The sequence below is a fragment of the Micromys minutus genome (assembly GCF_963924665.1).
Source record: "Micromys minutus genome assembly, chromosome: 18".
In the NCBI taxonomy this organism is placed as follows: domain Eukaryota; kingdom Metazoa; phylum Chordata; class Mammalia; order Rodentia; family Muridae; genus Micromys; species Micromys minutus.
In genome coordinates this window covers 43,608,288-43,680,376 of record NC_137953.1, presented here as the reverse complement: position 1 = coordinate 43,680,376, position 72,089 = coordinate 43,608,288, and the positions used below count along the sequence as shown (strand labels likewise).

The window sequence follows — 72,089 nt, the reverse complement described above, 5'->3', positions numbered from 1 at the left end:
TTGCACAGGTCCAAGCCAGATGGGGTCCTGGTGCTGAGAGGGGACATGGACACAAGCCAAATCCCTAACCCAGAAGCTATATACAATTAGCAACTCATTAAAAAGGAAAAAATAATTTTCTCCAATGGAGTTTCACTGGACATAAAAACCACACTTAAGGACAGGCCCCACGCCCAACAGTAGAAGGCCAACAGAAGACAAACCCAGTGGTATGTTTTGAAGTTTTTTGTTTCATAATACTTTGAGTATTTAAAAACAATCTTACAGGGCATTTGATTATATATTATGTGTTCCGATTTTGTGTTTTTATGGAAGTTCTATGTGTGAAAGTCCAAATATCTGTATATGTTTCTTATGCCTTATTTTTTTGTTTTGTTTTATATTCTGTTCTGGATTTTCTTTTTTTATTTTTCCGTTTACTTGCCTGTTTGTTTTTTTTTAACAACTTTATTTTACAAAACAAAGATAAATGTACAGATTTTAAGCATTTTTTGCATAAAATTATACAATAAATTTTGTCAGTACTTTTTTTTCAGATATTAAAATAATTTTTACATAAAACTGTATGAATATATTTTTTAGTTAGTACTTGATCTTTTTAAAGGTTTGATAGTATGCATTGAAAACTTAATAGTTACAATGGGCATAAAGTACATGTAAAACAAAATGTAACATGGAAATAGTCAAAGTTTTCTTGTTGTATAAAGATTTTTTTGTTTTGTTTTGTTTTGTTTTCTTTATTTCTTGGACTTCATACAGTCTGTGAGTTGTTTCTGGAACAGTGCGAGCCTGGGGGTTAGCATCCCACTATCAGTGACTGCATATTATGTCTGTTCTTTTGTGACTGGGTTATCTCACTCAGAATGATATTCTCTAGATGCAGCCATTTTCTTAAGAATTTGGGCAAGTCATTGTTTCTGATAGCTGAGTAGTATTCCATTGTGTAAATGTACCACAATTTTTGTATCCATTCATCTTCTGAAGGACATCTGGGTTCTTTCCAGCTTCTGGCTATTATAAATAGAGCTGCAATGAACATTGTGGTGCATATATCTTTGTTGTGTACTAAGGTGTCTCTGGGGTATATGCCCAGAAGTGGAATAGCTGGGTCTTAAGGTAGTATTATGTCCAATTTTCTGAGGTATCGCAAGACTGATTTCCAGAATGGTTGTATTAGTTTGCAACCCCACCAACAGTGGAGAAGGGTTCCTTTTTCTCCGCAACCTCGCCAGCATCTGCTGTCATCTGAGTTTTGGATCTTGGCCAATCTGACTGGTGTGAGGTGGAATCTCAGGGTTGTTTTGATTTGCATTTCTCTGATGGCTAAGGATGTCGAGCACTTCCTCAGATATTTCTCAGCCATTCGATATTCCTCAACTGAGAACGTTTTGTTTAGCCCTGTACCCCATTTTTTAATAGGGTTATTTGATTCTCTGGTGTCTAGCTTTTTGAGTTCTTTGTATACCTTAGATATTAGGCCTCTATCTGATGTGGAGTTGGTAAAAATCTTCTCCCATTCTGTTGGCTGTCGTTTTCTTGACAATATCCTTAGCCTTACAGAAGCTTTGCAATCTCATTAAGTTCCATTTGTTAATCTTTGACCTTAGAGCTTGAGCCATTGGTGTTTTCTTCAGAAAATTTTCTCCTGTGCCTATATGTTCTAAAGTTTTCCCTACTTTCTCATCTAATAGTTTCAGTGTATCTGGTTTAATGTGGAGATCTTTGATCCACTTACACTTGAGATAAGAAAGGGTCTACTTTCATTCTTTTGCATGTTGAGTGCCAGTTGGACCAGCACTATTTGTTGAATAGGCTGTCCATTTTCCATTGAATGTTTACGGCTCCTTTGTCAAAAATCAGGTGACCATATATGTGAGGGCTCATTTCTGGATCTTCTATTCTATTCCATTGATCCACATGCCTATTTCTGTACCAGTACCATGCCGTTTGCAGCACAATTGCCTTGTAATATAGCTTGAGGTCAGGGATAGTGATTCCCGCAGATGTTTTCTTGTTGTTGAGGATGGATTTCAATATTCTAGGTCTTTCGTTGTTCCATATGAAATTGCACATTGATCTTTCCAATTCCATGAAGAACTGTGCTGGAATTTTGATGGGGATTGCGTTGAATCTGTAGATTGCTTTTGGTAGGATGGTCATTTTTAAAATGTTGATTTTTCCATTCCATGAGCATGGGAGATCTTTCCATTTTCTGAGATCCTCTTCAATTTCCTTCTTTAGAGGTTTGAAGTTCTTTTCGTACAGGTCCTTCAGTTGCTTAGTTAGAGTCACACCAAGGTATTTCATAGTTTTTGTGAAAATTGTGAAGGGTACCTTTTCCCTAATTTCTTTCTCCACATGTTTGTCCTTTGATTATAGGAAGGCTACTGATTTGTTTGAGTTGATTTTGTATCCAGCCACTTTGCTGAACTTTGTTTATCAGCTGTAGGAGTTCTCTGGTGGAATTTTTGGGGTCACTTAAGTACACTATCATGTCATCGGCAAAGAGTGATGTTTTTATCTTTTCCTTTCCGATTTGTATCCCCTTGATCTCCTTTTGCTGTCTAATTGCTCCAGCCAGGACTTCCAGTACTATGTTGAATAGGTAGGGGGAGAGTGGGCAGCCTTGTCGAGTCCCTGATTTTAGTGGGATTGTTTCAAGTTTCCCACCGTTAAGTTTGATGTTGGCTGTTGGTTTGCTGTGTATTGCTTTTATTATGTTTAAGTATGGACCTTGGATTCCTGTTTTTTCCAGGACTTTTAACATGAAGGGGTGTTGAATTTTGTCAAATGCTTTCTCAGCATCTAGTGAGATGACCATGTGATTTTGTTCTTTGAGTTTGTTTATATGGTGGATTACATTGATGGATTTCCTTATATTAAACCATCACTGCAGCCCAGGGATGAAGCCTACTTGGTCATGATGAATGATCGTTTTGATGTGTTCTTGGATTCGGTTTGCAAGGATTTTGTTGAATATTTTTGCGTCAATGTTCATAAGTGAGATTGGTCTGAAGTTCTCTTTCCTTGTAGGGTCTTTGTGTGGTTTAGGTATGAGGGTTATTGTAGCCTCAAAAAATGAGTTAGGTAGTATTTCATCTGATTCTATCTTTTGGAATAGTTTGGAGAGTATTGGTGTTATATCCGCAATAAATGTCTGATAAAATTCTGCACTGAACCCGTCTGGACCTGGGCTTTTTTTTGTTGGGAGGCTTTTGATGACTTCTTTTATTTCTTTAGGTGTTATAGGGTTATTTAGATGGTTTACTTGGTCCTGGTTTAACTTTGGGATCTTGTATCTGTCTAGGAATTCATCCATTTCCTCCAGATTTTCCAATTTTGTGGAGTATAAGTTTTTGTAGTAGGATCTGATGATTTCTTGAATTTCCTAGGTTTCAGTTGTTATATCTCCACTTTCCTTTCTGATTTTGTTAATTTGTATACTCTCTCTTTGCCCTCTAGTTAGTCTGGCTAGGGGTTTATCAATCTTGTTGATTTTCTCAAAGAACCAACTCTTGGTTTTGTTGATTTTTTCAATGGTTCTTTTTGTTTCTATTTGGTCTATTTCTGCCCTAATTTTGATTATTTCTTGCCGCCTACTTTTCTTGGGTATATCTGCTTCCTTTTCTTCTAGGGCTTTTAGCTGTGCTGTCAGGTTGCTGATGTAAACTCTCTCCAGTTTCTTTTTGGAAGCACTTAGGGCTATGAGTTTTCCTCTCAGTACTGCTTTCATTGCATCCCATAGGTTTGGGTATGTTGTGTTTTCGTTTTCCTTGAATTCTAGAAAGTCCTTAATTTCTTTATTTATTTCTTCTTTGACCCTGCTATCGTTTAACAGAGCGTAGGATTTTGTTGAAGATATTTACTGTGCCTCTTAGTTGATACTCTTCTCCCTCTTCTATTCCTATTATCCTTAGGTTTGGTCTTCTCATTGTGTCCTGGATTTCCTGGACATTTTGGGTTAGGAGCTTTTTGTTTTTTGCATCTTCTCTGGCTGTTTTGTCTATGTTTACAATGTTGTCTTCTGCCCCCGAGATTCTCTCTTCCATCTCTTGTAATCTATTGGAAATGCTTGCTTCTGTGATTCCTGATTTCGTTTTTTGGTGTTCTACCTCTAGGGTTATCTCTTTTAGTGTTTTCTTTATTGTGTCAATTTCTGTTTTAAATTCCCTCTTCCATTCCTTCATCTCTTTGATTCTGTTTTCCTCTAGTTCTTTGAGTGTTTTTCTTGTTTCCTCTTTAAAAGCTTCTGAATCTTTTTGCTTTTCCTCCTGTTCTTGTTTAAGTATCTCTATCAGCTTCTTGAGGTATGATTTCAGGTCTGTGTCTTCTTTTTCTGGAGTGTTTGGCATTCCGATGTTTGCTGTTATGGGAGAGCTGGGTTCTGGTGTTGCCAGGTTGTCTTGGTTTCCTTGGGATATACTCTTTCGCTTTCCTCTTGCCATTTTGTTGTCAGTGATATGTTCTTGCCTTTTCCTTGTATCTGGTCTGTGTCCCTAGATCTCCACTGGTCCAGGTGGCAGATGGGCTGAGCCCTGTTCTATGCCTCAGAGTCGCCGGGTGGGAACAGAGGTTCCAAAGTTCTGTTCCTGGTCCCTGGATCAGGTAGGTCGGAGGGTGCGCTTTGCGTGCGCACTCCGCAGAGATCTCTCTGCTCCCTGGCTGCCTAGATCTCCTACTCACCAGTTTTTCAACCTTAGGAGCTGGCAGTCCGCCTGTTTGTTTTTTAATATTTGAGAAAAAGGGTGTGGGGAGTTGGGTGGGTGGGGAGGTGGGAGGATCTGGGAGGAGTTGGGGAAGGGGAAACATGATCAGAATATATTATATGAAAAAGTCTACTTATAATTAAAATCTAACATCATGATTTTTGACAATTGCACATCATGTATAACTTAATGAATGTAAATGCTATAATTCTTCTTCCTCTATACATTTATAGAAAAGTTCAGAGAATATTTCTGCATCTTAAAAATTGCAATATGCATGAAAGACAAATAGTAAATGTGCAGTGAGTGAGACAACTGTGGGGGAGATTAAGCATTTTCCTTGTTGTTTTAGAGAAAAATGTTAGTTTAACAAAAACATGAAATTTGAACTATTCTGGTTTGAATGTTATAGGAACTGACCATCAGTCAATCTTCTATTAAAGAGTCTATGGGTTTAATTTCCTCAGCTCAACATAAGCTTAGTAATCTTTAGTCTAACCATAGTCTATAAAACCAGATCATCATTAAAGGCTTCCCGTGACTCAGTTTAATAAGTGACAATTGCTCCAAGTGTTCTGTGGCAATACTATGCCTTGACAGTACAGCGTGTATGTGGGTGTTTTAGAACAATGGACAAGTACATTGTTGCCATTCGGCATGTGGACTGTACTTTGGGCATGTGCTTTCCAGGTTATCATTGTCCCCTAGAAATGGGAAGACTCTGCTCTCTCATCTTTAGTCTCCAGTACTGTAGGGAGAAGTCAAGAGTCGTCCTGACCCCTTTCCTCTCTCTGGAAGCCAGCTGGGTCTTCTGACAGTCTAGGAAGGATTGCATATATGTGCTTCCTCCGTGATCAGTTGGCCCCGTCTCATGAGCATCAGTGCTGGGGCAGCCTCTTGCTGCTGCTGCTGTTATCACTGTCATTCTTTTTGTTGCTGCGTTTTCTCTCCCATCGGTGGCACTTCATGTCAGTTCTCTTCAGCTTCTCTGATTTCCTTTCCTACTTCTCATCTTGGCCTTCCTTTATATGGCCTTTATCAACGATTAGCATTCATATCTCTTGTACTGTTCCCTTTTATTTCTGTAAGATTGTTTTCTATTCGGCTATTTCTGTTTTGTTTCTAGGCATGTTTATTTTTGTTTGTCTTAGAGCAAATTCTTATTTCATAGATACAGTATTTTTTGGGGGGAGCATGCACACACACACACACACACACACACACACAGTCATACTTTTCTCCTTCTGGATAATTTTTGTTTCATCTCTTTTTTTTTTTTGTTTGTTTGCTTGTTTGTGTTTTGTCTTCCACTAAAAATGTATTTCTCAAGTGTCTGTTGAGCCCTGGTTTTTACTAGAGGATTGTAAGGAATTAAAAAGTGATTAGAATATCCAAAGAATTGAAGAGAGATGCAGATAGCTTCATGCTCTGATGGGTAATTTTCACTGTCAGCTTGAATAGAGTTGAGTCACTAGAGACTCGTCCGCAAGGGCATTTCCAGAGAGGATTAAGTAGGGAGAAGGTCCATACTGGATGTGGCCCCCAGGGCTACTGAATAGAAGAAAACAGAAAATAAGTACCAGTTTCCCTTGTTCTCTGCTTCCCGTGCCTCTGGGACACAAGGCATCTCAGCCTACCGTTCCCGCTGCCATGGAACCATTTGCCTTTTCTGTCAGAGTGGGTTTCTTCCCCTTGGATCAGGAGTCACAATATCCCCCTTTTCTGACATGCACTTTGTCACAGCAGTGAGAGAATTCACAAGGGCCAGAAGTGGAAATAAGTCTGCCAACTGATAATAAAAACATAGCTAGCTTTGACATAACGTTCTTTGAATGGAATTCTGATCCATGCTACAACCTGGGTGAGTCGGGAAAAATGCTAAGTAATATAAGCCAGACACAAAGGGACAAGCACTGCATGACCCTGCTTATATCGGGTAGGGAGAGTTATAGAGACAGGAAGAGAAATCGGGATCGCTGGCGCTGGGCCAGGGCTATCGCGTGATGGTTACAAGCTTGTTTAGGGCGACGGAAATTGTGAAAACGAGTAGTGGCAGTGATTGCGCAGCTTTGCAAATACATTTCACGCCAATGAAGCTTAAAAATGATCTGAGTCATATATTTTATGCTGTATATCCACAGTAGATAAAATAAATCCACACAATAGAAAGAGCAGGGAAGCCCTGACCTTGTGCGTGGGTTTATCAACTCTGTTTAGACCATTTGCCAAAGGAGCCTAAGCTGCAGAATTTTGTACTGAGAGCCCCCAGCACAGGCTCCTCTAACCTTACTGGAAGCCCACAAGGTTGGCTGTATTTCCAAGTTTGTCTGGAACCTATCATTTTCTGTATGGCTAACACCTCTTTGCCTGGTACTTCTAGTTCAAGAGACTTGTATCACTCTCTCCAGATTCACCTCCAGGTTGCCTCCAGGAGAGAAGGAGGCTCCTCAAGGCATTAGCTTTCTAACTCAACCTCTATCACCTCTTCTTAGTTTCAGAACGTTCTCCATTTTACTGATTCCGACAGTGTTCAGATCTCTTGGGAGACCTGAAGTGAAAAACTGGCTGAAGCTATGGAATCAGGTCTTACAGAGTTGTGTGTTTATGGTGTTTTGTTTGTTTAATGAGACATAATTTATTTAGCTCCTGACTTATTTATAAGCGCATGAGATTTGAAACAAATTCCAGTTGTCTTTTAAGTTTTCTTCACTTGTGTCACAGCTGTTGGGATTCTGTAAACCCTACCCTCAGTTACCTGGCAACAGCCAGTTGTGCTCCCTCAGTGACCTGACACTATAAAAGGGGCTGCTTGACCCTTCCTCTCTCTCTTGCTCTCCCCCCTTGTCCCTCCTCTTTCCCTTCCCTTCCCCCCTCTCTCTCCACATGCTAATGGCTGGCTTCTACTCCTCTCCTCCTCCTCACCTCCAGGCCTCACCATATCTCCATGGGCTATATCCCCCCTCCCACTCACTTCATCCTTTTCTGAACAATAGCCAAACATGTGTTCTTGTTATATAAGTCTCTTAAATTTCATATAACTTCATTTTTAATCATGTTGAACTGTGTTAATTGACTGTTGAAAAAGACACGGTGAAACTATTTATCAAGGGCCAAGAGAAATTTTAAAAATCATGTAAGGTACACACACACACACACACACACACACACACACACACACACGTTTTCTTGATTAGATTTGTTCTTTGACAATTTCCTATGTGTAAATAGTAAATTGTTTAGTCTAACTATCCTCCCTAGTTCCCTCCCACTATTATCCTCCCTCTCCACTCCAAGTCCCTTTTCCTGTCTTCTTGCTTTGTTGTGGGACTCGAAGATCTTAACCCAGACTGACCGTATGGCAATAGGTTTAGAACTATTAGAGTATGATGAGCTCATAATTTGATACATAACTGAAGACTATTCCTTCTCCAGAATCTATCACCAGGTGATTAGGGAAAGAATTCCATGAACACTTTTCTGTCTGATTGGTTAGTAGGTTCCATCTTATGCAGACCCTGTGTAAGCCACTACAGTTGCTGTGATGTTAACAATGGCCATATCATGCCCTAAAGATCTCATTTCACAGCCTTTCTCCTGTCTTCTAGCTCTCCTGTTCTTTCTGCTTCATCTTCTGCAGGGCTCTCTGAGCCTTAAAGGGAGTTGTACAGAGGTTCTCTTGAGGACCGCACATTTGTTCACCTGTCACCCTCAGCATCCGGAACAGCCATGAGTTTCTGTATTCACTTGCATGCACTGAAAAGAGAGGCTTCTGTGATTAAGGCTGAATGTTATCTATGGGTAGAAACATAACCAGAAAGCAGTTTGGTACCACATCAATTTAGCCAATCAACCATAATGAGTTCCCTTCTATGGCCTTCAAATTCCCCAGCTATGGATTCTGACCACAGCTACGGTACCAAGTGTGCCTTCCCTCCTGTAGAGTGGTCTTAACCCCAGAGTGGTTAACATCAAAACACTTGTGTCATGATTGCACCATTGTCATGGTAAAGGCTGTAGGTTCTCTACAAACAACATTCCAGCTACCTCGAAGATACACTATTAGGTCTGGGAAATTATGTAGCCCCTTGTTAAAAGCCTTCCTTCAATTATATGATGTAACATTACCCAACCATGAGTTATGTCAGGAGCCGTAATGGGACAAGATAATAAATAACCAGCAGGTTATCATCCCAAGATGGCCGCCTCGGATTATTATATAATCTGCGACTGGTTCATCCTTATTCAGCAAGGCTGTAGGGGATTAATTTTAGGAAAGATTCCTCTATTGATATGCTTTTCTGTTATTATTAAACATATAGAACGATCATTAAGTTACAGCACACCCATTTGGAGCAGAACTATGAAGATGTACTGTCTTGTAGTGATGCTGTATAGACAAATAGATGACTTAAGTCTTAATGATAAACCTATAAGAATTCCTAAAGTTATAACTGATCATTAGCTCTTTTCTAGTGACGCTGCCATTGGGTCATTTCTGATGGTCAGAACTGCAATGAGAACTCTGCCAGTCTCCCAAGTGTCACCAGTTAATTGTTCTTAGTAACCAGACATTTTCCTTCTCAGAGCACATTCCAAAAAGCTGTAAAACAATTAAGCAAAGGTCATAAAAAGGGAACTAATGATTTATTATAGGTTCTATGACAGAGGATAAAATATTGACTGGGTTTATTTATACAAAACTTTGCTAATAACTTAGTTTATTAAACTTATGGTTTTAAACCTTCAATGAACCTGTGGAGCTGAAGCAGGTGATGGATGTTTAGTCAGATAATTCCTCCTAATGAATATGCATGTAAACATTCTCTGTTGTAAACTTCTATTTTAATTTGTGATTTGATTTTTGGTGTGAACTTGTGATGAAGTTTTTAACATGTGATCATGTATCTGAAAGATGTGTAAGTACTGAGGACAGAGAGAGGCATTGTCTTCATTCCATTCCCTTCCATCCCCATTCCATTCCCTTCCACTCCACTCCACTCCACTCCCTTCCATTCCATTCCCTTTCATTCCATTCTATTCCACTCCACTCCACTCCACTCCACTCCCTTCCATTCCATTCCCTTTCATTCCATTCTATTCCACTCCACTCCACTCCACTCCACTCCACTCCACTCCACTCCACTCCACTCCCTTCCATTCCATTCCATCCCCATTCCATTCCCTTCCACTCCACTCCACTCCACTCCACTCCACTCCACTCCCTTCCCTTCCCTTCCCTTCCCTTCCGTTCCGTTCCGTTCCGTTCCGTTCCGTTCCATTCCATTCCATTCCATTCCATCCCCATTCCATTCCCTTCCACTCCACTCCACTCCCTTCCATTCCATTCCCTTCCACTCCACTCTATTCCCTTCCACTCCACTCCACTCCACTCCATCCCTTTTTCCCTTAGAAGAACTTTTCTCCTTAGGATCCTCTTTTCCCTTTCCCCACTTAGGATCTTTCTGCTTTTCCTTTAGATAGCTTTCATAGAACACTTTTTACTACTTAGTAATAAACATTATAATCACTTTTCTAAGTGTCCCTTTTTCTTCTTGACTGGCAGGCTAAAAGTTAGAGCCCAGCAGTTTCAGCTAAGATGGTACAAAGTCTATTTACTTCATCCCTTGCTGTTTTTGGAAGAGGTGCTAAGTGCCAGAGACTGCAGCTTCTGCCCTCAGATCACAGAAGGCAGGCCAGCTACAGTAGCACAGTGACTTAGACTCAGATAGTAAACACAGCAACCCTAAATAGCTCATAAGACCAAGTCTTACCCTCTGATGACGAAGCTCTTCCCCCTCAGCTGCCTCAAGAGGAACCAACAACAAAGAAGAACCCACCCCATGCTGGGGTTAGCGTTATCCTTGACAGAGTTTCAGAATGGCCACAGCTAGCAGCTATGACTCAGGGGCCAAAAAAGACTTTGGAGAGGAAGCAGGTCATCAACAGCTGTTTTTTTTTTTTTTTTTTTTTTTTTTTTGTTGTTGTTGTTTTGTTTGTTTACATTTCAAATGATATCCTCCTTCCAAGTTACCCCTCCACACACACCCACATCCCATCTGCCCTCTTCCCCCCTCCCCTTTACCTCATGAGGCTGCTTCTCCACCCTCTCACCCACTCCAGCCTCAGTGCTCTAGCATCCTCAGGAACCAGGGCCTCCTCTCCAATTGATAGGGCTAGATAAGGCTCTGCTACATACATATATCTGGAGCCGTGGATCCCTCTATGTGCACTCTTCTGTTGGTGGTTTAGTCTTTGGGAGTTCTGGGTGGTCCGGCTAGTTGATATTGTTCTTCTTATGGTATTGCAATCCCCTTCAGCTCCTTCAGTCCTTTCCCTAGCTCTCCCATTGGAGTCTCCAAACTCAGTCCAATGATTGGCTGTGAGTATCTGCATCTATATTGGTCAGGTGCTGGCAGAACCTCTCAGGGAACAGCCATACCAGGCTCTTGACAGCAAGAGCTTCTTGGCATCAGAAATAGTGTGGGTGTTTGGTGTCTGCAGATTGGATGAATCCTTAGGTGGAGTGGTCTCTGAATGGCCTTTCCTTCAGTCTCTGTTTCATTTTTGTCCCTGCCTCATCTTTAAACAGGAACATTTCTGGGATAAAAATTTTGAGATGGGAGGGTGGCCCCATCCCTCAAATGGGGGCCGTGTCTGTCTACTGAAAGTGCTCTCTACAGGTTCTATCTCCCCTTTCTTATTTTAGCTAAAGTCATCCTGTTGGGTCCTTGGAGCCTCTCCCTTTCCTGGAGTCTGGAACTTTCTGGTGGCTACCCCAGTTCCTCATCCCCCACTGCTACATATTTTTAGTCGATTTCCTGACCCCCTGTACTTCTCTCCATTCCCTTTCAATACCTGATCCTTCTCCCTCTCTCCCACTCAGGTCCCTCCTCCCTTTACCTCCTGTGATTATTTTGTCCCCCTTCTATATAGGATTGAAGTATCCACATTTTTGGTCTTCCTTCTTAAGCCTCACATGGTTTGTGGGTTCTATCACGGGTGTTCTGAGCTATTGGGATAATATTCACTTATCGGTGAGTACATACTCTTTTGTGTCTGGGTTACCTCACTCAGGATATTTTCTATTTCTATTTGCCTAGGAATTTCATAAAGTCATTGTTTTTTTAATAGCTGAATAGTACTCCATTGTGTAAATGTACCACATTTTTTGTATCCATTCCTCTGTTGAAGGACATCTTGGTTCTTTCCAGCTTCTGGCTATTATAAATAAGACTGCGTAGTGGAGCTTGTGTCCTTGTTATATGTTGGAGCATCTTTTGGGTATATGCCCAGAACTGGAATAGCTGGGTCTTCAGGTAGAACTATTTCCAGTTTTCTCAGGAACTGCCAGATTGATTTCCAAAGTGGTTTAAAGATTACACATATCCTTGAGGCTGAGCTAATCTTTCATCCTTTCTTTTCACATTCCCAAGTGTGAAATTTTTTTTTTTTGTGGGGGAAGATGAAGTGTGTTGTGTATTTTGGATCAGTCAGAATATTGGGGGAAAAATCTGGGGTACTCTTTGAGAGTTTAAGCCTCCATAGACCTCAAAATCCACTTAAAAATATTTTTCTGCAGAAATACAGAGACAATGTTTAAAGCAGGGACTGAAGCAAAAGCCATCCAGAGACTGCCTCACCTGGAGATCCAGCTCATATCAACAAGACAATATTGCTGATGCCAAGAAGTCCATGCTGACTGGAACCTGATATAGCTGTCTCCTGAGAAGAGGCTCTGCCAGAGCATGACAATTACAGAGGCAGATGCTCACAGCCAACCACTGAACTGAGAATGGGGTCCCCAATGGAGGAGTTAGAGAAAGGACTGAAGGAGCTGAAGGGGTTTGTAACCCCATAAGAACAAAACCAACCAACCAGAGCTCCCAGGGACTATTCAAAGAGTAGAATGGAGGGACCCATGGCTTCAGCTGCATATGTAGCAGAGGATGGCCTTGTTGGCCATCAATGGAAAGAGAAGTCCTTGGTCCTGCCAAGGTTTGATGCCCCAGTGTAATGTCAGGGAGGGGAAGTGGGAGGAGGTGCAACCTCACTGAAGCAGGGGGAGGCTGGATGGGATAGAGGGTTTATGGAGGGGAAACCAGGAAAGGGGATAACATTTGATATATAAATAAAATATATCCAATTAAAAATAAAAGGGAAAATGTTTCTCTGGAAAACTACCCCAGATTTGTCCCACCCTATGATCTGTACCATTGACTGATCTCTGCTGTACTCTTCTTCCTTGTTTAATCAGTTCCTTCCTCCCCGTTGTGCATCTGTGTACCCGTGCACACATCGCAGCATGCATGTGGTCAGAGGATTCAGAACTCTTCTGTCAATCACATGGGTCCAGGGGATTAAACTCAGGCTTGTTGCCATATGCCTTTAACTGCAACTCAAGTTAATGGCCCCTATTGACTATATTCTCTTCTGACAATACATATTACATTAAAAAATTAAACATTTTAGTGTGTGCGTGTCTGTGTTTCTATGTAAGTATGTGCATGTGTGAGAATGTGGTGAGATCTAAGGATAACCGTGAGAGTTGGTTCTCTCCTATTAGTTAGGTCTGTGGGATTAAACTCAGGCCTTTAGCCCCCCCCCCCCCCCATCCTGTCATCTTTGGCTTTTAGCTTCAAGGCTATACTTTCCTATACTACTCTTTCCTCCTATCTCTGTTTAGTAAGAGTTATCTCTTCATTGTTAAGGTTAAAGAAATACCCCAGTGGCAGAGGGGTGGGCAGAAAGGGTTTGAAAGCAGTTGAAGAGCCATCTTCTGGGTCTGTTGCCAGACTCTGATATGAGTCACTGTGGGCGCTAGAATCATGGAGGCTGGACTAACCTGACAAGCTAAAGTCCTGTCCTAATAAGGTTGAGACTTTGAAAAGCAACCTGCACAGCTGTCAAATCTGAAGACTTGTCCTATTGGAGTCCATTGGTTCTTTGAATCACCAAGCATCTCTGCGAATGGGACAGGGCTGTGGCAGTTGGCATTCCCAGTACCAAATCCTGTCTAGGAGGGCTGTGAGAATTCTCAGCACTGACAACCTCCTAGGGTAATGAGACCAGCTGACCATCTTTTATTTATGCCTTCAAAGGACTCTGGAAGCCCAGGTAACAATCGGTAGGAGAACAAGCCTGTCATGTATTAATAAACAGGAAGGCTGATCATGGGATGTGGGTTCTCTCCCAAGAGGGATCACCAAGGACTAATGGGCTCCCTGGAGTCTGAGGCCAGGCCTTTCTTCTAATGACTTATTAGTTGAGGTTACCAGGAAAAAAACATTGTATTTCCCCCTCTAGTCTGGAGATGCTAGAGTAATTTTATTGTAAATTCTTTAAGAGGATTTACCTGGGATGCACCCAGCACATAGAGTACTGGATTTTTAAGTGTTGAGCACCTATGAGATGCCAGACACCATGCTAGGCACGGGGACACAAATGAGGACAGTGGTGGCCCCTGAAGAGTGTAGTTCAGTCTTTCTAGGTCCAGGGAAAAGTTAGTTTAAAAAAAGGATACTAGATCAATTTGCTTACAAGGACTTTCAGCTTTGTGTGCTCCCAGGAGACTGAAAGTATCAAAGACAAGTCTTATGTGGCTTATGGGCAGGCAGAAATAAAGCAGTGCAGTGGGGACAGTGGCAGGAAGATGACGGGCCAGAGCTGGGTGGATTAATACCGTGGGAATTTTGGGATTCAGAAGTCAGAATATTTGTCAGGGCTGGGTTCCCTGAGACTCAAGCCTAGAATCCTTCCCTTTCTTCCCCACTTCTAGTGGTGGCTGTCAATGCTTCACTTTGACAGACGGCTGTGTCACTCCAGTGTCTGCCTCCCTTTTACTTGGTAATATCTCCAGGTGCCTTCATGTTGTCTTATAATAAGAACCCCAGATGTTTACAAAAAAAGAGTAACATTCTGAGGTCCCGGACACAGGGACTTTCTTTTTTTGGATCTTGTTAAGGGTTGCTAAATTCTGAACCCCAAGATCTGGTTGTGCCCCCATGCATCCTCACGAACACTGGTTTTTATTGTGTAAATTCTGCTCCCCAATTTAAGGCTGTTGGTTAATAAAAGGATATAGTCTGTGACTGGGTGAAAGAGAATTCAGTGAGGGATGTTGAAAGGGACAATGGAGGTGGGAGTGAGGGGAGATGAGATGAAGATGGAGAAAGGAAGAGAGGAGACCATCGTGAGGCTGGATGGATCATGAGCACATGGCCAGGAGAGGTGCACTCTGAGGACATGCTGATGGAGCAAAAACAGCGCAGGTGAGACTCAAACAGCAAGTAATAGAGGGGCATATGGTTTGGATAATAGCATATAACCTAGGCTTCCTGCTGTGTTGGGACAGTATCATGTCCTGTACCAGGGGCAGCAGTATGAATGAGACAGTGTTAGCTTTTTGAGGTTCCAAAAAGGAACCATCACAATAATCAAGATGAAATATAGGTTTTTAATTTGGTTGATTACAAGAATAGTGAACATAAATTAAGCTTAATAGGCAATTTGGAAGACAAATGTTTAGTGCGCTGGCTAGGTGCTGAATGCCCAGACATACAAGGCAGTTGGGAGTAAGGGCCCAGAACTTGGGTGAGAAGTCATCTGGAGAACTTTCCCTAAAAATGATGTACCTCAGCAGCCAGCCAGGTGGTCTAACATCCTTGTTTCTGGGACACTGTTCCCATTTCCACACTTTGAGAACCCTCACTTAAGGCTTGGAAGCAAAGTGCTTATAGATTTCTGAACGTCTAGTACAATTGCCTTCTCAAAACTCATTACTGTAAACAGCCTTAAAATCTCGTTTTGACTCATGATATCAAGGTTCTCAGATCTTTCTAGTGACTCAAGGACAGGCTCTTAGCATTGATCCCTTTAATACAGCTGAAATTGGAGTCACTGGTATCTCTCAAGATGCTGTATCATTCCATGGAAACCTGGGAGATCTAACTGTATTTTCTTAGGCCCACTTATTATCAGTGGAGGGGCAGTAAGGCTGAACAGAGAGTCTTTTAACTTTCATTGGATGGTTATGTTTATGGATACAAGAAACTTGGTCAGGATTTCCTCAGTCTGATAACAGGAAGTGCTGCTCTATAGTTGTGGACTGAATTTGAAGGCATAGTTCAGAATTCTGTATTTGGAATTTGCCTTCTACAACTCCCTGACATAATTAGCCAAGAGGCTTATTAAGAAAACCTATATCCTCATTCATGAGCAGGGAATTTCAAAGAGAGAGTGGAGCCAAAACATGAATGCAATTTTTAGAAAGAAAGAAAGAAAAAAAAAAAAAAACACTAAGGGTTGATTCACAGCATGACAAAACTCTAAACACTGATATCAGGAAACACCAGGCAAACTCTAACCTGGATAGCTCTGGGAAGAAAAAACTATTAACTGCAGTTAATCTCCTTTTGTTCAATATTAACTTAGCAGTCATGTACTGACATACCTTTAGTTCACTAATAAAAATAGTGAGCATCTTAAGAGAAGAAAATATACTCCAGAAAAAAAAGTTGTTCTGGATGATTAGATAAAAAAAAATTGTTTAACTAGCTAGACTTCCTCTTAAAAGTCGTGTTAAAAGCAATGTCTTATTTAAAAAGATCTTTCATATTTACTAATTTATTTCTATCTTCATGTTTTTCTTTCTTTGAACCTTTGGATATGGGAAATTTAGATGTTTAAAAGATAATGTACTGGCACGAGGACCGGCTGTCCTGCGGGGGATTGTTTCTCTCTGCAGTATTGAAGCCCACCACCGCTACCCTGTTCTGTTGCCTGTGGGAACTGTCCGTATTTCCATTGAGACTTTTACTGATTATTGTCACATGGGACATTTAAAGTTATAGATGAGATGAACTACAGGATTTATTGAAGGGTACAGTCACAGGAAGGAGAAAAAAGACAAAAATCAACTCTCTATGCACAAGAGGGAGAAAAAGAGATGAGAACCAATTCTTCACACCCTCTTGTGTTTTGGGGAGCAAATACTAGAAAACATTGCTTCCTTGGTGTTTCTATTTGGTAAGCAAGGATGGCCCTGTCCCTGAGTCTAGAAGCATATTAGGTTTCTAAAGAGCGGTGGGCTTGTCTGATCCCATTAGGACAATCTACCAGAGCGCTCTAGAGCAGAACTCAGAGGGTTCCCCATCCTCTTGCTGGGCTGGAGTTGCTGAGTAGGCCATGCCCCTGGAGGGCCTACATGGCATACATTTCATTCTTAGTAGATTCAGATCTGAGTACTACTTCCAGGTTTATTGAAATCGGACCAGCATGTGTCACAAGCCACTGCAACACAGCCTAATAGCTTGCTGTGGGGATGAATGTTGATTACTATTAGATACCAGGAAGAAGACATGTTATACCTCTTGAGATTTGTCAGTTCAAGAACTTGGAAATTCTTTTAAAAATGTAGTTGCCTAGTGGCATTCTCCAAACCACTATGTAATAGCTAGAACTTGTCTATGTGTTCTTTTCCTTTGTACAAGATGTTGGTGCTATGCATATTCGAGAGCCTACAGAAGCTCTTAGGGTTGTGTGGATCCATTGTTCTGTGTCAATTATAGCTGACTTTAGCTGACCTCACAATGGCAGAGTGGCCTGCATCTGACCTGTCAGCATTTCAACCAATGTACTTTCATCCCACCCATTTGGGCTTGCGCTAGTTTTATTTGGGGGCTCCTTGGTCAGGTCAGGACCACTGGCTCTCAGGTAATCTCACGATTCAATCAGCCTGCCTTTTTCTTCAGCAGTATTCAGTGAATCAACTCTCATATGCGCTCAGAACAGGGTGTCTGCCATGTCTATCCAGCACTATTAAAGTTGGCAACAAACTTTCTTCTTTATCAGGCACTGTATTTCTATGAAGTTTTAAAAAAAAAAAAAAGCCTGGAAGATGTGTGCTGATCTTGCTTTTACCTGGAAGAGATCAGTGGGCGCGGCGACACCATCAAGTAAGGAGGAAAGGGCCACTGTACAGTGTGGGTGAAGAAAGACGCTGCACTTTGCAGCCCTTGGCACAAAAGCTGCAGGGCAGAACTCAGCCTTAGTGCTCTCCTGCTGGTTACACAGGTTTGCTGCTAGAGCAGTCCCATGTAGACCTGAGGGTACAAAGTATGACACTGGTTTATAACCCTTCCCAAGCACTCCTGGATATGTTTTTGGGGATGGAGAGACTTAAAAAAGGGAGGAGGAGCTTGGGTAAGGCACAAGTCTCAGGAATTCAGCTGTGAAGATTATAATTCCTGGCTTTATGAACTACAGAAACACTGTCCAAAACAACTGGTTTGACACACTACTAAGGAAAAAATAAAGAATCCTTCTCAGCAATATACATTCTTAGGTTCATAGTTAAACCTTTCAGCCGAAGGATAATCCGTAAGCTCATTTAAAAATTTTCTTGGGTGTCCAGAACTTCATTTTACAATGAACATCTATTCCCTTACGTCAGGGAAACCATGCCTGATGATTATCCTATTTGATGATTTCTCTTATTATGGCTATTTCCAGGGTTCTTTTTCTACAGTTTGCATCAAAATCCCCCAGAAGTCCAGCCCTGAAGTTGATTCAATAGCTCTCAGATGGGATTTGACAAGTTGACATTTATACCATAACTTTTAAATTATGGCAACGTGGCTGGCTGGGAACCACATTCAGAGACCGTGGGTCCTGAATACAAATGGAGAAGGCAGAGACATGTGCTGTGCAGTGGGAAAGTTCTGCGGAGCTGCTCTCTAAAGACAAAAGAAATGATGTGTTAAATTCACCCTTCTTTGTAGGCATGCCTTCCACCCACATTTACCAGTTTGCTCTTTAAGAGTTATATAAAGGGGATCCATTCTCTTTATAGTACAAAATTAAATATGTAATCAGACTTAAAGCCTCTTCTTACAGATTTTGATTAAAATGAGAATTTCATCTGAAAAAATTTCTGTAAATACATTTATCTAAAGCCATATCAACTGTTTATAATTTAGCCAACAATAGGGCTTGATGTATCTTAGCACAGACATGCTTTTGTTTCTTGATTTTAACTAATGGATACCTTTAAAGTTTTCTGGTATCAACAAGACTTCAATAGAATCAAACTAATTTCATCTATAACTTGCTTCAGTTTTGAGATTCAAAGAGATCATTCATCCAAAAAAGTACACTCTAAAATGTAGTTTTCCAAGAAATGAGCAGCAACCCGAACAATGAAAGGCTCATAAACTCAGCTCATGATCCTATTTTCAACATTAATCCAAACTCTGATGCTCTATTGGCTGTGTCTTGTTTCCAGTTAATTGGGAGGCTGTTTGAACCCATATACAGCAACAATGTGTATCGGAAAACTTACATGAAGTTGTGAGAAAAGCTCCTCTAAGAGCAGCACAGTCCATTGCTGTCAGCTCTTTCCTGTTTGCGTCCTTTTTCTCCTAGAAGCAGGTAAAACTATACGAGAATCTCAGGTTACTCAAGGAGTGTGACAGGAGGCAGTAGTGACTGGGGAGAATTATGTTGCTGACATGTTCTCTATAGCACAATTCAAGTTTATTCCATTTGTTCTTGCAGCACAAAACTTAAACACAGCATTAGTCAGCATTCGGGTGTACATGAACTAGGATACTTATGAGGAACCCAACTGCGTCAAAGGGAATGACATCGTGGAAACATTAACTCAAATATACCAAAAATGCACAAAGCACTAGTTTTCCTCCATACTGCTTAGAAAGATTGTTTCTTCATTTACAAAATAGAATCAGGACAATTTAAATTTTTAAAATTTTGCATGCAAAACACTGCAATTGCTTATTTATGAAGGAGGGCACTCTTACCAGCTTCTTCTATACACAACCAAGTATACAATATTACAAGAAGAAAACAGCAGCTCAGCTGAAGGTAATAAAAATCAAGTACACATATATTGAAGCTCCTTTTATCTGGGGAAAGAAAGAAATGAATAGAAGGGGATTTCTTTGAGCTTTCACATGCTGCAGTTACCGATTTCTTCTGCACCCAGCTGGTTCTGGAATGGTGAGCTTGTGCACAGATCTACATGGGGTATGCAAGTGCTGTGTCGGAACTCAAATCTACATGTGCTGGCATGAAGCTGGGGTGGGTGGGCAGATCTGTTAGTACTCTAACCACCAACAGGCAAATTACCTGTTTTTACTTGATACAGTGCATATGAAATGATGGATTTAATATAAAACTATAGAACATGCAGGTTTTTTTTTTCTGAGATGTTAAATAGTACTTCAGTGGAAAACAAAACTTAACCTTTTATTAATGCGTGTAGTACCAAAAGCAGACATTTTAGCTTCATTTATTCAAAAATATTAACATTAAGTGTCATGAATTTCTCTGCCAAGTGGTTCAGAAATACATTATAAATAACCTAGTTTTTTTATTTTTTTGTTTATTATTTTTTTAAAGAAACTGTAAACCATCCTGGTCAGTCTATCCTAGTCTATGTTTATATGCTATTTTCTCAAGCAATCACTTCATAGCTATGGGTTTACAAAATGGCCAACGACGGGGGAGGGGGGAGGAAGGCAAAATAGCCTCTACTGCATTACAAGGAACACTGGGATAAACTGTACAAAGAATCATATGGTTTTGGTACCATAATGACTGTAGAAAGCAGACCCAAGTTCAGGAATGATAAGACAATATACACTCTGCAATAGCCATCTATAACAGAACACTTTGAAAGAAAATTTGAAAATTGTGTAAAGGGTAAAATTCAAGCCTTTAAAATAGTAGTATGCCAAGAGGTGAGAACAAAGGTCTCAAAACACCCTGCTGCATTATACTGACTTACAGACTGATCAAGTGCCTTCCACTTCCTATCAGAACGTCTAATATTCCATAGCTTCTTGGTCTTTTGGCTAAGATTAGGTGTAGGATGTCCAACTCTAGTAGGCTGCATTAAAACAGCAGTTAGCCAAATATATCAAAGTATTTAAACTACTGTTTTGTGATTGTTTTCTTGGACATAGAAAAACTATAGGGGCAGTCTAGTTGAAAGTGAAAAAGCCACAGGATAAAAAAGAGTTCATGGGAGAACACACACACACACACACACACACACACACACACACACACACACACACACACACACAAAACCTCTCAAACAATTATCAACTGATCAATAGTTATTAGCCAGGCTGACTGTTCTCGGTAATAGTTTAACCCTGCTATATGCTACATTGCCTTAAAAAAACATTGTTAGGTTTGTTATTATTATCCTTAATGTGAATATAAGTCCCTATCCCATCACCTGCCCTTTAAAAAGATTTTGAGGTACATTCAATTATTGCATGATTGGCTAAGGAAAGATTCTAATAGTTTTGTAAGCCTGTACAGGTGGCAAATTAAAAGCCAAAAACACCTTAATACTTTAAATGCAGGCCATCAAATTTAAGGTTGTATGTTTCAATTCATTTTATTGTTCATGAAAGAAAAAAAAAATCAGAGACTAGTCTGTCTTATCTGCAGGTCCTAGGAACACCATTTTAGGGCTCTGTATTGTGAGAACAGAGAATGCATTTTGAAGTTGTCACATGTATGCAATGAATGATTGTTAAGATAAAAACACCACGCAGGTGGGATGGTATTGGCCCAGCAAGAGTCTATTACCAGCTCAGGGAAACCTGGTAACAAGAACATTTTGGAAGGGATGAGGTTCCACTTGTCCAAATATAATACATCTGACCCCACTGATACCTTTGGTGCACTACAAAATCAGCATCCATGGTGGGTCTTAGAGAGGCTTTCCAAAGAATATTCTTCACTCTCCAAACACAACTAAGGCTGGTTCACTCAAGTAGCAAATGAAGAAAATCCATAGGTACTAAGACAACTGTTCTCTCTTTATAAGATACTAACACGCTTATGGCTATGATTTTATTTTTAAATCTCCTTTACTACCAGAAGGAGTCTCAAAGTGTTTCAATGTTATATAAATGTCTGAGTCTAAAGGAGAAAAAAGAAATAAGCCTACTGGAATGATTCCTCCTTTAGGCTCCTAGAATTTAACATTTTATAAATAAAACTAGTCAGTTTTATCTAAAGAGACATGAAATTGATGTGAAAGGGGAGAGAAAATCCAAAGTTTAGTCATCCAGCAATTTAGGAGTGCGCTGCTCCTTACCTTATCTAAGCTCTTACATAAAGATTTAAGCCATTGAGAGATTTTGGTCACTAACTGCAGGCAGCGCTCTTAACTAGCCAGGAGCCCCCAGGAGAGTGCATTCTTAAGGCAGAAGGCTGTAGCTAATTGCTTATCTCAGCACCCTAAGTTGACATATCAGCAGCCACTACTGCTCACAGCTAGGGCTACCAAATAAGTAGTCGGCCTAGTAAAGCCAGACCTTCAATACACTAATTAATAAATTAGCTAGGGGGCTGAGAAGATCCAATGGTTCCAATAGACTGTATTTTTTTGCTCTCCCTTGGGTATAAGCTGTATAGTTTACTGGAAATGAAAAACAGGCTGGTTTGATCAGGAATCCCAGTAAAAGTCTCATCACATTTCCCGCTGCTCCTCCAAAACATGTTTTATACCCCCTGGCAGTCTGATTTGTTATGAATTTCTCTCTCCCTTCACCCTCTTAAAGTATTTAGCTGAAGAAGCTGGCAGATAGAAAGTGACAGACAGACAGGCAGCAGTGTGAGGCCACAGGAGAGTCATTCTTCCCAAGTTATCAGTCCATCCATCCATCACTGGAGAAGAGCTTTGATTGCCTGGTTGTCAGTGGCTTCAAGGGCGGTCAGTCCATCTGGGCCTTTCACAGTCTTATCAGCACCCTGAAAAAGAGAGAAGAGAACTTTCCTTAACTGAACTCACACTAGGGAACAGTGAGTGCCAGAAGAAGCCATGTGGCATAGGCCTTTTTCATACTCTGATCCCTGGAGTCCATGGTGGAAGGCCTGAACCAACTCTGGACAGCTGTCCTTGGTCCTTCACACTGATCTACGGCATGTACATGCCCATACTCACATACATACAATAAGATAAAAAATTTAGATGTAGTATTATTTTTTAGGTGTTAGAAATTATAAAAACCAAAACAAGCATCTTAGTTACTGTTCTATTGCTGTGAAGAAACACCAAAACCAAGGCAAAGTATAGAAGAAAGTATTTAATCGGGGGTGTGCTTAAAGTTTTAGAGTTAGTCAGTGACCACTATGGTGGAAGGTGGAAAGCAATGCCAGTGGCCATGACACTACAGCAGTAGCTGAGCGCTCACATCTGACCCATAAATCCAAAGTAAAGAGTGAGAGACTGGGAATGGTGTAGGCTTTGGAAATCTCAAAATCCAATTGCAGGGACACATCTCCTCCAAGGCAATACACCTCCTAATCCATCCTGAAACAGTTCTGCCAACCAGGGACCAAGCATCAAATATGAGCCTATAGGGGGCATTGTCATTTAAATCCCCAGCAACTCAGCATCAGCAATGAAAAATAGTGAATTAGGTTTTACTTATCATATTTATCCAATTAACTAAGTTTCAAATCAGTTATATAATATCCCTTTGCTTCTGGGAGGAGGGAGAGACTTCTCTTTTAATGGTACGGTTTCTGGAGGGAAGAGTAGGGCTGAGCACAGAGAGTTGGAGTTCACTAACTGTGGCTTCCCCTAGACCAACCAACTGAAAGATTCCCTCTCCTCAAAGTTCCAGCTACCCAGCTTTTATTTCTCAGGTTCTCAATAATTCTCTCAGCAGACCAAGAGCTTTTCAAAAAGTTCATATTAGAGTGAATTTCTATTGTGTCAATAATTAGCTGACAAAATACTTTTAATGCTATAGGCTAGATATAACAAATACTAATATTTTAAATGACATTAAAAGTCAATCCCATAATAACAGAAAAAATAATAAACTGATTCCAACATGAGTGAGAATATTTTAAAACATAGTTTTTGAGACTAATAGTTATTGAAGAATTTGGGTATATCTGGCCCCATTCGTTTCTTGAGGAAGCAAGTCATTTTTGTGTAGTCATTTTTAGTTATGTGATCATTTCCATAGCTTTAGATAATATATTCCTGTTACTATTTGAGTTAGTAGGTTTGATTTCCTGCTACAGAGATGAGTCTTAGCTTACTAACACCCTCTTCCTCAGACTCCTACTTTCTTATACTTAGTGCATCATTTTCTTTGCAAATTTAAATAGTTATTTGAATCTAGGCTTCTTCATACATTTTCATGAAATATCATTTCCTATAAAGTACTATCATTAGATACTTTCCTGGCTTTGCCTGTCATTCTCCCTGGGGATCTTTTAACTTGACAAATTTTGTGTACTTTAGGATTAACTATTACATATTTGTCTGTAAAACTGTATGTGGACTCTCCAAGTTAAGGTGTACTGACAATGTTTAACTACTTGAGATTTGAGGTTTACTGTGGCACTGAGCAACTACTACCCTTAGCCACCTTTCTAGCATTTCAATATGGCTACTCTGTGCAGCCCATACAGACAGAAGGAGCTGTCATAGTACAGTACAGTGACATACCTTGGGTCATAGCCTAAGCCTCCTCAGCCTTATTCATTATTCTGCAAACAAACTTTCAAACCCATTTGTTACTGTTAGGTCAAACTGGTAAAATAAAATGGAGGATAGAGTTGTTAGAGGTCACTGAAGGATATAGGTTCTTTTACTTGTCCTCCCATGAGTACTTTCCGTGTCCCTTTGATAGAAAGATGGTGCACGTCTATCTACCACCAGCTTGGTAGAATAGGAGTGATGGTCGCTGGGGCAGGGCTGGTTGGGAGCTGGGGTGGGCAGCACAGCTGGCCTACTTCAGGTGACGATTTGTAAAGGGCACACACGATGTGATGTGAGGACTACTTGGGTTGCCAGAAACAGGACTAAAACCTGAGACCTTTAAAAAAACAAAGGTACACAACCAGCAACGGACCCAAACTGCTCTAAAATTACTTTGAAATATAGTAGTAATATGCTCTAGGTGTTAATGTATCTGAGCAGTGAAGACAGTCAAATTCCTAACCCAATACATTCATTCTTAAGACAGAATCACTGTATGCTCTGCTGTTTGGCCAGCATTCCTTCTCTGGCTGTCCTGTGTATATCCCCATTCTATACAGATTGCAGCAACACTTGCTTATGTGCTTTCATTATCTATATCAAGTGTATCCAACCTTTACTTCCATGCTGAAGGACTTATCCTAAAACAAGCCTGTCTCACCTTTCTCTACGAGCATAGTCTTTTCTAGTGTTCTCTCACAGTGAAGAACTTAGAAAGAAATGTAAACACACTATAAAGCTTTTCTTGACTTTCTACATAAGCAGTCAACTACGTCTGTACTATCTTAACATTTCCCACCATCCTTGCTTCTCCACTGCAATCGTTATTTTCAGGATCTTAGATGCAATGGTCTCCCATCTGGTTTTACTCTGTATCATGCCACTGAGACTACTCTCATCCATTTGGGCAATCATTCACAAATACAATGCAGACAATCTTCACTTTCCTCAGAGCCTTCCTCTTATGGCGCCTTCATAAATGAGAATAAAAACAAATAATAAAAAGCCACACGCAATCTGCTTATTTTTCTTCAACCTGACACACCTAGAGTCATCTGGGACGAGGAAACTTCAACTGCCTGGATCAGTTTATGGCTAAATCTATGAGAGATTATCTTGACTAGTGTAGATAGTAGCATCATCCCAAGGCAGATGGAGCCTAAGTTGTATAAGACAGCTAGTTGAGCATGAGCCAGAGAGACAGAAAGCAGTATCTTTCCATAGTTTCTGCTTCAGTTCCTGCTTTTGAGTCTGTCCTGACACCTCTGATGATGTACCATGACCTGGAAGTGTAAACTATAAAACTTATCCTTCCCTAGGTTGATTTTGGTCATGGTGTTTATCACAGTAACAGAAAGCAAACTAGAATATTACCTGTTGTTCTTGGTACATGTAGCTTCTAAAACCCTATTGTACCTCCTGGTGTCTCCATCTTATACCTACAACTTCTTTCATTTAAGCTACTGCCATGAATAACAATTCCCTTTTATACTCTTAAGAAGACACTCTCCAAGTTTCTGAGCTCCTGTTGACAGACTTACAAATTATGTTAGTGGTACATAGTATTTTAATGTACTTTACTGAACACAATTCCCTGGACACTAAGAGAATATTTTACTTCTTTTTTTCAGTTCCCTCCTCTTGTACGTATTAATTCTTGCCTAAGATAAAATCAATCAAGAATTTCCATCTTTATCCCCACCCTAAACAACATACCTTAAAATTTTAAGTCTCACTCTCCTTCGCTTCTATCTGCTTTGAAATTTATCTAGATCAAGTCTCACAATATCTCCTAAAATAAACGGCTATCTTTCCTTAAAACTTGCTCTTTTACCCTGTACAAATGTACTGCAGCAGGAGCTAATCCTATTAGTCTCTGCATTCTCAAAGCCTAACAAAAGGTCCCCACAGGATGATACTGATGATACATCTTCAAAGAAATATTTGATCATGCTACACTTATTTTGCTTAAGAGAAACATATAATACCCTCAAGAAGTTTTCTACTCTAATAATTAAAACTTTTTAAAAGCATTACATTTTCTATTTTCTTTTTCTGAAGTACCAGCTACTAATGGAAAGGTTTTGCCTTTAGGAAATGAGGTCTCTGAGGTCTGAGGATGCACTTCACTTTGTCCTATATATTCCCGGGTTTAAACTAAAACAGCATACTTCCTTTTACTTGATATTAACTATCCCACAGAGAAATGCAAATGAACAAAAACGAATTTGTACTTTTCCTCAATTAGCTCCCACTCAGTTGTTATCTGTGAAGTCTGTCTGAGTCTAGGAGCTGACTGCTGCTTCTGTTGGCCATCACATATTGTTTATCATGTGACAGCATGTATACTGTGCTGAACACTATATGCTGGATCTCTTGGAGGCCAGCCAAACTTCTTTATCTCTATTTTTCCTTCATATAGAGGTTAAAAAAGAAGTGGAATTTCAAGATTCCTTTCAAGCTAGAGGTGGCCATCTGGTATAATTTCAGCTTCTCTTATGCCTTTATTTTTTCAGTAAAATCCCAGAAGAACATTTTTAACCCTTTCCCCATCTTCCTTTCCAAACACAAATAATCCCTGCAGGTGATATACTCACTCTGGAACCGTAAGGAGTTGGGTTGGCAGGGCACAGATAGTGGACTGATTTTGTGTGTATATATATAACAGAGCCAGTGGCTCAGCCTTGAACTGTAACTAAGCATCGTATTTTGAGACACAGTTTTGCTTAGAGTCTGATTAACAGGGGTGTTCTGTTACAACTAAGCCCTACTCTTTTTATTCCTCACTGGAGTAACAGACAACTTTATAGACCTAGGTTGCATTCTTTATTATAGTCATTTTTATAACATGACACCTGGACAGTACCTCAAATTCACTACTGCTCATTACATATTTGTTTAATGAAATAACAGTATGGCTGGTTCATGGTGTATCTACATATTTAGGAACAACTACACCCTTGCTAGTACATGCTTAGTCACATCAGTCTCTTATTATAATGAACATCTGCATTCAACTTCCCTTTCCTAGCACCTTCCCCAAGTAGGCGCCACCATTTCCAAATGTATTAGGATACTGCACTCCTGAGAAAGTATAACTGCTTGAATGTGTATTCAAATATTATTATTGTCAAGAAACTTACAGATAACATTCCATTTTGAAAACTACTAAAAACACATTTGGTATTTAGTGACATTAAAAACTATTGAAATACATAAAGCTACATATTTTGTAAAATGTTATTTATTGGTACAGAATTTGGTAGAAATTTAATTTGCATTATTAATACAGGGTACACCATACAAAGAGAGCTGAAACAGTAGCCCAATAACATCTAATTTAATATTAAATGTTATTATGACCTTTATGTTTTGGTAACTCTGGGTTTTTAATATAATATTATAGAAAATCCACCTTTATTTTTTTCACAGGAGTGTTGTAAAGGTACTGTTAATTACTTTATAGACTGGGGCTCTGAATTCAGAGAGAAGAAACTTGTTTAAGGTCTGTTATGGTTTTCACATGTTCAGCTCAGGGACTGCACTATTAGAAGGTGTGGCCTTGTTGGAGTAGGTGTGGCCTTGTTGGAGTAGGTGTGGCCTTGTTGAAGTACTTCTACTTCAGTCTAGCTGGCACAGAAAAGGACCAAATGTACAAATATATCAGGGAGGCAAATGCTGTAGTAAAAACAGAATGATCACTACATTCTTTGATCCTTACAGTATTGTAGAACATGCAGACTATTAACTGGGTTCATGTGTTCATTGATTTACTGGTTTTATGCTATCAGTCCAGGTCTTCAATGTATGTCTCTGAACTTTAAGGATAAGAGTCTCCGTTTGTACTACCCCACCTGTAACAATATACTCACTGTGGAATGGAGAAATGACACACATAATTACAGTACTGGCTGTTAGTTCTACTTGACCTAGAGGGCTAAGTGTTGCTGCTACTGTCTCAGCTGTTCTCTCTTTGTTTTCCTACGAAATCAACTCTAACAAACTTTTAAATTTGGTGTGTGTATGCTGAATATGTTTACATGTGTGTGGATGTCAGAGGCCAATGTTGTATGTTTTCCTTAGCTGTTCTCCTTTATTTTTTGAGACAGGATCTCTCACTAACCCTGGAACTCACCAACTCCAGTGATCCCCTTATGTCCATCTCCCCAGTGACTGGAATTACAATTGAGCACTGCTGTGCCCAGCTTTTATGTGGGTGCTAGGGATCTGAACTCAGGTCCTTATGTTTGCACAGCAAATACTTTGTTGATGTCTCCCTCCAGCTTTTAAGAGTCAAGAAAACTACAGTATGCCCATTTAAAAAGCTCACATAATAATAAAAGTAAAGCAATTAATTTTGAGAAAGCAGAACTAAAAATTTCTCCATTGCTATACAAAATGTTTAAAAAAATTCCCAAGACAACCATCTCCACACAGTTTTAACTACCCTGCCAATACAGACTTCCCTAGTGTCATTTGACAACAAAACAAGGAATATATCCAAGAGTATAAAAAAACTAGTTAAGACAATTCAATGACTTGGCAACATGGCCTATATTTATATAGCAATTGTTAGGACATCAAGGTACGGCCTAATATATATATGTGAATCAAGTTTATCTTTTAAGAATTCTCTGTTGAAGAACATTCTTTACCAATAGAAATTTACAAACACACATCTAACAGAGTTGAAGAAGTATATTTGAAATTAAAGAATATAGACCAGAGACTGGCTCCTCTCTAGATAACTATGTCTTGTTTTGTTTTCCTATGAAGAAAATCAAGTATATCAGAAAGAAAAAAAAGTTCTAGTTATTCAAGAAATGGCTAAGAGGAAAGAAAGAATATACTGAATTTTATAAATAATCTTATGTAAAAGGATCCCAGAGGTTTTTCTTTTCAGAGAACAACACTTCACTGAACAGAGAAGATCAGTGAAGGAGTGACCCTGCCTCCCTTGCCCACTCCCTTTAACTATTATACTCAGCTAGAAGACAAGAGCACTTCACAGACATTCAGTCAATGCTGAGGAAGAAAACAGGAAAAAAAAATCATGCTATGTGGTATAAGTCCAGGATTAAACTTTGCCTCAGCTGTACAGTTACATGAGCCAGTAAGGCTTTTCTGAAGTCTATTTAAACTGGGTTTAAGTCTCTTTACTATAGACAGTTTCATTACTATTAGAATAAATCTTCCATGAATCTTGAATCAGTATTTGTAGCCTTTAGTAATAAGTCTTTGAAACTGTAAGGGAAAAAAATCCCGAGAGATGAAACTAGACAATGACAGTGTATGAAAATCTCTGAGACCACACATTACCACTGATACTAGATTTACTATGATGGTACAAGGAATACCAATTTTATTTAGTTTTTTGAAGATCTGTATTATCCATAGCAATATATGGTAGTTTAAAATGCTAATAAACATACAGAATACAAAAGAATGAAAACCACACAATTAGGGATACCTAGTTTTTGTTTGATATGCAACTAAGGGTAGAATTCAACACCAGTGTCACAATCCACACTATAGAGCTCTATGGAGGGAGTGAATAAGTGTTAAGATAAAAGTACTGCATTGGGGCTGGAGAGATGGCTCATCGGTTAGAGCACTGTCTGCTCTTCCAGAGGTCCTGAGTTCAATTCCCAGAAACTACATGGGGGCTCACAACCATGTGTAATTGGATCTGATGTGTCTGAAGACAGTTACAATGTACTCTCATACATAAATTTTTTTTAAAAAGTACTTTATCATCTCTAATTCTCTGTTAAAACTCAAGCAACAAAAATGTAAAACTCACCTTCGGTCTTAGTTATTAATAAAAATTACTCTTAACTAATTATGTAGATACTTTACGTCAGGAAATTGGCAAACCTTTATATGCATTACTAACTTAGTTTCCTCCTTTTCCTTGCTGTTTTCTTTTAGTGGGCAGTAATATAAGATCCCACGTATAGTCAGAAATCAAGCTCGGTTACTTATTCTATAGACATTTCTTCCCTTACAGTGTATAACACAGCTAGGATAGTTGCTACTAATTGGTTACTCCTAAGCTTGGATTTTATATCATAGTTTGTATTAACAAAATGAAAAATCAGAAAACTCTTAGACTCATCACTATCTCAATCACGTCAACAAACTGGGTGTACAGAAAACATGTTTGATACCTTTTTTAGTATAGACTACAGAAAATAACGTGTAAAATCTCAAACCCATGTTACTCTATAACCCTGTGGTTATATAATCCTGTGCCTATGTGCAAATTATATTCCTCCATAATGATGATATTTTTTACATTACTTACTTTAGCTGATTGACGTCTTTTGTCTAACAAGATTTTCTCATGAAGGAAACTAGTCCAAGCTTGTTAGCCATCACAAACTGGAAGCCAACAGTCTGTAGCCAGTTATTATAACTAACACTGTTCTAGATCTCGATTTGATACTGCCCCTGCAGCCACATTTAGCTCAAATAGTTACAAAGTAGTGAAGGTTTTAAAATAAGCCATAAAAATGAACATTGACCTTACCTTTGACAGAAGCAATTTCACACAGGAAACATGACCCTCATAGACAGCAGACAGAAGAGGGGTAATATGATGTTTATCTGGAGCCTATAGAATATCAAAGAGATAATTTTACCTACTTTTTTTTTTTTTTTAAGTTTTTGGCTCCTTAAAAATGATCAAGAAGCCAAAGTACATAAGCAATGCCTTTTTTCAGGAGTCAGGATGGAGTAGAAATCTCACCTAAGCTCAAATCCTTTAACTGCCACTGATGTGACAATGTTAGTTTCTCTGAAAGTATCTTTCTCACTGCTGTAGAATGCCAATGTGATCCAGAGAGGAAGAAGAGGGGTCAAAATGCCAATGAGGAGGAAGAGAAGAAATTGGGCCCAACTACCTGATGTGGTGAAAAGTCATCTCTTTGACTATCATGATCATCAAAACAATGCCCTAAATCCTTCAATTACAGAGGGCTCAGGCAGGAGATGACAGCTTCTGCTTGATGACTTTCTCACACTTGCCCCATAGTGCAGGCTAGTGTAGCCTATAACTTCAGGGTCCTATGACTTAGTACATGACAACATCTACTACCTACAGTGTTAACTCAGAAAGCTTTAGAACTTGAAAAGCAACAGATAAGGGGGAGATAGCAAATAGTTCATTAGCTTTAAAAAAAAAAAAGGAATAGTTTTTATAAGATTATATTATTGAAAGTAACCATTTCACAAACCTTTAGCAAACAATTTCTTAGAGCATATGACAATCTTTTCCTAGAATGGCACACATTATATATATTAAGTATAATGTACATTTGGTACATACATTAATATCTGCTCCTTTCAGCAGCAGAAATTCCAGGATTTCAAGCTGTCCACAATCTGCGGCATAGTGAAGAGGCTTTCTCCCACCCTCTAGTGTTCGGTTGACATCTTCTCCCTTTAAATAAAAATGACACATAGGTAGAAAAACGCTGAGGCATCTGATATATTTTAACTTCTTAAAAACTTAAAAGTTTCAAGAAAGCTGTATATTTTGTAAATTGAAATTAAAATGTAAAGAAGTCACATCCTGCAGAGTAACACAGAGCATACAAGTTCTGAGTAGACAAGCTGAATAAATACATAATGCTAAATGCAATGAACTATTGTGTTCCATTACTTCTAATAATGGCAGTCAGCATACTGTCAATATGTAACCAAAGAAGACTTTAAGTACTGAGATTTTGTATTTTCTATGACATGTATCATTATCAGAAATCATACTTATAAAGAATTCACTTCATTCTTTCAGTATTTACTAAAGTGGTGTAATGAAAGTAGGCACTGGGTAAACAGTGGTGAACAAAACCAGGTATGGCTTCCAATGTACCTAGCTTACCACATAGTGTGTAGAGACGACCTAATTTAAAAATAATAGTTTTTTGTAAACAAAAACAAAGAAACTTATGGTCACAAAGTTACCAGAGTTGCAAACTCCTTCAGCTCTAACTCCTCCATTGAGGACCCCTTTCTCAGTTCAATGGTTGACTCCGAGCATCCGCCTCTATATTTGTCATGATCTGGCTGAGCCTCTCAGAAAACAGCTATATCAGGCTCTAGTCAGCATGTACTTCTTAGCACCAGCAATATTGTCTGGGTTTGGTGGCTGTACATGGGCTGGATCCCCAGATGGGAAGTCTCTGGATGGATTTTGCTTCAGTGTCTGTTTTAAACTTTATCCCTGTATTTCTTCCTGTGGATATTTTTTTGTTCCCCCTTCTAAGAAGGAATGAAGCATCTGCATTTTGGTTGTCCTTCCTAAGCTTCATGTGGTCTGTGAATTTCATCTTGGGTAATCCAAGCTTTTGTATCCACTTATCAGTGAGTACACACCATGTGTGGTATATGTGATTGGTTACCTCACTCAGGATGATATTTTTTAGATCCATCCATTTGCCTAAGAATTTCATTAAGTCATTGTTTTTAATAGCTGAGCACTACTCCATTGTGTAAATGTACCATATCTTCTGCATCTATTTCCCCAGTTGAAGGACATCTGGGTTCTTCCCAGTTTCTGGCTACTATGAATAAGGCTGCTATGAACATCGTGGAACATATGTCCTTGTTAGATGTTGGAGCTTCCCTTGGGTATATGCCCAGGCATGGTATAGCTAGGTCCTCATGTAGTACTATGCCCAATTTTCTGAGGAACCGCCAGACTAGTTTCCATTTCCAGAGTGGTTGTACCAGCTTGCAATCCCACCAACAATGGAGAAGTGTTCCTCTCTCCACATCTTCGCCATCATCTGCTGTCACCTGAGATTTTGATCTTAGCCAATCTGACTGGTGTGAGATGGAATCTCAGGCTTGTTTTGATTTGCATTTCCCTGATGACTAAGGATGTTGAACATTTCTTTAGGTGCTTCTCAGCCATTCGATATTCCTCAGGTGAGGACTCTTTGTTTAGATCTCCCATTTTTAAATAGGGTTATTTGATTCTCTGGAGTCTAATTTCTTTATTTTTCTGTATGTACTGGATATTAGCCCACAAACAGATGTAGGATTGGCAAAGATCTTTTCCCATTCTGTTGGTTGCCCTTTTGTCCTAATGACAGTGTCCTTTGCCTTACAGAAATGTCATAATTTTTTGAGATCCCATTTGTCAATTCTTGATCTTAGAGCATAAGGCATTGGGGTTCTGATCAGAAAAATTTCCCCAGTGCCCATGTGTTTGAGGCTTTTCCCCACTTTCTCTATTAGTTTGAGTGTATCTGGTTTTATGTGGAGGTCATTGATCCACTTGGACTTGAGCTTTATTCAGGGCAATAAGAATGGGTCGATTTGCATTCTTCTACATGGTGACTGCCTGTTGGACCAGCACCATTTGTTGAAAATGCTGTCTTTTTTTCACTGGATGATTTTAGCTCCTTTGTCAAAGATCAAGTGACCGTAGGTGTATGGGTTCATTTCTGGATCTTCAATTCTATTCCACTGATCTACCTGCCTGTCTCTGTACTCATACTATACAATTTTTATCACTACGAAGCAGTGACTTCTAACAGGTATTTTTAAAGTCAATACAGCCAAACATAGTTTACGACGAGGACACTCGCTAAAAAAATGTGTTTTTTAAGTGTAGTTGGATGATTTTGTTGTTGAGCTCACATCACAGAATATATTTTAAAAACATAAAAATATACTTAAAAACTATCAACCTCACTTGTGTTTTGTTACAGAACTGCTATGTACATATATATATATATATATATATATATAAAATCTGTTTTCCAATGGAGCATGTGACACCTAATGTTTACATCTGTTAAAACAGTTACACACACACACACACACACACACACACACACACACACACACACACACACACACAATTTCAAGACCCCTGGAGGAGAATGGGGAGTGTTCCAACTTTTCCATGTTACAAGACCAGAGACTACGCACTACTCACTCCCTAAATCTTAGTTCCTTAACGATAAGATAGAATAAGACTGTACCTCCAACAATGTTTAAAATTCAACTGTGATGGTAAGTGAGGAATATGTTGTACAGTGTTTAATAGAGCAAGACATTTTATAGAGGTTTTCTTAATGGAACACTGGTGTTGATTTAACTCACCTGTCTGCCCATCTGTTTTTCTATCCTATTCATTACTGGCTTTGAACTCACTATAGAGTGAGACCATAGGCAGACACAAACCTGCTTTTATGTGGCACATTCCACTAATCAATCTAGGTATTAGTTTATACTTGAACTAAGACTATCCAAAGCTGGGTTAATGCAAGTTTCCACAAAATGGTTGAAAATACAAACACACAGCTTAACCTAATACATACTGTTTAGAAACAAATTTGAATAATAAAGGTAATTTGCTGTTCCATCTTACATTTCTACTTACAAATGCAGAAATACAAGTCAACCAGGGATACCGATGAGATCAATCACTGATAGAAGTTTTCCTTCCATTATTATTATTCTTCTTCCCTTTTCATATTAGTATTATCTGTATGGACTCTTGTACAGAAATACAGTAAATAAATGACCTTATTAAGTACCAAGTAAGGTGCTTTTGTTAAGAAGATACTCATCTGAATCACAATTCTGTAGTCTTATTCTGAGACTGCACAATACATATGAAATAGAGCAGTCTTTCCAAACTCTCTCCTTTACCTCTCCACAATAATACTATAATTCTTACTTTAGCTGACAAGTGACCTCCCTGCAAAGACTGTATGAGTAACAAAAAGAAAGCCGTCTCTAGATATGCCCTCTGCAAAGCAATACTGAAAAGATGTTTATAGCATTAAATGTATTAGAAAGGTGAAAGCCTTTAAGATGCCCTTTCTACATTCACCAAAAATAATTAGAAAAAAAAGCAACTTAAAACAAATAGGACAAAAGAATAAAGGTCAGAGTAGAAATCAAATAAATTGAAAACAAGATACCATGGAGAGAAATCAAAAGGTGATTCAGGAAGATCAGAGCACCTGATCACATGCTATGAAACATGAACAAAAGGGTAAAGGCACAAATGCCAGCACGAGACTCCACAGAGGATCTTCCTGCCCTGTGATGGACTTACTGCTCAGTGTTACCAAATACTTCAGGGAAGTCTTCATACCTGTTCTACACAGTTCTGGAAAACAGAAGAAATGGGAAGACATCAACTAATTCTGGCGTCAGTATCAGTCTTCCAAAGCAAGACACACACATTACAAGAAAAGGGCCTGCTTTGAGAGTCACACCCTCTGAGAAGTTAGGAGCCCTCTCTAGTTATTTAAATCTAATCTGTTTACTTCCTAGTTTCTGTGAAGAGGGTAGAAAAGAACTCTGGTCAGAAACTTCCGGTATCTAGTCACACAAGTGTTGCTACCTGGTACCACATGGTACCACTGAGCTTGTGGGCCTTCGCAGGAGGCTGCACTGATGCAAGCCATCTGCAGCTACCTATTAACTTTATGGGTAAAGATCCTTGATGATCACATCAGTCCTACAACTTCTGTTTTCTCACCTCCTATAGCAGGAACAGTTTTTCTGTACTCATGGCTATGAAAATGGTTCTTGAAAGACAAAGCACAACAAATGGCCATAGCCTTACTTGACATCCAACAAACTGTTCAACAGAGCATTTAACACAACACCAAATGAAGTAACAAAAAAAAAGGATTACTTTCAAAGTAAGAATGTTGTTTAAAATGTACTGTTATTCTAAATTTTACTTATAAAAGTAGGCAAAGGTTAGAAAAGATGAAACTTGGTATCAGAAAAACACATACTATCCTACATGATTTAACTAAAATATTTATGGTAAGGAAGGTAACAGTTTTACTTACTTGAGATGAAACAAAGTTCTGACTGAGACAAAGAACTAGCTGCCTTTGGAAAAGCAAGCATGTAAGATGAGTGCCACTAGTTTGTGTCCTAAAAAGAGCATACATTGTAGGGACTCAGCCAAGAGTGATCAAGAACTTACCTCCCTGGTAGTTTACCTTTCACTGTGAATTAAAATGTCAGGTTCCTGTGCCTTATCTTGTTAGATTTTAAAGGCCACAGGGATTACAGACTACAACTTTACTTCTACCACTGTGATTCATGTTACTTTCAAGCCTGAACTAGATCTTATTGTGGCTTTGATTATAATAGCATATATTTTAGGCACATGTAACTGCAAAATTAAGAATACTAATTAATGGTAAAGGGAAATTCAAGGCAAAAAAGCAGAAACATTATCTTTTCACTTTAGTTAGTCATGTATCTTTATGTGGACAAGCAAGAACACTCCTGAAAACAGCACTGCAATGGGAAATGAGGCGAGCACAGCGGTTCTCCAGCAGGTGAAGGCACAGCGCCATTAAAGGATGGCAATATTCACTAGGTCAATTTTCCCAGCCTTCTTCAATCTCTGCCTCTAGTATTTTCCTAATTGATCTTACATGAAATATAAACAGGATTAGAAATCTGTGGCATATGTGTGTGTATAAAAACTATGCTAACACAAATGGAAACATCCTACAGTTTGTTTAAAGACACCACTCAAATCTTGTATGGCATACATTTAAGTGCCACAGATTCCTCCTTTAAGTCTCAGATCTTGTATGGATCTTAAACTGCACCAGGTTCATGTGAATAATAGAATCACAGACAGGAACATGTTCTAAATAAAATGACCACCTGATTCTTGCTGATAACTTTCTCTAGGTCATTCTTCAGATGAAAAGAAACAAGTAATTCTCTTCCTTTGATTCCCAAATGTGCACGCTTTGTGAAACCAAGATCTAAGGTTTAAGTTCATACTGTACTATCACAAGAGACTAAAATAAAGCTACTATAAAGCAGGCTATGTGTGACCATTTTGTAGGACAGTGTGTAAATTAATACTGGACACCTGACTGAGTAGAAACCAAACAGCAAGTGTATTAAATTTACCATTGCTGTAGCTGAGCCAATGTTCCTAGTCATTCAGTTAGTGTTAAGTATTTCCTGTCCTATTTAGAATACCGTAACATCAGAGTGTTTAATGGTTTTTAAACAGATCCTCTTGAGAAGAATATTCTGGTCTGTCATTTTCTACCTTTCCTGTGTGTGGCTCATTTTCCTACCCCATCTACCTTACTAATTAAAATTTTACTTCAGGATATAATTTTGCAAAGAATCCTATCACTGTACCAGTGATGTTAGCATGTAGAGCAGTTCCACAATTATAAATTTCAGCACAGCAATGGAATCAAATCTACTTTTGAGGGTAAAGCAGTCAAAAAGAGGTGAGAAACGCTTTCATACTTTATCTGAGCTTTCTAATACAGAAAAGCTAACAGAAAGTAAAAAGGTATGATATATATCTCCAACCTATTCCTTGTTTAGTAAGAAGTTAATTGGAAATAAATGTGAATCTTAATTCATTTAATGTAACAAATAGTAATTCCCATAACTATAAATTACCCAATAGGCACAAACTCAATTAATATATTAATATAATATAGCCTCTTAAAATACTTCAAATATTTTTAAGCATAGATTTTATTACCAGTTAAAATCATAACCACAGTGATCACTTTCTATAGTTGAAGAACCCATTAAGTTAAGACCCTCACTGTATTCCCTACTTACGCATTTACTTCAACTTAGGATGGTTTTTGTTCAAAATAACCAGTTAAATAATTCAAATTATGAAAGATTCTTAAATTTTATATAGTCAGTTTGTTTCCTAAACTGTTAGAATTTCTTTTTTAGATGGTAGAGGGTCTAAAGTAATTAGTTAAACATAGTATTTTGTAACTAAAATAGTAAGTTGCTTTTAAAGAAAAATTTTACTTGTGGTATAAAACTAAAAATCCAATAGCCAAGGAGGTGTGCCCACGCGTGCACACACACACGCACACACACACCATGCCAGCCTTACCAAAGTAAAAAATACAATCTCAAAATTCTATGGTTGTTAGTTTGAAAAAAGAAATCAAAATGTAGCTTCATTTACAAAAAATATAAACTTAGTGATTCATAGTTAGATTTCCTTCTGAAAAGGTTTTATAACCTTGAAAATACCTGCTATTCTATTAATGGGTTACAGATCTAAAGGTTGTACTTGTAAATAAACCTATGAGAGGGAGGGAAACAAATGAAAAGCACTACCATCTGTAGTTCTCAAAGGAATACACGATAGGAAAGAAACAGGAATGCTCTTCTGGAATGACTCTGGTCTGAGCTGAAATCCTCCTGTCCTCTTCCTGTGAGAGCTAGGCAGTTACTCAGTTCCCATTTCCCTGACCATAAGATGAGGGTAAGCCTTACCTGTGTAGTTAAGTGGTATGTGTATATATGTACACTGTGTTCACTATTTATATACAATAGGGCAGTCAAAGAAAATGTATTCTTTTCTCATAGCTGAAATTCTAATTTGAATCTGATATTTTAAGTTTTACCCGTATTTCATATAGTTAAGAAAAACAGTTTATTCAGAACCCGTACAATCACTGTTATCTGCTGTTTTCTTATATACTCAAAGTTCCCAAAGAACACACATCCTTAGAAGCACTAACTTTGTTGTGTTCATGCTTATCTAATACAATGGCTGGCACTGGAGGTGCTCAACTGGTATTTGCTGAATTAATTATGAATGAACCAGTGAAAATTGTGCTAACTAGCCTGCTCTTTCACTGGTGGAGTTAGAAACCAAACCAGGTCATGAGACTGGCACCAAAGCTGGGGAGAGAATTCTAGAATACTTTCCTATTTTAACTGCAGAAAAAGATTCTCTAGAAACTCCATTCAGTTTAAGAACTTCGGTTAATTCTGTTTTATAAAAATTTCTAATGCCCAATTCATAAAATAAACCCATATCTCTTGCTTAAAGTTCACATTTACTAGAGACTATACTTTTTAGTTTAGAGAATTTTAGTTTAATTTCTATCTCTACTTACTCATATATGATTTTCTATGTTTCAGTTTTCATTACAGTTCAGTATCTTTCACCATAAGGATTTTTGAAATGGATTTTTGGAAACACCCTCAAAAGAAAATTTTTATTTTTATCGTATCTTATTTATTTTAGATGTTAAAATCTTGACGATAAAGAAGTTTAGTCTATTGGATGCATCATCACCAACTTCAGTCTTATGTAAAGGTGAGCAGTCTATGGCTAACAGGTCAAATCAAGTCTGCTGCCTATTTATGGTAAGTAAAGTTTTACTGGAACACAAACAGCACATTCAACTGTCTAGTTGTTTACATACTATCTATGCTGGTTATTGTACAACAGCAGAGATAGAGACCATATGGCTGACAAGTCCTGAAATACATACTAACTAGTCATTTATGAAAACAAAGGCAAGTTTGCCAGCCTCTTGCCTTAGGCCCTTCTAAGCCTCCCCTTAGTAAATAATCTAACCAGACAACATAAATAGCAACATTACCTCAGCAATGTGTAGATGCTGCTCTGTTTAGACACATACACTGTCTCTTTAAAAACTGCATAAAACATGTGAGTTGGCTACATCATGATTCTGTTTCAGATGAAAATGCTGAGGTTGAACAGCTGCATTTTAAAAGATTTATTTGAGCCACCATGTGGTTGCTGGGAATTGAACTCAGGACCTCTGGAAGAGCAGTCAGTGCTCTTAACCTCTGAGCCATTTCTTCTGTCCTGAACAGGTGCTTTTATGTTACTATTAAAACAACAACAACAACAACAACAAAAACCAAACACTAATGATTCTTATTTTTCATAAAACATCAAGTGAAAAAATTTACTTCCAAGTTAGATGGGTGGTTTTAAAAACACTTAACTTTTATTAATAATGGTTGCAAGGCAAAGTCAAAATTTGCCTACTACTGTCACTAAAATCATGGGGAACTGTATAACGTTTAAAACAACCAAGTACACTAAGGGAAAAGACAGAAAAATATCATTTACACCAAGAAGAGGTAAATCAACTTTGAGAAAAAAGGAAAGGCTGCTTCCTCAGACACCAATCTAATCCAACTCAAATTTAACCAGACTGTATAACAGGTCAGAGAACTGTGACAATGATGAAAAATACAAATATAATTTCCTCCTTTTTTGAACAAAGATAATTTCTATCTTCAGAAAACATCAGTAAAACAGGAAGAGATAGCAACTAAAAATGAGCAACAGAACTCCAGTAACATACTAAACAAGATGTTAATGTTGTTTTCAGCTGTTGAGAAATAAGGCTTACAGTCAAGAAATAAAAGTTAAAATCTGTTCTGTCAGAAGAACAACATGGACAACAGACGACTACTACTGTGGTTTTCTAAACTGAGTGCTTCCTCGTAGCTACTACATCCTTTACTGCCCTCCACTGTGCTTAACCTTTTATCTTCAGCTCCAGCCAGAAGCATCCAATTAGTCATATTTGGGTTTTGAGCTCATTTCCTATGTGGGCAGGAGAAAGCAATTTATCTCTTGAAGTTTGTTGTGGTATGGGCCAGGCTTCACATTTCATAAAGATTCATATCATAAAGCAGGGAACTCCAAAAGATCAGGTAGAGTCTTTGGCTGCTGGTGAGCCTGGCCCCATTCTTCCCCACTGAGAAAATGTTCCACTAGACATGAACGGTATCTCACATCAAGATTGCTGACTACTTCTGGTGAAGGAGAGCTGCCTAGTTATAAGTAGTTCTAACTACTCTACACCTATAAATGCACTTTTTGGGTTTCTTTTTTTAAGCAGCCATTAAGGTAAAACTTAAACTCTCATTTTCTCTTGACTTCCCCTTTCTCTGCCTACTGTCTACTAGAATTTATTTTGCAAAATTAGAATTTGTAGGTAAACTCTGGCTCCCAAAAGTTAAAACAAACAAAACAAAAACAACAAAACAACTCCATAGCACAAACACAGCAAAAACCTCTGTGAGAGACTGAGATGCTGAAATGCCACAGTGATAACTACACAAGCCATGAACAAAAACTTGAATATAAACACTGACAGGAACTTGGTTCTCTCAATACGGTGATGTGAGCGCTGATGGTATTCTGGCTATGTGTACAGTTGCTATTATAAAGCCAGTTGGGAAGGATTTAGGTAGTTCTCAGAGAGGACCACTATTAAAGCCTGAGTCTGACCTCTTTCAGCTCTGTAGCCTAAGGTAACTTCGTGGCTGGTTTGTCACCCCCCTCCACTTTCCATCTTGCTGTTCACTATGATGTGGCACAGCCCATAGGGACCTCAACTACATCTGAGTCAGTGCCAACTCCCATGCTTTTGAACCTTCAGAACTGTGAACTAACTTATTAATTAAGCCTCATCTTTAATACTAAGTTAGATATTTTAGGTTGTTCATTCTAATAATGTTTAAAAAAAAAAAGCTGAGAGACAAAATCAGAACTTTACTAAGTAGACAGAGTAGGACAAAGCCCCCAACATTACCACAGGAGGAGCTAGTATAAAGTACTCCACTAGAAAACAAAAAAGTTGATGAAAGAATACACTCAATTTAGATTTAGAAAAACCGAATAGAAGTCCCAATTTTACTAGCAAGATCCTGGGTAAGGCCTTCAATGTCCAAATTTTCCTTATGTCAGAGTTGAACTAGATAATACTCTTTGCTTCTGTTCTTATTTTAAAACAATTTAAGAATGTAGCAAAGTAATGAACTTTTTATGGAATTTCCAGACATATGTTATTAAGATGCTGTGTTCTAATTGGTCTTTTTTTGCATTCCACTCCATCATTGGTTCATTTTCTTTATTCAGTTACCTCCTTTTCATTCATGTTGTATGGATTGTATTACCCTATTTTTGCCCCCATTCCCTTCAGATTTTTCCTTCTCATGATCTCCCTTCTGGTTTCATAGCCCACATACAATTTTAAATGTTTTATATAGGAGAGAAAGTAGTATTTGTCCTTTTAATATTTGCTTACTTCACTTAACAGAATGACTTAGTCTCACCCATTTCTCTGCAAACATCATGATTTCACTTTTTTATGACTGTATAAATTCTATTCTGAACATGCACATTTTCTTAATCTGATAACAGAAATCTAGGCTGAATCCACTTCCTAGCTATTGTGAACAGTGCAAAAGTAATGTTCAGTGAACTAGATGTTTTTTTAAGGAGCTTTGCTTATAAATATACTTACAATTATTAACAACAGCTAATAAGTATTGAATATTACCATGTAATTCAATGGTAGTATTGACTGGTTGGCTTTATGTCAATTTAACAAAGGCTAAAGTCATCTGAGAGGAGGGAACTTCAATTAAGATAATTATTCCATAAGATCAAGTTATAGAGCATTTTCTTAATTAGTTGACTGATGGGGGTGGGAGGACCCCCAGTCCATTATGGGTAGTGCCATCCCTGGGTTGGTGGTCATAGATTTTATTAGAAAGCAGGCTGACTAAGTCATAAGGAACAAGCCAGTAAGCAGCACTTCTCTGCATCAGCTCCTGCCTGCTTCCAGGTCCCTACCCTGTTTGGCTTCCTTCAACAGGCTGGGACTCGGGTACGTAAACCTTCTCTTCTTCAGGTTGCCTTTGGTCACGGTGTTTCAACATAGTAATGATAACCCTAACTAAGACAACATGACAGGCACAATATTAAATAAATAATTCAGCAAACTACACTATTTAACTACTCCGAATAAGTAACTAAAAGAACAAACAACCAAGTCATAAGACTTTTATAGAATAAATAACACCAGGAACAATATTTACATGACAAAAGAACCTTCCTTAATTTATAGGACACACAAAAATTTGTAAATGGGTCAACTATACATTAAAAAAAATCAACAAAAGGTAAAAATAAGAAATGGGAAGAGGATGCTATGGGATATACCTTATCTGTATATCCAGATAAGACCAGAAATAAGGCAGGAGGAACTAACTTCAAGGCCAGCCCAGGCCACAAAGCAAGTTCGAGGACAGACTGAACTAAAGACCCAAACCCAGAGATGAATGCAGAACAGAGGAGAAATAGAAAAACAAGCAGGAAACAACTACAAATGGTTAATAACATTCTAAAATGCTCAATGTTTATTGAAATATAAATTAAAGCAACATAGTACCAATAATTTTCTATCTGTCTAATAGCAAAACCAAAATTGTTTAGTGATACTTAGGACTGTTATTGATGTGTTGTCCATGTGCATCTAAATTCATGAAACTCTTTAGGCTCAAAATATGGATCTATTCTCAAAAACTGTTAAAAACACAAACATGATCACTATAATATCGTTTAATTGCAAAATAAACTGAAAATAAAAAGCTTGACACATATAATTCATTATTTATATTATACCAATACAATTGAATACCATACATTATTTCAGAGTAATTAATTTCAATAAAGATAAATTAAGAGAGCAAGTACAGAGTTTAAAGAACTTTTAGAAGAAGGAAATTAATGAGTATATAAATTTCCAATTTTTTTCTGATACTAACTACACAAACCTCTTTAGAAGGCTAACTCTGGTCACAGAGATTGGGAGGAGAGTCTTCACCTTTTATTTCCAATCGCTGTGTATTCAAATATGTGTCTGAATTAATCTGACTTTGCCCTTGCTCATGTGTGTTTGTTGTACAGTGTGCACTTATACCTGTGGCTGAACATGCATGCACACAGGTGCTATTGCATTTGTGTGCATTAGTGTGTGAAGGCCAGAAGATGATGGTGGGTGTCTTCCTTGGTCATTCTCCACCTTACTCATTGAAGCAGAGTCTCTTATTTAAACCCAGAACTTGATTCAGCTAATCTAGCTAGCCAACTTTCACCAGAGATCATGTCTCAGAATCTTAGGTGCTAGGGATATAAAATCTAGTCTTCAGGCTCGGGTGTGTTTTGCCCCCTCGGCCATCTCTCTAAGCCCCTAAAAATTATTAGGATAGTAGGATTATAAAGTAATTTTTGTCTTATGTATATTTTTGTTGAAAGATCCTGTTATTATTTTATCTGAGAAAAAAAGACAACCTATAATAGAAAGATACGCATTTATATTGTACTAAATTTTCTGAGTATACTGAAAACACCTCCATTTCCCATAGGCTGATATAAGCTTTCTTATAGCACATCTGGCAGGCTGTAAAAAGAACAACAAAGTGATAAAGATTTATCAGGAAAACATCCTGCTAAAAACTTTTTTAAAAAAAGTAAACAAGATGATGTAAAACAATAATATGAAAGATGACTGAATCTGGACCACTTTAAAATTGACAACTTTTTTTTCAAAAGAAAGAGTGAAGGAAGATCCCAGTAAGCTTGCAATTTCTAAAGATTAAACTTGATACTTTCTTGGATTCAACAGATCCTATCCTTTCACATGGTGCACAACTGTTGCTTTCCAAGCCTATTAACGTGTCAAGGCAGATGTACTTAGAATGGGGTCGGAGAGAAACCGCAGAGAAAGGGAAGTTAGAGGCCTAATGTATAGTGTTTCACAGCCGGTGAAACAGAAGGACAGTAAACAAGAGAGTACACGTATTAGAGCTGGCTGAAGAGTTTAAGGGTAACTCAGCAGCAAAACTCACAAGCACTCCCCAGAGGAACCTTGGATCCTCAAAGGCTAGGGCAGGCTTATCTCTCCATAGTCAAGGGACTGTTATCATCCTGGCCCAATCTCTAATTTTTATATACAGAGTAGTGACATACTCCCTTTGTTATCTGAGATTGTTTACCAATGAGGGCCAAGAGTATGTAAAATGGTTAATAGCAAGGAATTTGGAAAGCCCTTCATAGCCTGTAAAAGTGAGTTCAGTTTGATTACCCACTTGAGAGCTTCAAGACCTTGGGCAAAATCTTTACCTATAAAATGTCTAAGATTGCACTCATGGGCTGACTTGTTAAGAATGAAATAACACCTGTATACTACATTACAATGGCCAAATATATAAAATGTTAAAAACATATTCTTTTTTTAAAGCAATTATGAATAGAAATCTAAGTAATTTAGTTACCCACTTTTTCTAAGGCCAACAGACACAATATCTCCTTTTTCTGGATTGTTGTTCAGGCTCACAATTATAAACATAAATAACAAGATTATAATTTTAAAAAAATTCCACAGGCTATCAAATTATCTTATAGACACATACTGAAGGACAGTTTAGTGATATTTAGGTTTCCCAGATTTGTCTTTATGCTAATTATATCTAAGCTGTCTTTATTCATAGTTAGGACTAAGTTCTTTCAACAAGCCTCTTATTTTCTTATTGGGTTGACTCTTAACCTTAGTAAGCCAAGAAAACGACTTCAAAGCAGGCTGAAACAGCGTTTTTAAAAAAGTATACGCTTTAGATTCAGACAGTCTTTGGTTTAAATTCAAGTTGGGCTAGTTGGCAACCTTGTTCAACTAACTCCTCCAAAACTTAATAGCCAGTGAATGGCAATTACTTTTATATAACTACTGAAGTTTATTAAAATAGTAGCTAAATGAAGAAGTTCTTACTAAGAACATATGCTTTCAATGTGTTACAGGATTATACTGGAGATACTAAGATTTATATGCAGAGAGGCTCAGGGCCTAATGAAGGACAGATATGCAGCAGCAAAATCAGTGTGAAACAGGATAAGAAACTGCGCTCCCTTTCAAGGTGAAGTGTTGGGTGTTATTTTGGTTTGTTTGGCTTTTGGAAGAGGTGATATTTATGCTAAGAGGACAAACATAAGATTCATGAGCTTGGAGGCTAACTGGTGAAGCTGAGTTGGTCAAATAGGAGGTAAGCACATATGGACAAATCTTCTGGAGTACAGCTTTTAGACAGGAAAAGAAAAACAATCCCTCAACACAACACAATAACCCAGTAGACCAAAAGAAAGGGGTGGAAGTGATGTAGAGTCACAAGATATAGAACGTATCAAGTTAGAGAAGGAAGTTTACTGAGAAAATAAAATGCTTAAATAAACACTGATCCCTTCAGTTAAGGACTGAAGATGACCAGGATGGGGAACGGGCAAACCAAATGGAGATACTACAGCGGGGGACTAGAAAACTGCAGCAACTAACTTTGAGTCAGCTAAGACTGGAGAGTGAAGCCAGGTAGTCTGACAGCCCTCAGATATGTAGGACAATCACCCAATTTCCAATGTGGATGAACGGTTGTCATGAAGTTGTAAGCTAACATGGTGTCGACATGAACAATTTCATGCATGTTATTATTGTAACTGTAAATTCACTCAGTCTTTATTAATGTTTTGTATTTTAAATCCCCTAAGTTTGAGCCGGCGCTGGAAAAACAACAGCCACTCACTTTGAGAGAACAGTGTGGTATTCCACTACTGGTTGATGTATTTTTCTATAACCCTACATTGAAGAGGTGGTGGTTCAGGTTTTTGGTTTCTATCTGCTACTAGCTAGACCATTCAGAGGAAGCTGCTATAAACATCCACTGCAAACAACTGTGCGGATCAAATACATGTGAAAAATTTAAATTATAATGGCATCAAGTGGAGAACCCAGTCCTGTACAATTCTGAAGTTAAAAACAAACAAACAAATCTGCTTCTGCTCACTTCCTAACACAGGCCTGTGAGGCAGGACACCACTGCTCACACCTTTTAAGAATTAAACTCTTGACTGCAGGCTCACACTTTTGTAAGAGGACCACGATGTTCACAGTTGTTGTAAAATTCTACTTCCAGAAAAAAAAAATCATGCTAGTTCTTCAAATTATAAAAGGTGCAATTTTAAGACTCAAGGGCATGCTAGCTTAGAACTTTCCAAGTACCTCACAAAGTGGATTTATTTCTATTAATTAGGATTTGGCTTTGAATTTGTGTATATATATGTAAATTTAACCCCAAACATTGCGTGATTAGACTGCACACACGTGCGTGTACTTCGGATGAAATCATGGGAGTACCCTAAGTTAAAAAGCTTTTTGAAAACTACTCAGATTTTCTAACACCGCAGATGCCAAATGGCAACCTTATCACTCGAAGCAAATGATACACACACATACACATATTGTGTGATGTAGGAGAGGAAAAAGGCCACACCCAAGTTAAGGCTTCACAGTGAAGTGACACCAAGTTTCGGAAATTTAACTATGGCTATTTTGGGCAGCTAACTTCACGGTTAACGAGTCCTCTGACCCCTTTCCACCTCCACCAGGCCGCACGTTCGAGAAATCGTTCCTGATTCTAGCTGCTTAGGTTACTTCTCAGGAACCCACAAGGCCAAGATGGAGAAATGCCTCATTCAAAGATTCCAGTAACTAGTGTAGAAGAGGGCCGGCCTGCAACGATCCAGAGACTACCAGGGCGCCAGTTACCCGAGGGGGTCAGCAAGGCCACAGCCGGCTTAGCAACGCAGCGGTTACCTGGCACCGAAGGGCCACACAGATTCAGGCCCCTCGGCATCCAGGAGTCTCTCCCGCCGGCCCAGCTCCCGGTGCCCCCGGGGCTTCCCGACCAGCCCACCTCGGCGCATCCCCGCTCACCTTAGCCACATAGTCCTTCACCTCATCCAAGTCTCCGTTTTTCAGGGCCCACATGAACTCCTTGTCGCACATCACTGCAGCGGGGTGGGCCGACGGGCCGGGCAGAAGCGTCGATTACGCCCGACGAGGGACACGAGGAAACGACGTGCCTCAGGCAGCCGAGCCGGCGAGACTGTGGGCCGCGGCTACCGTTCGGGCGGGAGAAAGTTCTTTTGCGGCCGTTGGGCCCAGCAGAGCAGGTTCCGCCTTGCCGAGGAGAAGCAGGACGCTTACACTTCCGGTTCACGCCCCGCTAGGGCCCGCCTCCGAATTCCTCTTCCTCTTCCTCTCACCAGAAAGCTTTGCTCGGGACCCCGCCCCGACTGCTTGCCTCAGGAGGGCCACTTGTGCGCAGGCGCATTATCCTGGCAGGCCAAGATGAGTAGAGGCGTGGTCGATGGGCGGGGCCGAGAGGCTGATTAAACTATTCCTGGAGGTCAGGAAAATCAGGGCATAACCAGGGGAGGTGTTGGATGAGAGTAGGACACTCCCGCTCCATAGGCTCACTTTCTAATAATTCTAATAACTTATAATAATTATTATGTGTTTAGATGATCTCCGTCTTACTTTCCCACTTTAAATTAAGAACAAAGGAAAACAACCAAAAAAAAAAAAAAAAAAAAAAAAAACCACTCTCAAAACATTTTTATTGAGTATTTCATCTATGCATATAATACGTTTTGATCAAATCCACTCCTGAGTCCCTTCTCATCGACACCGCCACTTTTCCTTCCCAACTTGGTGACCTTTCTTCATATATATATATATATATATATATATATATATATATATATATATGACTTTATTTTTTATTTACGTGTATGGCCGTTTTGACACACATTTATGTGCACCTACGTGTGCGGGTGCCAGAGGAAAGCTAGAGTTACAGGCTGTAAGCCTCCGTGTGGGCCCTGCTGGGAATGCTGCTGGAAACCTCTCCTAGAGCAGCCAGAGCTCTTCTTACCCTCTGAGCCAGCAACTCGTTGTTTTGAGCCCTCAGAGTCTACTTAGTGCTTCCTGTGAATTCCTGTGAATGTCTGTGTGTAGGACCTGCTTTGTTTTGCCTTTAGGCATCAAACCGATGCCTATTCTTAGACACAGATGGCTGGGTAGGGCTCTGTTCACCCTTGCTCCTCTCTCCTCTCTCCGCCATTACTAGTCCCGGCCTTTCTCCTCCCTTTTCTCAACCATGAGGTTTGTTTGGGTCATCCACTAGAAAGAAATAAAAAGGAAGAATATATATATTTTTCTCTCTCAGAAGGATATCTTCAACACAAAGTTAGGACAGTTGTGTCAGTGTATTTTTTCATTGCACACATCTGTGCATGTGTACACACATGCATTGTTGTGGGCGTGAGTGTGCTGCAGCTCACACTCGGAAGTCAGAGGATGCCTTGTGGAGAGAGTTCTCTCACCATGTGGGTCCTGGTGACTGAATTTAGGTCACATCTTTCTTGGTTGAGCCATCTCGTCAACTCAGCAATGTGAATTTAGTACATCAGTACACCTTTTCTGTCCCGTGGTGGGGGATACTTCAGTGTATGATGGCAATTAAAAACTAGGAATTTTCCTGACCACCAAATGACAGCTAACAAACTCGTGTGGCATAAAAATGTGTACGGTTTAAGAAACACTCACTTTTTCTTTTTTTCTTTTTGATTTGTAGCTAACAGGACTATTTTTCTGAAGCCATTTCTGTTCTTAGGATTTGGCTGAAACATCTCAGAATTCAACTACCTGGTGAATTTTATCTTATAATCCTAATGATTCAAATGTATGTATTTACCCAAGACCACTGAGCAAAGACAAAATTCTTACCAGCACTATTACATATATAGGCTACTATTTGTTATTTGGTAAACAAACAAGCCAGACTAGTTTATTTCTTGTGTCACACAGTACAGAGGTCGGAAGCACTCGGTGGAGTGAAACACACATGTTTTTAAGTATTGGGCGACTCTGGCTGGTTTTGTGTCCTGTCCAGCAAGCTGTTTAACCCTTTGCTTCAAATTTTGCAGTAAAACGATGCTGTTTGGTGAGTATGTAGGCATTTGGTATCATCTGACAGCAGCCGAAAGAGACTTCCTATCACAAAGAAAACCTCCACGTAGTTAAGAGCAGCTTACATTGTTACCGTTTTTAATTCTGATGGTTGGAAATATAAATCTACATGCCCCACAAGGACAACTTTCTGAAAGGAAACTTTAGTTAAAAAAAAAGTTGTGAACTGAAGTTTGGTTCCTCACAAACCTATGCCAGTGATGTCCCAAATACAGGACATGGCAGCTCTTGGTTCATCATTAAGCAAGACTTCCTTTATCCTTACTGTCGGCATTTCACCTGAGTGTCACTTCACCTTAGTATATTTAAAATAGGATCTTGTCCTATAGATTCCAAACTTAGCTAAGTCTCCATACTCCGTGGTTCTATAAATGGCTTCACCGACCACCTTGTCACCAAAACCAGAAACATGGCTATCACAAGAGCTCCAGCTATTCCCAGCTTTCTCCTAACCCCACCTTCAAAGGCCCTCAACATACTTTGAAATTGGTTGACTTCGTGTGGAGTTCAATATCGGTCCCTACAGTCACCCAGGAAGGCAGAGCTAGCCTTTTAGCTAATCTCGTTTTTATTTTCACCGTGTTCCAGGTGATTTTTCATCATTCTGACTTCTTGCCATTCTAAAGCACAGACGAGCACCCAGTCCTTGTCCTAAGCGTTCAGTAGCTTCCTAGTGTGTGTCCTGTTTGGCCACCAGTTCAGGTCCCTCTGTGATCTCCCCAGGACAGTCCTAACCTAGGACACGACACTCCCTCAGCTATTATTTCTTGAGATTCCACATATTTTATCTTTTTTCAGAAAAAGCCAGCCTATGGCCTTTTTGTGCCTTATTTTCTGTTTAGAATTCTCTTGAAATTCTTGCTGCCTCTTTTTAATCTTCGAGATTTACATGCAGATTTTACCTTTAAGTGAGGCTTCTAAAACTACTCGTTTCATTCTTATAGTATATATATATATATATTCAATTTACAGTGTTTAGTCCAAAGATTGTCATCGTCTTTTAAAAAATTGACCTATATTGAAAGATCTTTGGTATTAAATAAATGATTATTTTTGTCTGTCTGTATGCAAGAGGGAATGGCTCTTCCTGAATTCTTTGTAGTTGAGTAATTTTATGTAACTAATTTTGGCCTATGAGTTCCAGCACAAGTGACATGAGTCACCCCTAGGCTGGCTAGTTTAAGACTCTTTGGAACCCAGCTTCTCTTTCTGCTTAGGGACCAGGTAGTGCATAGGAAAAGGAAATGATCGAAGTCGTGAGGATAGATTCACATTCACAGGAGCAGATACTTGGGAAAGACTCCCATTAGAACATGGGGAAGCCTGGAGGCAGACAACGCAATCCATGTGCTTGTGGCTGTAGTGGAAGACACTGGGACTGGAAACTCAGTTTTCCATGTTAGTAAATAGTGATAAATAAACGACACACAACAGTACAGGAAAGGATCAGATTAGAACACAACTGTCCACTTTGCAAATAAACATGCCAGCGAGCCTAAGCGATGCCTCAGCAGTAAAGATGAGTACTGCTCTTGGAGCAGGGAGTTCGGTTCCCAGCAACCACGTTGTGCCTGCTGGAACTAACTGCCCGTAACTCCAACTCTAGGGACCCAGTACCCTCTTCTGTTCTTCACTGGCACTGACACTGATGTGTGCATTCCCACACACAGACACAAACATATATACATGGCTGAAAATAAAATGAGAAATGAAATCAATTACAGGGAATCAAAAAATATGTAGCGATATGAACAACTTGAAAAAAAAAAGTGGTTTTCAGGCTCAGTTATTAAAGATATTTAAAAAAAGGGCCCAACAAAGTCTGGTTAGAGTGCAGTCTTGTGGACAGGATCTCATTGTAGATTAAAGTAGTATTTCAGAGAAACGTTTCAGTAGTGCAAAAGAGCATATGTATGGCCTGCCTGCTAGGCTGGAAAAAACAAAAGAAGAAGAAGAAAGAAAAAGCAATGGCTGTGGTTAAGACACATGGAGCTCACTTGGATCAACTTAGAACTAGCTGACTGAAGTTCTGAAATTGGGGCCAGAATACCGATCAGTCATATTTATAGAACTGTGAATAGTCTTGAAATGACTCAGGGCCTCTTCCTCTGGGCACAGAAAGTAGCTTGAGAAAATTGCTTGACCTCTAAGGACCATATCTTCTCCAATGTGACTCAAGATGACTAGTTAAATCATGGAAAAGAACCCGTCCAGGAGGGTCCAGCTAAGAACTGCCCAAAGCCATGAACTGGAGGAGGAACTGTGGGTTAGAGCTGGCCCCTCATCAAAGACCCTCCCCTTGCCGTGCCTGGCAAGATTGCAACACTGCCGTAGACTGTAATTGGTGTCTCTTTCCCACTCTTCCTCTTTCTGAATGTGAGTTGTTATTGTGGTTATCGTGTTTCCACACAAATCTGTCTACTAGGTACAAGGCAAAGGAGACTTTGTTACTCCGTTCATGTGTCTGCCGATCAGCAAAAGGCATTCAAATCCCACTGTGAAACTCTGGACTTCAGCTTCATTCTCTACTGCTCTGTATGGCTTGCTTTGTTTTTGTAGTCCTGAAGATTTGAATCCAGGGTCTTGCACATGCTAAGCCAACCCTCTATCACCTAGCTATGCCCCCCAGCAAGCCTAATACTCTAGGCAAGCTCTCCACCACTGAACTGCACTCCCCAGCAAGCTTGATACTCTAATGCCATAGAACTTCTTGGGTTATTTTCCTCAGAAGAAAATATACCTTTATTTTGCATATGTGAAAAAGCATAACCCCAATATCTAAGGATCAGAAGAGCAAACTAATTATCAATAGTTTTTTGCTCATGCTTCCTTTTTTGGGGAGGTTGCTTTGGCACCCAGGGCTTAAGTAAAGACTTGCAACTAGTTCTGAGAAGTGAGATGGAGAAATAACATCTAACATTTAATGAGACACCTAATCATTTGATTTCTGTTGTGGTTTTTTTCTTGTATTCTTTTCAAAATATAATGGCAACTGTCAACCTCAGTTCTGGAGTAACTGTGTCAACAAGATTCCCTTGTTACCCATAGCAGTCATGGAACAGCATTGAGGAGTGTTTCATTGAATGCCACTAAAATTTCAGGCATTGTATTCTACAGGGAACTAACATATCCCATCTTGAGTTATACAGCTAGTTCTTATCTATCTCTTGCATGATCGTGTAAGATGGTATAAAATACTACAGGATAGAAGATTTTTAAAAACATATTTATTTATCATGGCTCTGAAGGCCAGAAAGCCCGAGGTCAGATGGTGGTATGATTGTACTCTGGTAAGGGTTGGTGATGGTTTGAATAGGTTTGGTCCCCATAGTTTCATGTGTTGGAATGCTTGGCCATAGGGAGGGTACTGTTAGGAGGTGTGGCCTTATTGGAGGAGATATAGCCTTGTTAGAAGTGCGTCCCTGGAGAGACGGGGCTTTGAGGTCATACATATGCTCAAGCTCTGTCCAGTATATATATATAAAAAAAAAATCCTGTCTCCTCCTGCTGCCTTTGGAACAGATGCAGAAGCTTGATTCCTTCAGCTCTATGTCCGCCTGAAATCTGCCATGCTTCCTGCCATGATGACTACTAAACCTCTGAAAGTAGAAGCCAGCCCCAGCAAAGTGCTTTCCTTTATAAGAGTCGCTCTGGTTATGATCTCCTCCCAGGATTAAAACCTTAACTAAGACAGAAGCTGGTATTGCTGTGATAAACCTGACCATGCTTTTGTTTGGAGGAATGTGGATTTTACGACTTTGCTTTAAGTGGAACTTAATGGGCCCTGCTAGGAGAAGCATGGAAGACAGTGGTGCTGTGGGTGATTTGAACTGTGGGGTCTGGCTCAAGTGATTTCAGAGGAGAAGAGTTTTAGTATGTTGCCTGGAGATCATTCTTGTGACATTTTGGTGAATAGTGTGGCTGCTCTTTGCCTTTGTCTGAAGAGTCTGTTCAAAGCTAAGCTAAAGAGATTTAGATTAATTACATTGGCAAAGGAAATCTCAAAACAGCCTAGAATAGACTCTGTCCTGTGGTTTGATCCATTTTCCAGTTTCACTCCATTGTAGGGGAAAAAGAGCATTGATGTCATATTAACTATGATATTCCCAGAATTGTTATAAAAATTATACTTTTATATCTATGTAGGGTAGAACATGTCTAATTTAGTTGAGGGTCTTTATAATCATTATAATATTTTTATAAAGACTGAGTAGAAAGAAGAAATGAAAGAGGCCCAATTTCACTAGATAGCCAACATAATATAGAATCAGAACAATAATCTAAATGTTTTCATTTAGTACCCAAAATTGTTTTAAGAATCAAGAATAAAGTGATGGTTGATTGAAAAGGGTGGTTTGAATGAGAACAGCCATTCTCATTTAAGCTTATCATTCTTGTTATGAAAAACCATGACCAATGTAACTTGAGGAGAAAATAATTTATTTGGTTTATGCTTTCTCATTACCACTGTTAATTGAAGGAAGGCAGGACTAGAACTCAAACAAGGCAGGAACTTAAAGACAGGAAATGATGCAGAGGCCATGGAAGAATGCTATTTATTGTCTTGTTTCCCTTGAGGTGCTCAGCCTGCTCTTTTATAGAACCCAGGACCACCATCCCAAGGGCGGTACCACCTTCAATGGGCTAACATTCCCTGATAAAGCACAAGCTTGCCTACAGTGGGATTATGTATAAAATTTCCCAAATGGGGTTCCTTCTGATGACTCTAGCTTTTGTCAAGTTGATGTAAAGCTAGCCAGTATGGTAGTTCTACTTTCCCTTGCCAGGGTTTAAATGCTTGGCTTCCAGTGGAATCGTTTGAGAAGGATTAGGGGGTGTGGCCTTTTGTAGTAGGTGTGGCCTTGTTGGAAGAGGTGTGTCACTGGGAGTATTCAAGATTTCAAAAGTCAATTCTAAGCTTCTCCTTCAACCCATGCCTGCAGCCTGCAGTTCTCAGCTACTATTCCAGTGCTTCTTGCCATAATGATCATGACTAGCCATCTAAAGCTATCAATTAAATGCTTTATTTTATAAGAATTGCCTTGGTCATGGTGTCTCTTCCCAGCAATAGAACAGCAATAAAGACACCCCCCACCATTCCCAGAAAGGAAACAGAGAATAAGAAAATAAGTTAGTAAGATAATTTAGCCCAGATAAAGTGTTATGATGAAGCTTAAGAGGATGCAGTTATCAGCAAGACTTCATGTAGAGAGTCTAAATTAGAGGTCTTCATCAAACCTGTTCCCTCTGAGTTTATGGAGTCCTGCTGAAGATAAAGTAGAAAGATTTCAAAACCAGAGGAGACAGAGGAAGCCAAGAGAACAAGGCCCTCTGAATCAACTAAGTAAGGTACATATGAACTTACAAGGACAGAAGCATCAAGCACAAGCCTATGGAGTTGACACCAGGTCCTATGCATACATATCATAGCTATTATCTTAGTGTTTTAAGTGGCTCTCTGACTCTTGTGGCTGCTCTTGAGACTCTTTTCTTCCTGTTGGATTGCCATGTCTAACTTCAATATAATAGCTTTTGTTTTGTCTTATATTTTATTTTGTCATGCTTGGTTGTTAGCTTGTAGAAGCTTGTTCTTTTCTAATGAGAGAGAAAAAGAGATTATATCTAGAGGGAAGTGGAAGTAGAGAGGAACTGGGAAAAGTAGAGAGAGGGGAAACTACAATCAAAATATATTTATGTAAAAGAATGTATCTTCAATAAAAAAAAGAAATAATAATCTAAAACATAGTAGATTTAATTGACTATAAAAAGGCTACAGAAACAATAAGATTTTAAGTTAATAATACATCAGCAGTTTTTTTTCTTCATATGGATCAAGGTCCCATAACCAATTTTCCTATTAAGTATTTAGAAATTAAACATAAGAGATTTTTTTAAAAGTGGGTGTGGCTATACTGAATGTTGTTTGTGGCAGGGCAATGTTAGCTATATAGAATAGTCAAGGGTTTTCAGAGAGGGAACATCTAAAGTGAGACAAAGAGAAACTCACCCATTCAGCAGAATGCTCCATTGGATGGAACGGTAATTGTAAAGGTCATTGCAAGCGTGGGCTTGGTGGGATCAGGGATTGGGTTGGTTCTGATGACAGAAATGGGTGATTTAAGAGTCCAGGCATGTTGTGATGGTAATTTGGAGCTGCTGAGTTGTTCTAAGAAGAAAAAACACACATATAAAGTATTTCTGATACTCTTCCAACATGGTGACAGGAACCGCAGTGCTGACACGGCAAGACCATGTTCAGAGATCATGCACTGTGTGAGTGCAGTGTTCCACTTCCCATTCATCTGAAATCCCTTTTCAGTCATGTATTATCATGTAGACTTGGTGTCTTGATCATCGAGCAGTTTTATAACTTTATGTTTTATGAAGAGCAGAAGTGGCTTGGATGGGAAACGTGCTCTATTGATTTAGGTATTTGAACAGCTAATCTCCACTTGGTGGCGCTGTATCTGGAGGTTGTGCAACATTTAGGATGCAGGGTTTTACTGGAGGAAGCACATTACTGGGGACAGTTTTAAGAATACATAACTTCATTACACTTCTAGTTTGTTTGACTTCATTTATGACAAAATGTGATCATCCAGCTTCCTGCTCTGGACACCTGTTGCCATGATTTCTTTCCTTATCATTATGGACTCTGTTTTTGGAAGCCCAAGCCAAAACAAACTCTTTCTTCTACATGTTGCTTATGCTCAGGCATGTTATCACAACAGCATAAAAGTAACTAACACAGGTTCAAATGTATTTCTTTAGACAAAATTATAATAAGATAGAGCAAGCTCTTTTTCCTGATTTTAAACCTAAACCTACTTGGAATCACATAGGCATCACCATGAACCTTGGCTAGTGCCTGAATTTTGAGTAAAAGCTAGGGTGGGATAAGTCATCTCTGAAATGTTAAATTTGCATCCCTAAACTTACAACTAAAAAGCCAAATGTTAGGCTGCTTTATACAGTTGACAACGATGGCTGAAATGGACCCCTGAAGTGGACCTTAGACAGGTGGATTAAGAGTCTCAGGGGAAGAATATCTTAGACAGGTGGATTAAAATTCTCAGGTGAAGAACTATCTTAGACAGGTGGATTAAAATTCTCAGGTGAAGAACTATCTTAGACAGGTGGATTAAAATTCTCAGGTGAAGAACTATCTTAGACAGGTGGATAAGAGTCTTAGGCGTAGCTAGCAAAGTTTGTCACACTGACTTGACATAACTAAAGGTCTCTTTAAAGAAGCTAAAATATCACCTGAGTGTTTTTCAACAACCATCCCCCTTCCCAAGTCCCCAATCACATAGTAGTACAGAGACGGGTAGAGCTGCTCAGGTGAACCAGGAATAACTTCCCCAAATGAGTCTGAAGGTGGACGGAAGTGGACATTTTATTGAACGTTACACATTTCACACCATATACATCTATAACTTTCTTGACTACAATAGTTCTTCAATGTCTTTCTTTTTAATGTACTTGCTAAAGAATACATCTGTGGTAGGGGAACCATATCTAGCAAAATTGATATATAGGGTATAAGGAAATGTAGACAAATAGACACTAATGTGTGTAACTAGGTAACTAATACTGTAATTCACCTTGCTCTGAGTAGACTCATCCATCCCATAGTCTTTTGAGCAGCATTCCATGCTTCCTGCTCTGGGAGATAACCTAGGATCCATATGAGGTAATGAGAAGAATGGTGTGCCATGACACTGGGTGCTTTACTGCCAGCTCATGGTCTCTCTCTCTCTCTCTCTCTCTCTCTCTCTTCCTGACCCCACCCCCCCAATTCTGTTCATGACCGTATCACATTTATTTCATGATTTCTTTTTCTACTCAATGCTATTGAGCAATAACCATGGAGAAAATAAAGTTCCTTAGGTAATTTTCAACTCTTCCATTCTTCAGTAAACTCTGAAAGTGGGTTGCAGTGTTCCATGGAAGAGTTTATGGGCTTTTATGAGCTTTAGAAAAAATTTATTAATAGGGAAAGAAGATATCAAATCAAATTTCCATAAGTTTTGTTTTCATAAAATAAACTGTCCAAGTCACCAATAATGTCTCATAAGTATTAAAACCAGAAAAATATGCATCAGTGTGCGCAATATATTTATAGTGATTTATATAGGCAGGGACATTATATTTGTGTTTTAAATAGTATAAAAGTGTGTTCTTTTTGTTCACTCTTTCTTAGATCAATTTATTGAAAACATATTGCTTACCCACAAGTCATAATATTGTTCTTCTGAGACATAAATTTATTTTATAGTGATTTATTTTATTTTCCATTCCTAGGCACCATATAGAAAAATTCTAAACAAACTATTTTTTTCTGGTAAATTTGAAGAACATGCAATTGTACAATAACTAGTTCTCTGCTCTTCTAGACATGACTGGTGAGATTTACTGTTTACTGGGGTAGGCCAGGTGAAATAATAATACATGCTATAATATGAGGTTGCAAACAAATACTTGACTGATATGCTGTGTAACATGTTACAGAACCTTAGATATATTATCTTTAAGGGAGAAGACTATGGGCAGGAGGAAGGAAAGAAATGATGATAAAAATATTCTATTGCTTTAAAGACTGTCAAATGTTCTTATAGTATTTTACCTGAACAAATATAGTATTTTGCCTGTAAGTCCCCGAGGTAGCCTGTGTTCTTATTGTAAGGGAAAGGTCACTGAAAGGAAAAGTCACAGGGCACCAATGTTGTGAAAGGATGACGATCGAGTCACGGCACCAGTGTTAGGGGAAGGATGAAGAGAGTGGGGGGCATATGGCCCATGAAGGTGCAGCGAGGCCTGAGGGCAAGGGAGATGCCTCTGGGGGGTCCATGTTGGGAATCCCTTCCCTGAGGGACCAGCCACACAACAGTATAGTACGGAATAGAGTTTATTCAGGTCATGGGAGAGTTAAGAGGGTGGTAGAGGCAGAGAGAGAGAGAGAAGTAGAGGAGGCCAGCCATGGTAATTGAGGGGTAGAGTATACCTGGCTGTTGCTAGGTAACTGAAGGGTGGGTTTAACAGAATCCCAACACTTGTGTCATCCTACAGCCATGAAAATGAAACATGGAGACCCTTCCCTTCGCAAAGCTGCAGGAGGTGACAGTGAATGTTCATCTGGCTTTCAGACTATAGTAGGAAAACTCGGGCCAGACAAGCACGGAGTCGTGGAAACAGGGGTTGAGTTGGTTGAAATTTCAGGTTCTAGTGCAAATACCAAATACAAAAGCTTCAGAATTTTCAGAAGAGATCCAGAGTGCTCTCTCACCTCCCCAAGTCTAGTCTGGAGGATGAGGTCTGGGGTGAAATGAACACTCAGGACCAGGTTTGTGTCTTAATAGACCTGAGAGCTGGAATATGTATATGTATGTGTATGTGTGTATGTATATACACACACATATATACATATACACACATGCACACATATGTATATATACACATATGCTAAGAATGGGAGAAATTGTGAGCTAAAGAGGTTGTCGCTAGATGCATCATGAGCATTTTAAGGGGGATGGATTATTTCATTGTGAGGAGCTGTGTCGAGCGCCCCACTTCCTGCCAGCAGGAAAGGCGTGCAACAACAGGATTCTTCTGCGAACAACCTTTATTGTACAACACTCTGAGCAGGGTATCCCACGAGGAAGAAAAATGCACTGCTTATATATGCCCAGGAGACTCGTGTTGCTACCTGATTGGTATGCCCTCCAGTAACTCATTAGCATGCCCCTAGAGCGGGCTGTGACGTCTGTGGTACATGCGCACTATGTCTCTTGGGCTCTGTTTGCTGAGTCATCGGCGGGAAGCCGGTGCCATGTTTGGGTGCGGCACAAACAGAGCTGTTACAAACTACATTGCATAGTAGCTTTACTCCCTCACTGTCAGGGGCATTGTCTCTCATTCTCAGTGTCACACTCCCGGACATTAGCTCTTGTCTTCCGAGAAGCAGAATTACTGGTGGTTGAGAACCATTACTTAAAGCAAGCAAAACTGAAGAAGGTAACCAAGATAGTAGGCCTTGTGCTTACCTGATGATCTTTACATTTTGTCTCAATATCCCCTTCAACAATTAAAGTACAGTATTCAGTAACAGTGCGCTATTGGTTTCAAACCTCCTGCAGATAACAAAATACGTGCATGCTCCAGTCCTTTATATAAAGATGCCGTAACAGTCAAATTTCCCTCGATGGGTCCTCAATGAACTTGGACTTATTGTTTCAGCCAGTTGATCTATCTAGCTTGTGCTGGAATTACAGGCAGGCTGCCATGTCTGGCTGGCTTTTATGTGGTTCTGAAGATCAGAACTCTGGTCCTTGTATTTGCTCACCAGTGGTTTATCATACTGAGCTGTTTCCCTAGCCCCTCAGTATAGTCATTTTATTTTAAAGTATATTTTGATCAAGAATTGGTTGAATCTGAGGATTTAGGACTGTTAGATATGGAGGCTGAATGTATGTTTGCCTTTTTTTTTTTTTTTTTGAGAAAATGTATTTTTATTTTACAGAATGATGGAAGCTTAAAAGGCAAAAGGTATTAAAAGTTTAGAAAATCTGGTGATGTCAGAACTAACATTGTAGCGGCTATGAGAATTTCTCTAATGTATTAAGAAGAAGTATATCCATGTAACTATTCCACTAATATGAGTATTATCAGATTGCTGGTTTACAGAAAGGCCTGAGCCAGAGTCTAATCAGTAGACACAGCAAAACACTGGTTATTAATTTCTAAGAGTCTTGAAAAACAATCTTTGATATCCAATTTAATCCATGCAAAGAATAAGAAAACGCCCTAACTTATGATTATAACTTATGAATATAGTAATGATGATAATAGTGTTTTTTTTTTCTTTTTAAAAAAATTGGATATCTCTGTATTTACATTTCAGGTATTATCCCCTTTCCCCAATTCTATCCCCCCTCCTCCTCCCATTGCCTCCATGAAGGTGCTCCATCTCTCAGCCTCCCTCTCCCACCTCAGAGGGCATTCCCCTACACTGGGAAAACAAATTTTCTCTGGATCAAAGTCCTCTCCTCTCATTGATGCCAGATAATGCTATTCTCTGCTGCATATGCACCTGCAGCCATGGATCTCTCCATAAGAACTCACTGGGTGGTGTTCTAGTCCCTGGGAGCTGTTGAGCTTTTGGGCATATGCCCAGGAGTCGTATGGCTGGGTCCTCATGTAGTACTATGTCTAATTTTTTGAGGAACCTTGAGACTGATTTCCAGAGTGATTGTATCAGCTTGAAATCACACCAACAGTGGAGGAGTGTTCCTCTTTTTCTACATCTTTGCCAGAATCAGCTTTGAGTTTTTGATCTTAGTCATCCTGACTGGTATAAGGTGGAATCTTAGGGTTGTTTTGATTTGCATTTCCCTAATGACTAGGGATGTGGAGCTTTTCTTTAGGTGCTTCTCAACCATTTGATATTCCTCAGTTGAGAAGTCTTTGTTTAGCTCTGTACCCCAGTTTTTAATAGGATTATTTGATTCTCTAGAGTCTATAACTTCTTGAGTTCTTTGTATATATTGGATACTAGTCCTCTATCAGATGTAAGATTGGTAAAGATCTTTTCCCAATCTGTTGGCTGCCATTTTGTCCTTTTGACAGTGTCCTTTGCCATACAAAAGCTTTGCAATTTTATGAGGTCTTGTTTGTCAATTCTTGATCTTAGGGCATAAGCCATTGGTATTCTGTTCAGGAAAATTTCCCCTGTGCCTATGTGTTCTAGGCTCTTTCCCACTTTCTGTTTTATTAGATTCAGTATGTTTTAAAGGCAAAGAGATCAAATTGGCAAAGATATACTCATTGGGCATTACTCTGCAGTTGAGGAATATCAGAAAGAAAGAGAGAGAGAGAGAGAGAGAGAGAGAGAGAGAGAGAGAGAGAGAGAGAGAGGGGCATTATAATCTCAAAGAAACAGGGTTTGGAGAAAAATCTCAGATTGTTAAGACACAAGCAATAAAATAGTAGTGGAAACAAAAATTTCTCAAGATCTCAGCCTTTATAAGCAAAGAAGCTGTCCCTAGGCATGTAAAATGGTGCTGTAATTTTTGAAAGACCACCTGTCTTTGTGGCCCCTGAAGTAATTTCTGTAGCATTCTGAGGAGATGCTTCTTAATAAGATGTTACCTGGTGCCACCCACAAAGCTTGGGGCCACCCATTCTGAAGTATCTGATCTCTTAGGAAAGTGAGACAATGAAACACTTCCAGTTGATAAGATTGTGAACCTCCCCTGAGAAGAAGGCAACTGTTTATTTCAAAATAACTAGACCAGGCGATTTGCATACTTTTATTGTAATGAATCAAATGAAGTAAAAGATACACTGAACATTCTGATGATATCATAACTCCATGTATACATGTGTTAAAGCATCACGCAGTGTCCCACACATACGTATAATTACTATGGAAAGTGTAAAAGAGCCTAAAGGTGATGCAGAGGCAGGAGGAGGCTTGGAGGAGAAATAGCTTCACAGTGGTTTTCTGGTGAAGGAAATCAGTCGAACAAGCCACATTTTGACCATTCTTTTATTCTAGCTCCATAATTACCATTCATACCTAGAAAAAAAATAATGATGGATATAAATCTCTGAGAGAACTGTGTAGGAACTTAATGGCATTTTACTACTTGGACTTAAAAAAATGGTTATCAAGAAGAAATCATTACTGGCCACTGTGCTGGACATTGGCTATTTTATGTTTTGAAATTATGCTTTTAAAAATTTGAAATTGAGGGAAGCAAGCTTGTCTGTAGCCAAAAAAGACTAAGGTACCAGCGACTTGCTATCTTCTGTTTGGCTTGTCAATGGAGCCAGTGATGTGGGCTCTGAAAAAAATGCAATGGGGGACAGTGGCTGCTGGTTGCGTGGGACCAGGGTGTTGAAGGAGAAAATCTTAGGTCTGAGGTTCAGAGGTGATGGTGACAAGAGTGCAGACTTCATCCTTCTCTGTCCAGCTCTCACAGGAGTTCTGAGGCCTCTCTGTGTAAAGTGCATTTCATCTCAATTTATTTGTATGTCTGTTGGTTTATTCTTAAGGCAACTGGAGTTAGATTGTATTGTTTCTAAGAACCCAGAGGGATATGATCATGCTTGGGAAAGTTACTTTAACAGTAACAGAATCAGAAAATTTGTTTTAAACACTAAATTCAGCCATAGCAGTAGTAATACTAACAGTAGTTAATGATCTCTGAGGGCCTACTACGTGCCAGGCATGATTCAGTGTTTATCACACTCATTAACTCACTGAATGTATAGCTGGGGAAAAAGCAATAGTTGAATCCAAGCATTTTGACACCAGGGACCATTCTTCTAATAACTGTCAAGTAAAGATCTCCCACTTTGCTAGGAACTGCTCCCGCCCCCCCAGTCTTTAGATTGCATTGGGAAAGATCCCATGTCTTACCTATTCTCAGTGAATGAAAGGATATCTAGTCATCTCAGATAGAGAGCCCTGAGAGATGAAAAGAAAAAAAAAATCATCTAAGTCCAGCTTAACTCACAGGCATCTAGGCCACTTCAGAGTCCATTGGGCAACTCATGGGTAGCTATACCACTAGGAAGTCTCACCCAAGCCAATTGTTTGCCTAGTATACACTGGCAATTGAGATCACATGGAGATGAAGGGCCTTGAGTTGCGCTTATGAAGGGGTCTCATGAGACTCGAGAATAGTGTGATCCTTCACTCTCCATGAGGAGGTGTTAATAAGGCAGATCTTGTGTCTGAGACTAGCTTGGGCAAACAACAGGTTCCCCAGGGCCGGAGCGAGGATTGAAAAAAGAAAGGTTATTCAAGATCGTAACATGGCTTCATGGCTTTGGCCAGACTTGAGGCTGAAGTGAAGCCTGGTTTATTCCATCCTCCTTTTTAAATCACTTTAATTACATGCAAAAAGGTAACATCAGTTCTGAGTCCAGGAACAAGCAAGTTAACAAAGATCTTGTAAACATCTTTCTGGAGGCCAGGTGTGAAGATCAGGGACAAAAGAGGGTCTTAAAAGACAAAGAGACTGCTGAGCCTACATCTGGCTGAATCTGCCCTATCAGGAGCTACCTTCCTAAGGGTTCCCTGCAGCTTCAAATGCAAATGTACTTCCCTGGGTTTCAGTTCTAAGTGTTCCGCCCTGAACTTCAGATGCAAAAGTACTTCCCTATAGCCTTATCCTAAGGGCTCTGCCTTAAGCCAAAGATGCAAATGTGCTTAATTCTAGTCCTTATAGGGCATAGCACAGAAGCCAGATTCCCGCCTATGGTCAGCTTCAAGATGTCCTGGAAAATTAATATTACCCTGTTACCAACTGTTCAGAGGTGCCAAAAATGCTCTTCACAATCTTGTAAGGATTTTCTGCTGCTCACTGCAGCTTTTCTGCTTCAAGAAAATAATGAAGTCATGTCCAACTTAGAGGAAACATAATGCTGGACAGTTAGGTAGCCATGGGAGTATGGTGGAGCCACTGGAGTCAGAGTTAGGGACAAGACAGGGATTCCCTGGCATATAAATACAACACACAGACATGGTACTGGGGATCATCTCCAGAGATAGCCTAGTGATGGAACAGGGCTACCCATGCTTCAAGACAAGGAAGAAAATTGAAGACCGTCCTGTGTAGCCTTCCCCATTTCCTCTTTATTGCAAAACAAAATAATTAAGACTAATCCCTAAAGCAGAGATCCAGGAGATTTTTGTAAAGCAACAGTTCTCTGGCATTCACAAAACAAAAACTATGTTCTGGGGGAAGTGATAGGTGGGAGAGAAAATCAGATCACAAGGTCTCTCCAAATCACTGACCACGAAGGCCTAGGAAGTCCTCTTCTCTATCTTTACATGCGTGTCTTAGCTTTTGTCTCCTCATGCTTTAACCACAGTGCAGTTTTAGGCCCTTGGGCATGCTAACTCTTCGCACACATCGACCTTTGAAAATGCTCCTCTTTTGCTCTTCTTTTCATGACCACTTTACCTTTAGTCAACCTCTCTTAGTTTTCGATCTCATCAATTAGTTTTGTTTCTTGTATAGCTGTATTACAGCTTAGAAATCACCTCTTGGATAGTTTTACCTGTTTGTGGTGGTCTGAATAAGAAATGCTCTCCAATGGCTCAGGTATTTGAACATCTGGTCCCCAGTTGGTGTGCTGTTCAGGAAGGTGAGATGGCCTTGCTGGAGGAAGTATGTGACTATGGTGGGCTTTCTGAGTCTATAGCCTTGTTCTTCTTCCTATCATGTCTGCCCTGCCATCACAGACTGTCTCTGAAATCACAGTCCAAATAATTTTTCCTCTATAGGTCACCTTAGTCATGGGATGTTTTTTTATTACAACAAAAGAAAAGTGGCTGCTGCACTATAAACCTTAGGAATGGAAAAATAATTTGTCTTCTTTACCTTATACATAACCCAGTGCTTGGAGATTGTCTTTTGCATAAATATCTCTAGAGCCTGAGTATTGTTACATGAATGAATATACTTATTGAGTCCCAAGATTCTATACGTTGTTCAAAAGGTTCAGTTCTATTTAAGCCCCTCAAAGCTATGATGCAGATATTCGGATCTCCATTTTATTCATGAGATGACAAATACCGAGACAGGTGGCCAAGTTTGTGGGGAGCCTGACCTTTCACCTGAGCCTTCCGGGAAGCACCACAATGCGCCCTGCCAAGAATAACTGCCAGGTAACAAACGGGAGACCGTTGGCGCTAGATTGCAGCACCACCCTCTTCTGTGTTCTGAAGATTTTGTAAAATTCCACTGCATTCTGCCTTCCCCCTGCTTAAGCCTATATAAGCTGTAAGCATTCTATCCTCAATGAAGCCTTGACACCCTCCAGACTGACTCTGTGTCATTCTTTACACGCTTGGCTTCCTTTCTCTCTCACCCCCATGACACAAAAAAAGTTGGCACAACGGCAAGTTGCAGAAGCTGCACTGGAAACACCAAAAGCCAGATGCATGTACATAAAAGAACATACTGAGGGCAGGCAGGCAGGAGACAGGGATCTCAAGCAATGGGTGACAAAAGACCCAGGGGATAGACTGCTGGTTTGGAGCAGTCAGGGCAGAAGCGTGACTACCCAGGTGCAGTGTTGTGATGCTGTCTCAGAGAGTTCAGAGTGGTTAACAGTATGCAGAAGCAAGTTAGCAGACAGCAAGAACTAGGCCTCTGATTGGGACTATGCCACGAAGGCATCTGGCAAGTAAAGCAGGGCTAGTTTACTCACTGGTCCCAGAAGCAGCTCCCTCTTTTAATCTAGGAGAAATAGGACTGCAGGCTTTCAGAAACCTTGTGGGTAGGCCCAAGCCTTTTTTTTTTTTTTTAAATGAGGATAGTTATCTTTTAGGTATTTATATTTGTACATGCTTTTCTCTCTTCATACAGCAGTGAAAAGATCTGCTTCACGTAGATTCTGTAGATTCCATGAAGATGTTCATTTGCTCAGTGTTCTTCTGTAATGCCTGGCATCACAATGCTAGCAGAGACCACTGAATATTAATGACTAATAAACCAATGACAGCAGCCATTATAAATGAGAAACACACCAGGCATGTAGTATATGCCTGACATTTAAAAATAGACTTCATACATGTTAGTTCAACAGCGGCTTACAGTGATCCTGTCGAACAGATTCAATGATTTTATATATTTTACAGAACCAGAGGCACACAGAAGGGATAATTAAGTCACTGAAGTTCTATTGGGAGGCCGAGTTGGGAATGGAGAGGAACGAACGAATAAGTGAACATACACATAGATGTCTGCTTATGTGCACTCGACAGCTCTGATTTCAGACAGGGAACATACTTAGTTTATTTTCACGGCCAGATTTTCCTTTTGAGGATGAAGATGGCTGCCATCCTTCCTGCCTGGCCTTTCCTGAGTGACGAGATTCATGTGATCTGTAGATGTACAAGGCAAACAGCTGGGATGCAGGCAGGAGAGAATTGGACAGACAGGGGAAAGCACAGCAGATCAAAACAGGTTTCTGAGTTAAGAACACTTCAAAATTATAGTTCAGCACCAGAGTAAAGGAAAAAACATAGGATGTGATATATATATATATATATATATATATATATATATGTGTGTGTGTGTGTGTGTGTGTGTGTGTGTGTGTGTGTGTGTGTGTATATTTAAATTGGTATCATGTCAGACACAAGCATTTTATTTCTTGGTTATAAGAAAAGAAAATGGAATTAATCTTATATTAAAATAATATAATAATAAAATAGATATAATTGCAGATAAAATACAGAGCAATGTGATGGATAATCTTATCTCAGTAATAGTCTTTGTCCTCATTGTGGTTTATAGAGAAATAATAGCATTTAAGGTCCAATGTTTCTAAAAATTCAGTTTTCTTTTTCTATAACTACACTTCTATTACCTAATCTATTACTAATCCTGAGAATTTCACCTGACTAAGGAAGGGCATTTAAAATAACATAATTTAACTCTCCACATTACTCCAGAGCCTAAACTGAAAACAAATATTTAAGAAGCAATTACATATATCTGAGCTTATTACCTGCTCCACGTATACTATAAAAATCGAGCGCTTTATGCTAATGAGGTTAATCGGAAATTAGCCTTAGCAAAAGTCCATGTTTGCTGTATTTGTCAGAACAAATAAGATAAAGTGATAGAAACAATATAGTTTCAGTTGTTATGAATGTATGTTTGCCAAACCATAGAAATTTACATCTGAAAATTCCTTCACTCTGTTTACATTTCTCAGCCACAAAAAGATGGATTATCAAGATCTTCCAGTCTGCTGCAACTTATCACAGAAGCACATTGAGTAGAACAGGAAATATTTTATGGCAACTCTGAAAACATGCTCATACTTTATTTTCATTTGATATTTTATTCTTAAAACAACTTCATGAAGTGGATAATGTTATTCTTATTTTTATTTCAGCATTGATAAAATGGAGTTACAGATATCTATCTATCTATCTATCTATCTATCTATCTATCTATCTATCTATCTATCTATCTAGTGAAACTGATACAGGATCCAGCTTTTTAACTTATCAACCTATACAGAATGCTATCTCTGTGCAAGGAAGATAACAAATTTGGATCTCAACTTTGAGTGTAATGAGATGTTATGATTTTTGAAAATGAGTCTTAGTTACTTTTCTATTGCTGTGATAAGTCATCAGAACCAGAGCAATTTATAAATGAAAACATTTAATTGGGGCTTATAGTTTCTGAGGGTTAGAGTTTATGACCATCATGGTGGAGAGGCGTACAGCAGGCAGGCACAGTGCTGGAACCGTCACTGCAAGCTCAGAGCTTGAAACACAACCATGAGGCAGAGAGAGAGAGAGAGAGAGAGAGAGAGAGAGAGAGAGAGAGAGAGAGAGAGAGAGAGAGAGAGAGAGAGAGAGAGAGAAAGCAATGAGAATTGCATGAGTCTTTTGAAACTGAAAAGCCTGCCACCAGTGGCATACTAGCTGCTACAAGGCCACATCTCCTAATCCTTTTTAGTTTGACCAACTGGGAACCAAGTACTCAAGTATATGAGCCTATCGAGGCCATTCTCATTCAAACCAACCAAAGTATTTAGAAACTAGGTATTCATATTTGATTAGGGTTTAATGAAATAGTCACATTGACTACTACTGAGATAAGATTACCAACGATATTACAGGGTATTTTTATCTGCAATTAGATGCATTTTATTCACACACACAAAGGCAGGCCTGGGTTCAGATTCCGGTTCTGCATCTCCTGGCTAAGTGGCCTAAAACAAATGAATTTCTTTCTCTAGCACCCAGTTTTCTCAAAGACAGAGTAGAGGAGAATCAACTACCCCTTGGAAAAGGTTTGGAGGATGAGGATGGCAGCTGCCTTAGTGTCCCACTCCCTGAAAGAAAGTGAATGGAGTGTGAATGGGAGACCATAATGGCTTCTTTATTAGGAAAGAGCTCATTAACACTGAATATGCCCGTATGCCCCGGGGTGAAACTACCAGGAGTGTTGGTAATTTGACAGAAATTTTCTGAAAGATTTTAAGAGTTTGACTCTGATGGAGATCCTCCTCTGATGCTCTCACAGTGGGGGAAGATCTAGCTGGTCTCTGCTGAGAAGATACAGGAGACTGCTGAATGTGTGTTGCTAGGGGCTAGTGTTTAATTCTAAACATCTGCCAATCCTGACTTGTGACTTTTAACCCAGGGCTATTTTGAGCATCTTCGGGTGTTTTAAAGGACACAATCCTATCTGGTCAGCCTAACTGAAGATACTTAATTAGCTACAACCAGTCTTAGGAATTGAACATTGGAAATAATTTCAGTGGGCCTCTGAACAAACGTCTATTTACATAAATGTATATATGTAAATGTACATATATATATTGTGTTTAGGTAAAGTGATCCTCGTAGTGAGGAGTCCTTCTTTGTTTTCTTGGTATGTTTATTATTTGAATCCAAAGATCTTTTATAGTTATATCTTTCAACTTTGAAGTATATTTCCCTTCTGGAAATGATTAATCTCCAAGAAAGCTCCAAACTGCTTAGAATGTATTGATCTACTTAAACCCAATTAACTTGAGCCCAGTGTCCCCTTTGGGGGATGCTGACATTTGAAACTAATGAGTTGATTTCTGTTGCTATAATATAAACAAATGAGTTTTCTTATCCTTCTTAGGTTTGCATTCTTTAAAAACATTAAGAGTTTTTTTTAGTGTGCGTGTATCTGTGAGTGTCTGTCGGTCCGTGTATGTTGTGTATCTGTGTGTGTGTGTGTGTGTGTGTGTGCACTCATGTCACAGTATTTGTGTGGAGGTCAGAGGACTTTTTGGAGTTAGTTTTCCCCTTGTACTCTGTTAGCTTCGGTCTCTGTTTCTGCTGCTGTACTGCCTACAGTCTAGCTGGCCTGTGAACTTCTAGGTGACCGACTGTCTTGTACCCACCTCCCATCTCACTGTAGAAGTGCTGAGGGTAATTTGTACTTTAACTTTCAACATTAGTCCTAGGATTGAGCCCAGGCCATCAGGGTTATGGCTTTTACCTGCTGAGCTGTCTTCTTAGTCTAGTTTGTTCTAGTTTATGGAACTAGCTATGTTGAAAAGTCTCTACACAGACTGAAACGGCATCTGCTGCAGTTATTTTTTTTTCCTTCCAGATTACTCAGGTGTAGAATAATACTCTTTCTCATCCATGGGTAAGATCCGCATTTTGAGAAATGGAAGCAGATGTAGCAGCTTATTGCTGTAATCCTAGGACTTAGAAAGCTAAGGCAGGAGGATTGCCGGAACCTTCTAGCATACATGGTGAATTTAATTCAGTTCAGTCAGGGTTACAAAGTAAGCCTTGTCTCAGATGACTAAAATACCAAACAAACAAACAAACAAACAAAACAAAGAAACAAAAGGCACTAACTGGAGGGGGAAGGAAAAGAGAGGGAGAGACAGGACTATACTTGATGTTGTATCTCCGTACATCTATTGTATTCATGGTCGCCCAACTAATCTGTAAGAATTCCACATTTGGCACAAGTTTAAGACTGGAGTGGAATTCAGTGGGAGATGTCAAGAGAAACCATGTGTAACATTTGGAGGATGGGTAACAGGTTGCTCTGATGATCCTTCAATAATTGAGGCACAATTCTTTGTAGCCTAAGATGATAAAACCATAAGCAGTGAGAAATGATCTCTTTGTAAGCCCCATAGGAGACCTTTACAATGATTAGAACACCCTATGGAAGGAGCAGGCACCTTGCGGGGTAGAGAGTACTTTGCTCTGCTGCTGCTTGGATGAAGTTTTTTCAAAGGTACTACTGAAGTGGCCTTCACTTTGGGCAGAAGTTTGGATTGGCGACTGACCAAGATTCAGTTCAATTCCAGGATGCTTTGGTTTTTATATCCTTAAGAACTCAGCCTGAGAAAATGTGTTGTGTACTCACTAAGTGTGATATGAAGAAGCCTTAGATTCTTCCTGGGCTCTAGGTATCTAGTCTATGAAATGAGCTCTTATGTCCTAGATCTATAATGCATATATGTCCCTTACATTTGAATGGTACCTGCCCTGAAGGGTAAAGGAGAAATAGACTGGAACTTTTATCACCACATTTACCTCTCAATTTTGTCCAAAAGTTAACGTTTTAGTGGTTTATGAAACAGTACCAATCTTCTCCCTGGCATTTTAAAGTTTACAAATGTAGATAATCTACATTGTAAGATGGAACCAACCTGTGTGGAGAGTGGGTGTAGCGGCAGTCCCAAGATGGTGCTTGGGACTCTGGCCAAGTCTTGTGACTAGCACCTGACTTCCTCCTGACCCCCCCCCCCCAGATTAGCCACTCCCTGTACGGGCCACCACTTGTCGCTACCGTCTCCAACCAGCAAAAAAGAAAATGACACAGAGTTCTTCTCAAAACAATTTATTCAAAAACCTTACAACATACAAGTAAAAATCTTTCTCATCTCTCTCTCTCTCTCTCTCTCTCTCTCTCTCTCTCTTTCTCTCTCTCTTTCTTTCCTTCTCTCTCTCCACCCCCAAGCGCAGTCCCTTTTATCCTCTCTCAACTCCACCTCCTCAGTCCATGTTGTGTGGCTACAGTTCATAGGTTTGCGTTATCTGGCCTGATCTTGAGTCATGGGTGCGCCTGCAGAGCTCTCACAGTGGGAGTGGCTAATCTGGGGGGCAGGAGGAAGTCAGGTGCTAGGCACAAGACTTGGCCAGAGAGTCCCAAGCACCATCTTGGGATTGCCGCCACACCTGCTCTCCAGAAACCTGTAAGTCACAGGGTGTTCATTTTTCTTTAGAAGAAAAAAAAATCTTAAAATTTTTACTTTTTCTGGAATTTCTCATTGTACCACAATTTCACTAGATGATGTTTGTAGTCTCTGAACTTCATTTATCTCTTAGAATCATAGATCCTAGGTGTAGCATCCCGAGTGCTAGCTCAGGAATCTTCTAATAGATCAGCTTCTTTTCAGAATCCAATATTGGCACTGAAGGAGTTAATGCATTTTCACTTCTAGTTTCATGAATCAACAAATTCCCAGAGCACAGAGCACAGGACCCAATGTAATATGTACTCAAAGCTATTTCCAAAGTGCTTACTTTCCCAGTCACCCAATCTCCCTCTCCCCACATGGATGTTCTCATAACAATAGCTTTTACTTTGAAAATAATGATTATTTGTAGTGTAGGTAGCCACAACTCAGATATCACAAGAACTTATTTCCATGAGGACAAAGGCCTTTGTATCATATCTCTAGAAAAATAACAGTTTAGCAGTTATCAGGAACTCAGTAATACTTTTGTTAGAGCCAAATCAGTTGTAAGCTATAAAATTTCAAACGTTTTCTATCTGTACTTCT

General features: G+C 39.3%; 1 protein-coding gene across 1 annotated transcript; it reads right to left on the bottom strand.

Moving 5' to 3' along the window:
• Positions 1-20,752: 20,752 nt before the first annotated feature.
• MTPN (myotrophin) lies at positions 20,753-47,905 on the bottom strand. Its single transcript, XM_080932276.1, has 4 exons — positions 47,649-47,905; positions 31,580-31,693; positions 30,782-30,865; positions 20,753-22,499 (listed from the first exon to the last, which is right to left on the bottom strand). Exons 1-4 carry the CDS (start codon positions 47,718-47,720, stop codon positions 22,413-22,415), a joined length of 357 nt encoding a protein of 118 aa, XP_080788402.1. The 5' UTR covers positions 47,721-47,905; the 3' UTR covers positions 20,753-22,412.
• Positions 47,906-72,089: the final 24,184 nt, after the last annotated feature.

Excerpts from the sequence above, each read along its gene's own strand:
- MTPN (XM_080932276.1), bottom strand. The coding sequence starts at position 47,720 with ATGTGCGACAAGGAGTTCATGTGGGCCCTGAAAAACGGAGACTTGGAT. Across the intron at positions 31,694-47,648 it reads TGAAGGACTATGTGGCTAAG|GGAGAAGATGTCAACCGAAC; the intron begins GTGAGCGGGGAT and ends TTTTATTTAAAG. Across the intron at positions 22,500-30,781 it reads TGAAATTGCTTCTGTCAAAG|GGTGCTGATAAGACTGTGAA; the intron begins GTAAGGTCAATG and ends TCTCTTTTTCAG.